This window comes from Aegilops tauschii, chromosome 6 (genome assembly GCF_002575655.3).
Source record: "Aegilops tauschii subsp. strangulata cultivar AL8/78 chromosome 6, Aet v6.0, whole genome shotgun sequence".
NCBI lineage: Eukaryota > Viridiplantae > Streptophyta > Magnoliopsida > Poales > Poaceae > Aegilops > Aegilops tauschii.
This window is the reverse complement of record NC_053040.3, coordinates 309,775,589-309,847,677: the sequence shown is the minus strand read 5'-3', so window position 1 is coordinate 309,847,677 and position 72,089 is coordinate 309,775,589.

The window sequence follows — 72,089 nt, the reverse complement described above, 5'->3', positions numbered from 1 at the left end:
GCCAGGTGAGTACTATGAAAGTACTCGCAAGACAGTTCGGACATAAGATATAACGAATGTAAACATGATGCATATGAACAGATTAGCAAGTGCACTCAGACAGAGGGATAATGATGCATGGGAAATAAAAGAGAAGTCGGGCGGTAGTCCTCCCGAAATCCCAAAGTAAATACTGAGGGCCAAACGAGTGTCTGAATGACTCCTCGAGAGGAAAATACAAGAATAACAATGCCGCAGTCGGGCGTCAAGGCGACACCACATAAAGGGCTTATAATAGGATATAAAAGACAGTGCGTGCCACAGTCGGACGTCTGAGCGACATCACATAAAGGGCTTATATCAAAAGTAAATAACAAGAGTGCCACAGTCGGACGTCTGAAGGGACATCACATAAAGGGCTTATATTGAAAGAATAAATAACAGTGCATGCCACAGTCGGACGTCTGAGCGACATCACATAAAGGGCTTATATTGAAAGAATAAATAACAGTGCATACCACAGTCGGACGTCTGAGCGACATCACATAAAGGGCTTTATAAATTAATATCTCAGTAGCTCAAGAATTTAAATCATAACAAGGAAATAATCAGGTATGAGATACAACAGGGGTTAGTCCATCCACAGGAATAACGTTCAACCAAGTTTACCACTTAAGTTTGTTCACCGGGGACAATACCACGAGGATTTGACATAGATATGGATACACTGGTCACGATCCTTGACCATGGATACGATGACTCGGAAGGATTTGACTCGGCAGAGTTTGTACTTTAACCATAGCCAACGGATTTCAGTAGTCACGGGGACTAGTTCCGTTTACGGTGTTTTGGAAGAAACACATCTAACCAGTACACACCCATTCAACATTCTGAAGCCAGGAATCACCCTCGGCAACGTTCAAGAAAAACCTTGAGACGGGGAGGCTACAACCTCGCGTAGCATGGGATCAAATTTATATACGCGCGCTCTAAGGGGTGCCCCCCTCTCGGTCCCAACCGGAAACACCCATGCCCCCTGACCGGATGACTGGCTTTAATCCAGGGCCATGGAACCCTCATCCCGGCCCCGCTATTTGGTGTGTACACGGAAAGAGGTTACCAACTTACTAAACCGTATTCTTGGCAGAAAACATGTGGCGGCACGGAAAGGGGAAGAACGATAACGTGACTCAGTCCACGTTAATGTCGGAGTTTATTGGACATCGTAAGGCTGGCATGCTACAACAATACCACCTCACTGCCTTTCATGTCACCACATGACTAGGCCATCTCTCATCAGAGATCATAGTAACTTCGGAACACACGGGTAGTTGCCTTACATGCAACGAAATACTCACCGATGCTCATATGCCATGCACAACCATTCAAGCAAACATGCAAAAGACCCGTCATATCAAAGGTTCAAACATGCTTGCCTGGTTCGGAGAAGTCGGAGTCTAGCTCGGCGAGGTTCGCGGCTCCGTCACCTCTTCCGGAACCTACGGTATAGCGAAAACGTATACTAACGTGAAAATCATCGCGTATATAAAAGTTGTTCCAAATTTTTTCCAAATAAATACTATAAAAAACTAGACAAAAATATAAGACTGTCAGAAAAAGAATCACTCAAAAATCACCTTTTATTAAAAAGTTATAAGGGTTTTAGTCCAGGGACTAATCTGTGATGAAATAGAAAAGATCAAGGGACTTAACTGAGAAAACAGAAAAACGGTTCGGAGGGAAACGCGCCAGCCCAAAGAGAAAACGTATTTGCCCGAAGGCGCCAACAGAAAACGTTTTGAGGGAGGGAAAGAAGAGAGGCTGACGTGGGGGTCCCACATGTCAGGTTTAAAATCTCGCCGGCGCCCGAAGACTGCGGTGGTCGCCGGCGTCGAACCACGGCGAGGCAGGGAGATCGGAGTGTACCAAGAGGTTCAGTGCGTCCTTCCGCGTTGGTGGGTGGTGGACTCGACCGACGGAGAGCACCATGTCGACGGCGACACTTTCTCCGGCGGACGGCGGCTCGGGCGATGGTGGAGAACGTCGGTGGGTGCTGCAAACTCCGAATTGAAGCGCGGGTCAGGAGAGTGGATGCATAGGGAAGCTACTGGCAAGAGTTGAAGGGTGGAGGTGCACGCACGGGAGCGAATCGAGCTGGATCCCGTGGCGGGTCGCGGCGGCCGGAGTTGGGGAAGAAGGCTCTCCCGTGGCTCTTCCAGTGGCTAGGCGTGGTGTTGGAGGTGTGCAGAGGTGGTGTGGGTTCGGGTTGGAGCTCGGGGCCTCTATTTATAGGCGGTTCAAGGGGGTGGCCGTGAACGGGGTCGCTCCGGCGAGCAATTACGGCGAGGCAATGGCTTGGCAGGGAGCTTAAGTGGCCAGGCAGCATCAGGGAGGTGTACTGGTGCCGTTCCCCCGCTAATCTTGGTCGGGCTTGGCGTAATGGCGCCGGTCCTCGACGGGGTGGCCGTACGGGCACGGCGGCGGCAGAGAGCGCGCTCCGTGCCTGGCAGTTCACGACGAGGGTGGCAGCGCGCACTGGGGAGTGGGTGGCCACGCGGCGGCCTCCGGTGGCTTGGGCGGCGCTGGGTGGCGCCGTCCATGCTGCGCCTCTCTCTGGCGGCCGCAAAGCTGCAGCTGCCATCGGTCACGGGGCGGTGCACCTCCTCCTGCTCGTCGCCGACGCCCGCAACCTTCCAGGCGCTCGTGCGGCGCCAGGGACAAGAGGAAGGGGCGGGGAGCACGGCGACACCGGGGTACTGGCGAGATTGAGAACGAACACTGAAGAAAACGACAGTGGTTTCAGACACTATTAATTGAACTTGACTGAACATTATAGAAACAGTGCCAGTCAGGTGCTCAACGAAATGATTTGGCATGAAGAAATTTTTTCCTGGAGCTGGGATTTGGTGAGGTGACCTCTCAATGCACCCAGAGGCTGCCTGATTTTTCTCAGAATTTTAGGAGAGGAATTCAAATGAATTTCATCAAATTTGGCAAATCTGGTCCAAACTTGCAGCAAGAATAATTTGAAAAATTTGAACTGGAGACCAATGGATCTTCATGGATCCTGGTTGAGGGCTCAAAGGACTAGATAGGGAAATTGGTTTGGAGGCAAAAATCAAAGCAGAAAGGGTAGCTCCTTTGTAAACCTCCAAGGATCAAGATAGTAGGCAGAAATTGTTTTTGATAAGAAATAATTGGAAATAAATATATGGAGAGGTTCAACTTGCTGGTTTGAAGTACATCATGATCCAAAGATGAGAGGCTTATGAGAGGGGATTTACACTTAGGTCATGGCAAGAGAGATTTTTGAAAAGGGGAGAAGATCACTTAAAAATGCCATAGGGCTATTTAAAAGATTTTTTTTAAAAAGGAATTTTCCCAAGTGAAAAGCATTTGATCTTGAGTCCAAATAAAAAGGGAAAACCTCCAAGACCAAAATCAAGTCTTGGGTGAATCCAAATAAAACAGTTGCCATAAAAGAAAGTTTTTGAGAGGGTGGGTTCTTTAGAAGAAAATTTGAATACCCTCCTAAAAAAAAGTTTGAAAAATCCAAATTAAAAATTTTGGGTGTCACACAACCGTAGAAGGGATACCCTTGATCCCATAGGTGTCATTTCACACCGACAAGGTGCGAGGGACTCGCGCGTAGCCTCCTACTGGATTGATACCTTGGTTCTCAAAAACTGAGGGAAATACTTACGCTACTTTGCTGCATCACCCTTTCCTCTTCAAAGGAAAACCAACGCAATGCTCAAGAGGTAGCAAGAAGGATTTATGGCACCGTTGCCGGGGAGGTCTACGCAAAAGTCAACATACCAAGTACCCATCACAAACCCTTATCTCCCGCATTATATTATTTGCCATTTGCCTCTCGTTTTCCTCTCCCCCACTTCACCCTTGCCGTTTTATTCGCCCTCTCTTTTTCGTTCGGCTCTTTTTCGCTTGCTTCCCGTTGCTTGTGTGTTGGATTGCTTGTTTGTAATGATGGCTCTACCTAGATTTGGTGATCTTCACCTTAAAAGGTTAGAAGAGATCGAAAGCAACGTCAGGAGTTTTATGGTTTTGCAATTTGAGGATAATAATTTCTTCAGAAACGAGCTTAAGGAACAAAAAAGCTTTATGAGTTATATGAATAAAGAGATCGATGATATGTCCAAAGAATTTGATGGTTTGAGATCCCAAATTGCTCGTCTTGAGAAGTTGATAGCTGAAATATCGGATAAGCAGGCTACCTTAGTTAATAAGATGGCCGCTAAACCGAAGAACTTTAAAAATAAAGATGAAGATCTAAAAGTTATTGATGTGTCCCCTATTAATTCTTTGTTTTGCAATATGAATCTAGATAATGATGGGACTGAATATGATCCACCTTTACCTAGAAGGCGTTCCAAAAATTCAGAGTTTTTTTATCTTGATGCTAAAATTTATAAAAGTGGGATTGACGAGAACAAAACCCTAGATATTAATAAACCCACTATTTTGGATTTCAAGGAATTAAATTATGATAATTTCTCTTTGATAGATTGTATTTCCTTGTTGCAATCCGTGCTAAATTCTCCTCATGCTTATAGTCAAAATAAAGCTTTTACCAAACATATCGTCGATGCCTTGATGCAATCTTATGAAGAAAAGCTTGAGTTGGAAGTTTCTATCCCTAGAAAACTTTATGATGAGTGGGAACCTACTATTAAAATTAAGATTAAATATCATGAATGCTATGCTTTGTGTGATTTGGGTGCTAGTGTTTCCACGATTCCAAAAACTTTGTGTGTTTTGCTAGGTTTTCATGATTTTGATGATTGCTCTTTAAACTTGCACCTTGCGGATTCCACTATTAAGAAACCTATGGGAAGAATTAATGATGTTCTTATTGTTGCAAATAGGAACTATGTGCCCGTAGATTTTATTGTTCTTGATATAGATTGCAATCCTTCATGTCCTATTATTCTTGGTAGACCTTTCGTTAGAACGATTGGTGCAATTACTGATATGAAGGAAGGGAATATAAGATTCCAATTTCCACTAAAGAAAGGCATGGAACCCTTCCCTAGGAAGAAAATAAAGTTACCATATGAGTCTATCATGAGAGCCACTTATGGATTGCCCACCATAGATGGCAATACCTAGATCTATCCTTGCTTTTATGCCTAGCTAGGGGCGTTAAACGATAGCGCTTGTTGGGAGGCAACCCAATTTTATTTTTAGTTTTTTTTTTGCTTTTTGCTTCTGTTTAGGAATAAATATTTGATCTATCCTCTGGTTAGATGTGTTTTTATGTTTTAATTAGTGTTTGTGCCAAGTTAAACCTACAGGATCTTCTTGGATGATAGTTATTTGATCTTGCAGAAAATTCCAGAAGCTTTCTGTTCACGAAAATAATTGTTAAAAATCACCAGAACGTGATAAAATATTGATTCCAATTGCTGCTGATCAATAAACAAATTTTCTAGGCCTGTTTTGGCTGATTTTTTGGAGTTCCAGAAGTTTGCGTTAGTTACAGATTACTATAGACTGTTCTGTTTTTGATAGATTCTGTTTTTCGTGTGTTGTTTGCTTATTTTGATGAATCTTTGGCTAGTAAAAGAGTTTATAAACCATAGAGAAGTTGGAATACAGTAGGTTTAACACCAATATAAATAAATAATGAGTTCATTATAGTACCTTGAAGTGGTCTTTTGTTTTCTTTCGCTAACGGACCTCACGAGATTTTCTGCTGAGTTTTGTGTTGTGAAGTTTTCAAGTTTTGGGTGAAAGATTTGATGGATTATGGAACAAGGAGTGGCAAGAGCCTAAGATTGGGGATTCCCATGGCACCCCCAAGATAATCTAAGGACACCAAAAAGCCAAAGCTTGGGGATGCCACGGAAGGCATCCCCTCTTTCGTCTACTTCAATCGGTAACTTTACTTGAAGCTATATTTTTATTCACCACTTGATATGTGTTTTGCTTGGAGCGTCTTGTATGATTTGAGTCTTTTCTTTTTAGTTTACCACAATCATCCTTGCTGTACACATCTTTTGAGAGAGACACACATGATTCGGAAATTATTAGAATACTCTATGTGCTTCACTTATATCTTTTGAGGTATATAGTTTTGCTCTAGTACTTCACTTATATCTTTTAGAGCACGGTGGTGGATTTGTTTTATAGAAACTATGGATCTCTCATGCTTCACTTAGATTATTTTGAGAGTCTTAAATAGCATGGTAATTTGCTTAAACAATCCTAATATGCTAGGTATTCAATATTAGTAAAAACTTTCTTATGAGTGTGTTGAATACTAAGAGAAGTTTGATGCTTGATGATTGTTTTGAGACATGGAGGTAGTGATATCAAAGTCGTGCTAGTTGAGTAGTTGTGAATTTGAGAAATACTTGTGTTGAAGTTTGAAAGTCCCGTAGCATGCACGTATGGTAAACGTTATGTAACAAATTTGAAACATGAGGTGTTCTTTGATTGTCCTCCTTATGAGTGGCGGTCGGGGACGAGCGATGGTCTTTTCCGACCAATCTATCCCCCTAGGAGCATGCGCGTAGTGCTTGGTTTTTGATGACTTGTAGATTTTTGCAATAAGTATGTGAGTTCTTTATGACTAATGTTGAGTCCATGGATTATACGCACTCTCACCTTTCCATCATTGCTAGCCTCTTTGGTACCGTGCATTGCCCTTTCTCACATTGAGAGTTGGTGCAAACTTCGCCGGTGCATCCAAACCCCGTGATATGATACGATCTTTCACACATAAACCTCCTTATATCTTCCTCAAAACAGCCACCATACCTACCTATTGTGGCATTTCCATAGCCATTCCGAGATATATTGCCATGCAACTTTCCACCATTCCGTTAATCATGACACGTTCATCATTGTCATATTGCTTAGCATGATCGTGTAGTTGACATAGTATTTGTGGCAAAGCCACCGTTCATAATTCTTTCATACATGTCACTCTTGGTTCATTGCATATCCCGGTACACCGTCGGAGGCATTCATATAGAGTCATACTTTGTTCTAGTATCGAGTTGTAATCATTGAGTTGTAAATAAATAGAAGTGTGATGATCATCATTCTCTAGAGCATTGTCCCAAGTGAGGAATAAAAAAAAAGAGAAAGGCCATAAAAAAGAGAAGGCCCCAAAAAAATGAGAGAAAAAGAGAGAAGGGACAATGTTACTATCCTTTACCACACTTGTGCTTCAAAGTAGCACCATAATCTTCATGATAGAGAGTCTCTTGTTTTGTCACTTTCATATACTAGTGGGAATTTTTCATTATAGAACTTGGCTTGTATATTCCAACAATGGGCCTCCTCAAGTGCCCTAGGTCTTCGTGAGCAAGCAAGTTGGATGCACACCCACTTAGTTTCTTTTGTTGAGCTTTCATATATTTATAGCTCTAGTGCATCCGTTGCATGGCAATGCCTACTCCTTGCATTAACATCAATCGACATGCATCTCCATAGCCCATTGATTAGCCTCGTTGATGTGAGACTTTCTCCTTTTTTGTCTTCTCCACATAACCCCCATCATCATATTCTGTTCCACCCATAGTGCTATATCCATGGCTCACGCTCATGTATTGCGTGAAGGTTGAAAAAAGTTTGAGATTACTAAAGTATGAAACAATTGCTTGGCTTGTCATCGGGGTTGTGCATGATGAGAGCATTCTTGTGTGACGAAGATGGAGCATGACTAAACTATATGATTTTGTAGGGATGAACTTTCTTTGGCCATGTTATTTTGAGAGGACATAATTGCTTAGTTAGTATGCTTGAAGTATTATTATTTTTATGTCAATATTAAACTTTTATCTTGAATCTTTTGGATCTGAACATTCATACCACAATTAAGAAGAATTACATTGAAATTATGCCAAGTAGCATTCCACATCAAAAATTCTGTTTTTATCATTTACCTACTCGAGGACAAGCAGGAATTAAGCTTGGGGATGCTTGATACGTCTCCAACGTATCTATAATTTTTGATTGCTCCATGCTATATTATCTTCTGTTTTCGACATTATTGGGCTTTATTATTCACTTTTATATTATTTTTGGGACTAACCTATTAACCGGAGGCCCAGCCCAGAATTGCTGTTTTTTGCCTATTTCAGAGTTTCGCAGAAAAAGAATATCAAACGGAGTCCAAACGGAATGAAACCATCGGGAACGTGATTTTTGGAACGAACATGATCCAGGAGACTTGGAACCTAAGTCAAGGAAGCTTCCAGGAAGCCACGAGGTAGGGTGGCGCGCCTACCCCCCAAGAGCGCCCTCCACCCTCGTGGGCCCCATGTTGCTCCACCGACGTACTCCTTCCTCCTATATATACCTACGTACCCCCAAACGATCAGATACAGAGCCAAAAACCTAATTCCACCGCCGCAACCTTCTGTACCCACGAGATCCCATCTTTGGGCCTGTTCCGGAGCTCCGCCGGAGGGGGCATCGATCACGGAGGGCTTCTACATCAACACCATAGCCTCTCCGATGAAGTGTGAGTAGTTTACCTCAGACCTTCGGGTCCACAGTTATTAGCTAGATGGCTTCTTCTCTCTTTTTGGATCTCAATACAATGTTCTCCCCCTCTCTCTTGGAGATCTATTCGATGTAATCTTCTTTTGCGGTGTGTTTGTTGAGACCGATGAATTGTGGGTTTATGATCAAGTTTATCTATGAACAATATTTGAATCTTCTGAATTCTTTTATGTATGATTGGTTATCTTTGGAAGTCTCTTCGAATTATCAGTTTGGTTTGGCCTACTAGATTGATCTTTCTTGCAATGGGAGAAGTGCTTAGCTTTCGGTTCAATCTTGCGGTGTCTTTTCCCAGTGACAATAGGGGCAACAAGGCACATATTGGATTGTTGCCATCGAGGATAACAAGATGGGTTTTTTTTATCATATTGCATGAATTTATCCCTCTACATCATGTCATCTTGCTTAAGGCGTTACTCTGTTCTTATGAACTTAATACTCTACATGCATGCTGGATAGCGGTCGATGTGTGGAGTAATAGTAGTAGAAGCAGGCAGGAGTCGGTCTACTTGTCTCGGACTTGATGCCTATATACATGATCATACCTAGGTATTCTCATAAGTATGCTCAATTCTGTCAATTGCTCAACAGTAATTTGTTCACCCACCGTAAAATACTTATGCTCTTGAGAGAAGCCACTAGTGAAACCTATGGCCCCCGGGTCTATCTTCATCTTATTAATCTTCCAACACTTAGTTATTTCCGTTGCCTTTTTACTTTGCTTTTATTTTACTTTGCATCTTTATCATAAAAATACCAAAAATATTATCCTATAATATCTATCAGATCTCACTCTCGTAAGTGACCGTGTAGGGATTGACAACCCCTTATCGCGTTGGTTGCGAGGATTTATTTATTTGTGTAGGTGCGAGGGACTCGCGCGTAGTCTCCTACTCGATTGATACCTTGGTTCTCAAAAACTGAGGGAAATACTTACGCTACTTTGCTGCATCACCCTTTCCTCTTCAAGGGAAAACCAACGCCGTGCTCAAGAGGTAGCAGTCTCGGCCTTGGCATTGCTCTGATTATCTTGGGCTTCGGTCTTACCTTGGCTCACCTCCCCTGTTCTGCTTGGTGTGACCGTGGGCGCGGCTCCGACTGCCCGTGCACAGGTAAAGGGGTACAAAAGTGTGCCCCTCTTTTTGTACACCGACAAAAACCACACCGTGGGCCACTCTTCGGATGCCTTCTTCGGCGTGCCGGACAAGTATCCGGTCCCGGCCATGCGCCATATCTCGGCGCCGCCCACCTCAAATACAGATCCCTTTTGGGAACGAGGGACGAGGCAGAAAAGTTTCCTCCATAGATCAAAGTGGGCCTCACAGCCCAGGAATAGCTCGCAAAGAGCGACAAACCCCGCAATATGCAGGATGGAGGCCGGAGTGAGGTTGTGCAGTTGGAGGCCGTAGTACTCCAGGAGACCTCGGAGGAAAGGGTGGATTGGAAACCCGACGCCTCTTATTAAGAAAGATATGAAGCACACTCGCTCCCCCTGGTTGGGTTGGGGAAATTTTCCGCCAGAGCTTCGCCTGTGAAAGTGGTTAATCCTGCCCGGACAGGGACTAGATCCGTGGGGGGGGGGGGGAGGAATCCCTGCGTTTGATGCTTACTCACCTGGTCGTGGGATATTGAACATTTCTCCCAATCGCCTATTTCGGTGCTGTGGGGGCGGGAGGAAGAACTGGAAACCCTAGCCATGCTGGAATGGTTTCTCCTAGGAAGCTCTACGGATTTTCCGCCTAGTGTGAGATGGCATCTGAGATCCAATCTACTTAAATATATGCTTTTCTTACATGGCCAGGGTGTTATGTGCAAAAATACTCTGACCTTTTGTATTCGCTCAACACGTGGAAGCCGAAGCAATGGAGGCGCAGAAGCCAAGGGGTTCGACATTAAATGGAAAGCCGAGTATAACTCTTCGGATCGGACGCTTTGAAGTATTCAGAGGAAGAACCCGCCTTGCAATGCCGAAGACTATCAGCGCGCCGGACACATCATCATTGAAGTCTGGTTCGCGGGCTACTGAGGGAGTCCTGGATTAAGGGGTCCTCAGATGTCCAGCCTATGTGAGTTGGGCCGGACTGATGGGCCATGAAGATACAAGATAGAAGACTTCCTCCCGTGTCTGGATGGGACTCTCCTTTGCGTGGAATACAAGCTTGGCGTTCGGATATGAAGATTCCTTCCTGTGTAAACCGACTCTGTACAACCCTAGGCCCCTCCGTTTGTCTATATAAACCGGAGGGTTTAGTCCGTAGAGGCAATCACAATCATATAGGCTAGACTTCTAGGGTTTAGCAATTACGATCTCGTGGTAGATCAACTCTTGTAATCCTCATATTCATCAAGATCAATCAAGCAGGAAGTAGGGTATTACTTCCATCGAGAGGGCCCGAACCTGGGTAAACATTGTGTCCCCCGTCTCCTGTTACCATCGACCTTAGACGCACAGCTCGGGACCCCCTACCCGAGATGCGCCGGTTTTGACACTGTCAGTCGTTGACCACATTGACAACGCCGCGCTGAGAGAACCAAGGTGGTGGACGATGGCGCGGCCTAGGAAGGGGACGACGTGGAGCCGGGGAAGACGTGGTAGTGGATGCCCACGTGGAGAGGAGTACAAGGGTTCACTGGTTCCGCTGCGGTGTGAGGTTGCCGTCGCCGCAGGGCCTGGCTGGCGGTGGGAGTAGTAGGGGCGGTGAGGCATCCGCGGCAGCATAGCCGGCCACAGGAGGCAGTAGCAGGCAGCACGACCGGCGCTGCTTTAGGTGCTTGGAGCAAGAAGTCTAGAGGTTGAAGAAGCACTACGGCCGTTGGATGGACAATGTACGGTCACTGGAGCTAGAATCGTTCATATTGACCAAGTTGACAAAGCCCTCCGTCCCCGTCAACTTAGTAGGCCCACATGTCAGCCTCCCACTATGTTGGTTCCCAGCGAGCAGGGGGAGTATTAATTTTTTGTGCGTAATAAGGAGGCACTTCCTTGCGTGCGAAGATATAGCTGGTGGGTCCGACCTGTCAGCGGGGGGGACGTTTTTTCGCGAAATACAGAGGCCCTTCTGGTGGGCCCAAGATGTCACGTGGAGGAATCATTATTTTGCGCGTAATAACGAGGCATTTCCTTGTGTGCGGCCATGGACCCAGCTGTCAGCCTCTCCACGTACAGTCCACGTCTGATGGATGTCGTTCGTTGACCACGTTGACCATGGCACGCCGAGAGCACCAGGGCAGTGGACGATAGAGAGGCCTAGGAAGGGAATGACACGGAGCCGGGGAAGACTCGGCAGTGGTTGCCCAAGCGGTGGGGAGTACGAGGTTTTACTGGTCCGGCTGCCGTCGCCCGAAAATAACAGGAGGTGTGGGTGAGTAGAGGAATGGCCTGGCCAGCAATGGAGTAGGGTGGGGTGGTGCGGCCTGTGCAGCAGCTAGCCGGCCATGGGAGGCGGGAGCAGGCAGTCCCACCGGCACTGGTTTGGGTGGCTGGAGCAAGAAGATCAAATATTGAAGAAGCAGCAGGGCCGTTGGATTAACATCCAACGGTCACTGCTGCTAGAATCGTTTGTGGACTAAGTTGACAAAGCCGTTCGTACACGTCAACCTAGTAGACCCACAAGTCGGCCTCCAAATTTGTCCCAAACAGCATACAGCCCAGAATTTCTAGCCAGATTCAAATTAATTTAAAAACTAAACGTACCTTAATTTAAATCCGATGAAATTTTACCTGCACAAAAACATTGAAATTTAAAATATCAAAATCCGAAAGAAAAAAGTATTTTGGAACTAATTGCCTGTTTGTTGTATTTTTTCATTTTACAGCCCATTTAATATTACTTATAGCCCATTTCTTATTACTTATAGCCCATTTTCTGGGCAAAATGCATGCCCCCTCGTCTTGAAAGATTTCCGGCCCAGCAGGGCATAGAAAAGCAATTAGGCCTACATTGGTTATTCTGCAAAAAGCAAAATAGGCGGGCTAGCCATTTTCAGAAAGGAAAAACACAAACTGGGCTAGTCATGTGCTAGACGGGCCACAGCTGCTGAACAACCCAGTTGATACCCTTCTCCGTCCCGAAAAAACAGAATTACTGCGCGCTGTTGGGTCCCTACTGTCATCCTCACCATGGAAAGTCATCTCCTTATTCCTCTCGGTTGTTGACAACACCGGAGGGCGGCGCCGCGACGAGCAAACCAAGGCGGAGGACGATGGTGAGGCCTTGGACGTTAACGAACAGGAGCCGGGGAAGATGTGCAGTGTTTTAGGGTGCTATGTGACCATGATGCGTGCGGGGTAGCACAGCCAGGCATGGGAGGCGGGAGCTGGCGGTCCCACTGGCGCTGGTTTGGCTTTGGCGGCTGGAGGAAGAAGAGACTGAAGAAACATGACATACATTGAATGTCAATCCAACGGTCAAGGTTGCCACAATCATTTGTTGACTAAGCCGAGACCAAGTAGCATACTGTTTTATATATATAGGAAGAAAAGAAAAACTCGGCTCGTTCGCCTGATAACATTCCCGAAACTATGACTGTTCTATCTTGCGTCGCTACTAAAACTGCGAGGAAAATGCGTTTGTCCGCCGTCCTCCTCCCAGGGAACGTTCGCCACATAAGTAACTAGCACCCTTGGTTTTCAACCTAGAGGTCTTGGGTTCGAGTCCCAGGAACTCTCAATTTTGTCCTCCTTCGTTCGTCGCAAAAAAAGAAAGAAAATCAAAGACTTGAGAAGGCGTATAGAACAAGCTAGTGTACCAGTAAAGAGACGTTGTTGAGTTTTAGAAAAAAGAGAGACGTGCTCCTGTAGGTGGTTCAAATCCAAACCTAGACTATGACTATATATGGTGCTATGCTACTCTGCAAGTAATGAAACTGTCATATCCAACGTTCGCTTCTCCTCTTCTCTACTTACTCTGCCTAGCATCAGAAGCTCTGGCCGCAGCAACCATGTCCGCTGGCTGCTCGTCCACCTACTCTTCAGCAGGCAACAACCAGATATGCGCCAAGTCTCCATCCGTACCATCGCCTGTGGGTCTCATCACACCCTCGCCGGCACACCACCGCTGCCGGTTGCTCATCGCAACCCGCTGCCGTTGGTGTGGTGCCACTGCTACAAATCACGCAGAGTCATCCGTCGTGTCTCGACCACAATCCTCCACCCTGGCCGAGTCTTCTACAAATACCCGAATCATGGGGTAATAATATGTTTAAGTGTTGTTCTGTTGCTTTCAGTTGCTGATTTTTTTAATAGTTTGGTTGATGATCTTCCAATTTGATTCATGCAGAAAAGGGAAGATTCGTGTGATTTGTATTTCTGGGAAGTTGTTGATGTGGGGGAATGCAACTACGCTGATTATTTGGTTAGCCGAGGAATCCCAATACCAGCAGGTTGGGGTGTTGGACAAGTAACTGAAGGAACGGCAGAAGAGGAAGATGCAGAGCAGAAGGTTAAAGATGCAGTTCCTCTGATCATGGCCAAGCAACTGCTGTTGAATGGCCTTGATAACAATGAGGAGATGAAAGAGCTTGTGAAGATAATGGAAAAAATTGATGTGCTCTATAGGATGATTGTCTCTTTATTTGCAGTGTATGTAGCACTCGTGATGTATTCAGTGGCTATGACATGAGCACTTTGTTGAAACTTGTAATGAATGAAATCTGTGCAGCAGGCTGGGCGTAGTGTTGTGAACATCTAATGATTTCTATTAACGGAAATTGGGGGATATCCCCTTTTGCTCATAAATAAATAAATAGCAGAGGCCCTTTTGGTAATAAATAAATAAATTAGCAGAGGCCCTGTCGGGTCAGCTTTGTTCCCATTCGAAGACTTCGAGCAAATTGCAGTCCAACAGCAAACTATGTCATCACATTCAAATTTTCACAGCCAAATATGAGTACAACTAAACAACAATGCCATGATGTTTTAGTCGTCATACAATCACCAAACACAAATGAACATACATAACAAGTTATGTTCTCACAGCAAAATACTAAACAACACATTCATCAGGTTTCAGTTGTCATAGCAAACACAATTTCACATAGTAGATAAAAAACGTCTTCTGACAGGCAAATACGACAAAAGCAATCTAATCATCATCTGCAGCAGCAGCGTCAACATCTTCGCCATGTGTATCAGTCTGAATCGTAATTCCCCAGAGTGTCATCTTCTTCTTCATCCTCAATGTCCTGGAATGTTGGCTTCTTCTTGATCAACTCTTGTATGTCCACAACACGACATGCAATCTTTTCCCCAGCGTCATTGACGTGATGGTTCTCAAAGATATTAGGAACATCTATGGAATCTTGTACATCTGGAGTAGTGTAAGCATCATCTTGTTGTGCAACTTCATTAAACGAATTCATCGCTAGGAGCAAATGCGTCTTGTAAGAAAAATATCTGGGTTGCTTGATTTGCCAAAATAAAAGGCTCGTTGGTCTGGTACGCCGCCTTGACATTGATGGATTTGAAATAATCATCAGCTCTGGGTTTTGCGATCCTGGAAAACGGGTTATACCAACGACAACGCAATAGAACCACACACCGATGATCCTCGAAACTGGACATATACTGCAACTGAACAATGTCTGTTATGTTAGCATACATTTCAGTTGTCTCTCTATCATACGTATCCGTGCTCATGATGGCACTGTTTTGTGTCTTCCTGCCTTCGTCGCGTGCAAGGGTGTTGTAGCGCACATCTCCAACAACGCAAGATTCATAATGTCTTACCCGAGTATCAGGACCCATTGCTAGTGCGTTAAGGGCATCATCAACTGTCTGCCCATCCTCCCGCATCTTCTCAACCTATGGTTAGAAAATAGACAAGCTGATCATCTTATGTCCTCAATATATTAAAAAAACTGACAGTGCAATTCAAAAGCTTACATGGCTCTTGAACCATTTCGCAAATCCTGCCATAACCAGTTTGTGAATGTTTCTTGGATTTTGCGGCAGTAACTCCTTTTCGTAGATGCTGGACAACATAGTGATCGCATCAAACATCTAAATATATAAGAATGTGCTGCAAGTTTAGTAGATTACGATGTATAAGTTGCAGTACTTAGCACTTACTTGATATAAGGTAGTATCTCAGGACAGTTATTCAACACATACCAAACCATTTTGTCCAAATCTTTAGGTTTGTCCTCTTGTCGACTCTTCCTTGTAACTCGAACAGAATAATTGAAAACTTTGAGCCCGGGATTGTCTTCACCCATCTCTTTGCTAAGATGATCAGCTATTTCAATGTATTTTGAGCAGAATGTCAACGCTTTTGTAGCAATGTAGGCCTCTGGAATGGAACCCTCGGGTCTAGCTCTATTCCTAACATAGCCCTTGAAAGTGCCTAGCCGCCTTTCAATAGGGTACATCCAGCCATACTGTACTGGACCTCTAAGTAGTGCCTCATCGGGTAGATGAATAGCCAAATGCACCATCACATCAAAGAAGGCTGGAGCATATCACTGGTGCGCCTCGGTCCTAAACAAACGGTTTTTAACCCCTTTCCACGATGACATTTGGAACCGTCACCAAGTGAGTGTGGGCAATAGGAGGGTCCTTCCCACACGACCCAGAAACCGTCGGGGATATGCCCTCCCGGCACACACGTTCGGCAAAATGAGGTCGTGTGCGACCGGCGAGCGCTCAAATACGGAAATACGTACAGTAGGGCTAAAAAATACTATACGGCGAAATTGTTTCCGGTCGCAAGTACATCCCACACAGTCAGTCCCCGCTAAACGTTTCCATTCGGATGTACATCCCACACAGTCGCTCCAAGGAAAACTTTTACGTTCACAGGTACATCACACACAATTTTTCCCGTTAAATCGTCTCCGTTATTGAATGTATCACACACAGTCCGTAGAGGAAACTGTGTGGCAAAGGCTGTCCATCACACACAGGTTTTATGTGGTAAACGTTTGCGCAAGGTGGCCTAACGCAAACAGTTTTCAAGAGAAAGTCGTGTGTGATTGTTCATTGATCCAACACGGTTTATTACTAGAAACTGTGTGCGTTGCCTGAGGTCATCGCCCACGATATTTTTTCAACAACCGTTTGGAATAGCAAAACCCAATTAGCAGGCTAATTTGCCATTAATTAGCAGGCTAATTATCCGATTATTCATAATCTATTTATTAATCTAATTGATATTTCATAGTAAGCACACAATATATTTCATTTCCATATTAAGGAAGCAGAATTTCATAATTGAAATACATCATAGTACAACATGATATAGCTTCAGCACTCAGCTACCCCATTACACAATTGCACCAGCAGCAAGTTCCACATGCAACATGTAGAACCTTTCGAAATTAGCATCATAGATGGTATATAGACAGATGCATCTCATTTGGAAAACTGCTGAAGCGGAAGGCGAATATTGAGCCTTCATTCATGTTGAAGGTCTTTGCAACTTTAGGCCAGTGCCTGTGGATGATTGACCGTCTGTCCTTCGTCCTCTTCAGGAACACTTCAATATTGAACCATGGGCGTTGTATGAAAACCTTCCTCGCCTCCTGACCATAGAGGTGGTTTGAGAGGTAATCATCAGTGAACTGCTTTGGAAAGGCCTGAAAACAAGGATGTGCATAAATATCTTCTCTTTATTGGAAATGGGGCAAAGTAATAAAAAAAGGCAAGGTATAATAGTTAGTACCATCTTGTAGCGAACTTATGTCTTCTTCATTGTGCAGAGAAAGATCTTGTAGTTTTTTGTCGCTAATTTCTTTATCCTAACAATCTTTATGAGTTTCTTGATTTGATTGATACTCCTGGACAACTCATTTCCCCATATGCAAAAAGGGTCGAACAGTGGGTCAAAACCTCTGACAACAGGACCTACATGTGCAAGACTAAATAGTTAAAAATCAAAATATTAAAATGGTTCCTGCAATTGCACAATAATGTGCTATTAGAGAATGGACCATGCACGTGCTAACCTCGATTGTAAACCTCAGTGCTTCCCATTGTTTCCCTGCAACACATATAAGGTAGTTAGTCATCAGGTTAAGTAAGGGTTCACATGCTATTAGTAAAATATGTTGATGAAAAATAAGCATATTGCAGATTCATCAGAATAATTCAAGCCACACGGAAAACCCATTTACCCAAACCAAGCATGATTAAGAACTAGGAAATATAGCACTTGTATATGTTTCTCATGTATTAAGTGCAGCCAAATTTGATTGATTCCTCACATGCACAAAAGTACAAAATTCTACCCACGACAATTGGATATCGCATTGCATGATTGAACCAAGCAGTTAACTAAACACCACAACAAATGAACCAAACATTAACTAAGCACGACATTGCACAATATAACATACTCCTAATAGAAGATAAGATAGTTAACCAAATAGTTAACTACAACCAATTATAGCAATTGTATTTGTTTCTCATGTATTTACTACAGCCAAATTCAATGTATTCCTCACATGGTATACAATAACAGAATGCACCCACAACTATTGAACATCGCACTGCAGAATGGAACCAAACAGTTAACTAAACACCACAACACAAATGAACCAAACGTTAAATGAGCACCACATTGCACAATGTATAACCAAACCAAGCATGCTTGACAACTTGGAAATATAGCAATTGTATTCGTTTCTCATGTATTTTGTAAAGATAAATTCGATTAATTTCTCACATGGAAGACAATACAAAATTGCAGCCTGAAGAATTGAACATCACATTTGCAAAATTGAACCAAACAGTTAACTGAAGACGACAACTAATTAACAAAACAGTTAATAAGTGAGCACCACACTGCACGACATATAGAACATATAAACTAGAGCAACAGATTGCATGATAAAATTAGATAGCACAATTCACTAGAATTTGTGAAGGAAAGGCAGGAGCACCACACGCAACGGGTAAACCGAGCATGCTTAACTGGCGTAGCTAGCAAATGGCAAGGTGATCCTCCAAGATCTGGGGGTCAGCACGAATGGCAGCCATCATGACCTCATTCGCGCATGCGACCGCGATTTGCTTCTCCGCTACCAAATGCTCCTTGAGATCCTGGCTATACTATGTGCACCATGGCTTAGGGCGGCGCTGTTTTGGTGGAGGGGTCGGTGATTTGGGTGGAAGGTGTCACGCTCGCGCCGGCGGTCGGGGCATGTCAGATGTGGAAGGAGGAGGAGGATGGGGGTCAGGTGTGGATTACCTGCCTAGATAGACGAGGCCGAGCTGCGTGAAGGAGGGTCGCCGATGAGGAGGCGGCGTTGCAAGCAAGGAGTGAAGGTTTCAACTTGGAAAGGAAGGCGGAAAGAGGGGAAATATGGCTTTCGGTAAGGGGGAGGGGGCGGGGAGGTAGATATTTCCGCGGAAGCCAAAAATTTGGAATCGCTTCAGCCAAAAAACTGGCACGCAAAGTGTCATTAGACACGGTCCCTTATTCAGAACTGTGTACGATATGTGGACATCACAAACAATTCAGATAGCTTCACCCGTGTGTGATGAGTTTGAACGTCAAAAGTTTTAGTTCGAATTTCCATGGTTACAGTGGTCATCCACGTCATTGGATAATTTGGGTACATAAAGGAGACTACAACACACCCACACTTCTTAATCGAGCAAGTTCAGCAATTAAATAGAGCTAGCTAACCTAAACATTACTCTAACAAATTAAAGACCGACGCTCTTAATTAAACAAAACAAAGAGTACTACTATGGCTGGTGCTCATCGATCTCCGCCGCCGCCTCCATGTCCAGCTCGCGCCCGATGGTCTCCTAGGGAAGGGGCTCCATGGCATCCATCGCACCATACTCGGCAAGCATCTCGCCATCCGAGTCCGCCATCTCTTTGGAAAAGGCCGCCAGGCGTGGGCAGACGCGATCTGGGCGCGGACGAGCTCCGTCGTCGCAAGGTATCCGGCGGAGGAACAGACGGCTGCTCGAACGCTCTCGGTGATTGCCAGCTCTTCGACCGTGGGTTGCCGACCGTTGTCGGAGAAGCTTCGTTCGATTTGTGCGGTGACCGCCAGGAGCTGGGCGTGGGCGGCCTCGACATGGTCATGGGCGGCCTCCATCAGGGCTAAGGCTGCCGCTGCAGAAGGGACAACTGTTTTGCCGCTCTCGCCAGTTGCTATCCCTGAGGCAGATGTTGCTGCCGCCACCTGAGAAGCAACAGCGGCCGTTTGGGCTGCCTTTGCCACCCGGCCCCAGATTGCGGCCGCGCTCATGCACCTTGTTAGCACGCGGATGGCGGCTGCGGCCGCGCTCTCGCCAGAGAGGGCCACCGAAGTTGCCCTCACGACGCGGGTCCACGTGCCCATCTTTCACTGGCGACGATTCAATAGTGAAATGATATTTGGGGAGCGAGCTAGTTTGCTTGAGACGCCGGCTGTGGACTGTAGCCGATACACCTTCTCGCGTAAGCCATAGGCGTACTATACACCGATGATGCTCCAGGAAATTTTGTGTTGCATCTCACACGGTTGCTGATAATAAACTGTGTGCGATCTACTTGATTTCTCATCTTGATTTGAATTACATAATGGGTTCACAGTGGCAATGGACGGTGTTTGAATTACTAGACCTTTTATCTGGAGTGAACATGCAACTATATGTGTGTCGTAAAAGAATTGGAATTATTCAGGGTTCGTTTGAACATTTTATACATTAAATTGGTTTCCTAGCCATTTCAGGTGCACAATTCAAAATTAAACTACATGCACATGCTCCATTGCATATAAATTTGTTGAAAAATCAAATCTGTGTCCTTGGGTGCATGCTTAGGTCCCACGCAAGAAATGGGAATGAATTTGAAACACCATGGCACCGTTGATTGCCGGTAAAATATTGAGATGCCTGGTTTTTAAATTCTAGTAAATCCAAAAACTGTCTAAAATTCATGAAACTTGGCATGCTATCATGGAGCGACATCAACATGCCGTGGTAACAAATTTGTCCTATTTAGAGCTGGTTTGGGTATATGCTTCTCACAAACCGGAGCTTCTCACAACAAGCATGATGGTTTTCGGTAGGGAACGTCCCACCTTTGGGGACGAAATGATATCCATTGCCTCTTATTGCTTTCAAATTTTTTCTCGTGTCAACATAGAACAATAGGAGTGTTGTGTGAATTTTTGGGATTTTTTGGGGTTCGTTTGGACATTTTTATGCATTAACTGAGTTTTCAATGCATTTATGTGCATAATTCAAATTTAAACTACATGCACATGCTCCAGTGCATATAAATTGGTTGAAAATCAAATCTGTGTCCTTTGGTGCATGCTTAGGTCCCATGCAAGAAATGGAAATGAATTTCAAACACCAGGGCACCGTTGATTGCTGGCAAAACATTGAGATGCCTGGTTTTTAAATTCTAGTAAATCCAAAACATGTCTGAAATTCATGAAACTTGTCATGCTATCATGGAGCGGCATCAACATGCCGTGGCAAATTTTTTGTCTCATTTGGGGCAGGTTTGGGTATATGCTTCTCACAAACCGGAGCTTCTCACAACAAGCATGATGTGTCACGCCCAATATGCGACCCTATCCGAGAGGAACTCGAAGGCCCCACCAAGGATAGACCCGCATATTGAAACGCTTTTGCAAGGTGGATATCATTACATCAACATTACAAAACAGATGGGGATACATACCAGGCATACCAATGCCGCAAGAATACATCAATGCATCATACATAAGATCAAAATCCGACTACGGATGAAACACAAACAGGAACTCAACGACATCCACCCTGCTAGCCTAGGTTGCCGACCTGGAACCTATCCCCTGATCGAAGAAGAAGCAGAAGAAGAACTCCAAAACAAGCAATATCGCTCTCGCGTCATGATCATCGCATAACCTGCACCTGCAACTGTTGTTGTAGTAATCTGTGAGCCACGAGGACTCAGCAATCCCATTACCATGGGTATCAAGATTAGCAAAGCATAATGGGTAAGGAAGGGGTAAAGTGGTGAGGTTGCAGCAGCGACTAAGCATATATGGTGGCTAACATACGCAAATAAGAGCGAGAAGAGGAGCAATGGAACGCTCGTGAACAAGTAATGATCAAGAAGTGATCATGAACTCCTACTTACGTCAAACATAACCCAAAAACCGTGTTCACTTCCCGGACTCCGCCGAAAAGGGACCATCAAGGCTACACACGCGGTTGCTGCATTTTAGTTAAGTCAAGTGTCAAGTTCTCTACAACTAGACATTAAAAAATTCCCATCTGCCACATAACCGCGGGCATGGTCTCGAAAGTTTATACCCTGCAGGGGTGTACAAACTTAGCCCATTATAAGCTCTCACGGTCAACGAAGCATATTCCTTCTCCCGGGAAGACCCGATCAGTCTCGGAATCCCGGTTTACAAGACATTTCGACAATGGTAAAACAAGACCAGCAAAGCCGCCCGATGTGCCAACAAATCCCGATAGGAGCTGCACATATCTCGTTCTCAGGGCACACCGGATAAGCCAGACGTCGGGTTGGCATAGACCCTGATTTCCCAGGGGCGCCGGACATCGCTCGGTTTGGACCAGCACTCAGAGGAGCACTGGCCCGGGGGGGCTAAAATAAAGATGACCCTCGGGCTCCGGAAACCCAAGGGAAAAAAGGGCATAGGTGAGGCAAATGGTAAAACCAATGTTGGGCCTTGCTGGAAGAGTTTTATTCAAAGCGAACTGTCAAGGGGGTCCCATAAATCACCCAACCGCGTTAGGGACGCAAAATCCGGGAACATAATACCGATATGACGGAAACTAGGGTGGCAAGAGTGGAACAAAACACCAGGCATAAGGCCGAGCCTTCCAACCTTTACCAAGTATATAGATGCATTAATAATATAAGAGATATCGTGATATCCCAACATAAACATAATCCAACATGGAGCAATCTTCATCTTCACCTGCAACTAACAACGCTATAAGAGGGGCTGAGCAAAGCGGGAACATAGCCAAACAACGGTTTGCTAGGAAGGGTGACAAAGGTTAGGGGCTATCATGGCAATTTGGGAGGCTTGATAAGCAAGTGGTAGGTAACGCGGCATAGCGATAGAACGAAGCAACTAGCATAGCAATGATAGTAAGGAGATCCAAGGTGACGGTCATCTCGCCTGAAATCCCGCTAGGAAGAAGAACGAGTCCATGAAGAAGACGAACGAATGCAGCCGAACCAAGCGTAGTTGAACGAATCCTCACGATCGCAACGAAACAGGAACTATTGACAAGAAGCACAACCAGCAAGAAGAAAACAACATGGTAAACACACAAACATAAACATGGCATGATGCTCAACCAAGTATGATGCATGTCCGGTTTAATGAGGCATGGCATGGCAAAGTGCACAAACAATACTACAAATTAAGTGGAGCTCAATATGCAACGAGTTGCATATTGACGAAACACCACATTCGAGTTATTTAGTTCGCTCTCGTTTAGGTACTCAACAATATTAAATGTTGTTAAACATGGCAAGTGGTGAAACAAAAGTAAACTAACTATTTAGGCAAGTTTAAATGAGGCCGGAAACAACAACCAACAATTCCGGAAAATCCTCATATGCAATTTATGAATTTGCTACTGCTCTGCCCTATACACAATTTTAGAGTTGTTAAATAGTAAGACAAAGTGCACCATGTTAATCTATGCATTTTTCTACCCCATTTACATATAAAGAACATTTAATTCTGAGCTAGGGTTATTTAGTTATGAAATAAACCATTTTAGCATGTCATTTGAGGAAATTAATTGAAACAGCATGTTAAACATTTTTAGCATGGATGAAAGCAGCAAATTGTGAAACTAGATAAAATTCTAAGCATTTTACATATATAGTTTGTTTAATTTGGATGCATGCATATTTAGTTATTGACAATACAAAACAGGGGCATTTTCTGTAAATAAGAATGCATTGGATAATTCTAAAATACAGCCTGGAAAAAAATATGCACGGGCCCGAAGCATTACGGTGCAGCGGCCCAGATGAGGATTCGGCCCAAGCAGCTGTGGGTGTGTGCAAAAGAAATAAAAGAACATAGCAAAAAGAGGGGCGCCTGGGATTTGAACCCAGGACCTCCTAGATGTGAGAACGAGGGGGGAACCACTGGGCTAGCTTAGTGCTCATAATACAAAGGGAGATCGGCAGAAGATAATGGATATGCGCATCGCGACCAGGACAAAACCTGAAGCGTGAGCACGGGGACTCGCCGGCGACGGGAGACAGCAGCAACCCCTGCTGTGGTTGCAGAGGACCGGCGGGGGTGCGAAAACGTGCCAGGGTGCATGTGGTGGAGCAACGACGCGAGGGTGTGGGCGCTTGTGCGAGGCCAAGCCTTGCTGGCCATGGTTTCCGGTTGGAAGGATGACACCGTGTGCGGGTGTGCGGCGAGCAGCGACTAGGCAGGGGCTGGACAAGCCCCTGAGGTTGTGCAAACGCATGCGTGTACAGGTGGAGCAGCTGCGGGAGCGTGGGTCGCAGGCTGCGTGTGTGAGTGGATGTGTGGGTGCTGTGCAGAAGAGGCAAGGCACGAGCTTGAACTCGTTCCCCTGGTCGGCCATGGCGGACGGCCTCGGGGTTGCGCGGATCGACGGACATGCGGACAACGAGACCAGAGAGAGATGGGGACGAGCGGAGCTTCACCGTGGGGGTGTTGCTGGAGTCGATCGGGGTCGGGGACGAGCGGAAGCGATGAGGGAAGGTGCTGCCTGTGAAGCAGGGCAGGAAGAGGACGACGGGGAGGTAGCCGGACTTGGCGATCCTTGGGCGCGGCTCGTCGTCAGAATGGGTCCGGGGCAGTGTTATCGAGCGAGAAGACGACGAAGGGGAGGCCACGGCGGAGGGATAGGCCGGTGGCGAGGTCGTGCCCGAGCCGGCCATGGCTCCTGGAGGCGGGGAAGCAGGTGCGTGGGTGCCCCTTACCTGTGGCGGCAGCGCGGAGGGGAAAAGAGGGAGGAGGAGGAACCCTAGGGCAAGGGTTGCTGGTTTTATAGGAGGGCGAGGCGAGCTGGCTCGGCCACGGTGGCCATGGCGAGCGTGTAAAGCAGAGGAGGAGAGGTAGGAGAAAGGTGGTGAAAGCTACAGTCTCCCCCGCTGACGGATGGGTCCAGCGTTGCCACGTGGGACGAGTGGAAGAGAGGGTTGGTTGGCTTTTGGGTGAGAAAAGGATCTGGGGGGATAAGTGGGCTGCTGCTGGGCTGCCTTCTACTGCGCCGGCCTGCTGGAAGCTGGGCCGCTGCTCTCTCTTCCTTTTTCCATTGCCTCAGGCAGAAAATAAACAGAAAAGCACAGGGATAAAAGAGGGGTGTATGAGAGATATAAGAATATCCCTACGATGCTGGGATTATGCAATAATTGAAATAATTGGTTTGGGCATTTTTAGAGAAAGAAAATTATCGCAAGTTTGAACTAAATTCAAACTTGAGGCAATTTGGATTCCAACCAAATCAAGTCCAAAAGAGTTGAAAATTGGCAGAGAGGGTTTAGGCATGGTCAGCTAGCTTCAGGAAAAGAATGAACATTAATGAAGGAGGGAATAATGTCGCTTGCAAAAACATGAAGGAAGAAGGAAGGGAGAGGTGATGATACATGGGCATGGCTTGAGAGAGATAGCAAGGGCTGATGCACCCACAACATGAAAGTAACATGTAACATAAGGATGAGTGCAATGCACATGATGCTCATGGAAACAACATGAATGACCAAAAGCAATATGACAAGAGATAGGCATGGCAAAACAAACACGGATGACATAATGCAATATAATAAAAGATGAACATGCTGCAAGAAGCAAAATAAGACAAGGCACTCAACATGGTCATGGCATCAACATAGAGGAATGAAATATGCAAAATAATTATGATAATGCAACAAACAAAACAAACACACGACAACAACGAAAAAATGGAAGGCAACTCGAGCATCGGTCTCGGGGCGTTACAACTCTCCTCCACTAACAAGAGATCTCGTCCCGATATCTTAGGAACGAGACGGAAGAGAAAGAGGTGAAGTACGAACGCAAGAGAGAGGATGAACAAAGTCGAGAGCACTCAGATAGAAAAGAGGAACGACAAATATGACGAGAATGAAAAGCTCATGGAATAAGATAGACTCTGAAACCACTCCGATTAGAATAAGATAGGAAAGTAATAAGAACATAAGAATTTGGGCAGCACTCCGGCTGAAATGGAAGGAATAGAACATGAACTTCACCCAATGAGATGGCACTTGACGAGATGAACAAAGCAATGCCTCCGGAAGAATTGAAAAAATTGAATGAAAGGAACTTAGAAGGAAGGATGGAATGGAGTTGCTGAGAAAATCAACAACGAAAGAATAAGCTTGTTGTGGACTTATCAAAAACAACTCAAAACTTGAGGTGAAATTATACCACAACCAATGTCTGAATAGCTGAGAAGAACGAAGAAATGCAAAACTCCACTTCAGAAGAAAAACAGAGAATTAATTGCAATTCGAGACGCAAGAAGAAAAAAATACTTCAACTCCTCCAACAAAATCTTGATGAACTCTTGAAGAATGAATTAAATCATGAAGAACCACCATGAAGAACTCCGGTGACAAAAGGATGATCATATAGAATGAAGGATGAAAGAATAAGATGAGCCTTGCGGTGATTTAGATGGAGGTTCCGACGAAATGGCCGAGGAAATTAGAAATCCGGAAAAGAAAAGATGAAAACACTTGGAACTAGAATTTATTCATCAAGAACAAACTCCGAAGGAAGGGATTACTCACTTGGATGAAATAAGAATAAGATTTATTGTATGCTTATCCTTCATCAAATTTAATTGATGATAAACGAATTTTGCATACTACTTATTCTTGTTGAAAAGGATTAAGGGGGGTATAGCACAAAACTTGAGAAAGTCTTCATGAACCACCGGTAGGATTTGGAAAGAACGAACATATTAAAATGATAATCAAAGAAAAAGAATCTTGAATGAACCACCGTAAGAATTAGAAAATGACTGGTGAAAGAGAAAGAATCACCGGGAAGAATTAGAAGAACAAATATGCTTGAGGGGATTTAGATGCGAAAGAACAAAGAGATCATGAGCTGATTAAAGCACACTTGAACGAAGTTCCGGGATAATTGGATAACGGTAGCTGAAATGCGAGGACGAAGAATTCTTCTGGAACGATGGCCTCCGATGAAAAGAACCGGGAAAACAACTTCTGACATACTCCGGATGGATGAAAAGAATTGCACGACTGGAAACAATTTGATAGGATAACATCGAGCTAGCACCACGAATCTTCTGGGAGAACGGACAAGATTTAAGAGGAACTCTTCTTCGATCTTCAAATGATGACGAGAAACACCACCAAAATTACTGAGATACTCCGGTAGAATGGAAAGCAAAGAGGTTGAGCCAACAATGAAATGTTTTGAAATCGATCTTGGAAAGGCATCTGGCTGATGAAATCCATTCTTACGTCACACTTGAAAAGAATTTGGAATAGCTCCAGAATAATTAGAAGAGTCAGGTAAGATCCTGGGAAAAGACCTGTGGGTTAGGGCCCACTGAAGAGAAAACACCGTTGGAAAGGATTGTTGAAGAGATAGGTGATGCACCGGAACAATTGAAATATTTGAATGAGGTGATAACCTCGAATTAATTCGAACACAGACGAATCTCTTGAGATGTCTTGAACACTCCAGAAGGAAACTCGAGCATCGGTCTCGGGGCGTTACATGATGGTTTTCGGTAGGGAACGTCCCACCTTTGGGGACGAAATGATATCCATTGCCTCTTATTGCTTTCAATTTTTTTATCGTGTCAACATATAACAACAGGAGTGTTTTGTGATTTTTTGTGATTTTTTGGGGTTTGTTTGGACATTTTTATGCATTAAGTGAGTTTTCAATGCATTTATGTGCATAATTCAAATTTGAACTACATGCACATGCTCCAGTGCATATAAGTTGGTTGAAAAATCAAATCTATGTCCTTGGGTGCATGATTAGGTCCCATGCAAGAAATGGGAATGAATTTCAAACACCAGGGCACCGTTGATTGCCGGCAAAACATTGAGATGCCTGGATTTTAAATTCAAGTAATTCCAAAACTCGTCTAAAATTCATGAAACTTGGCATGCTATCATGGAATGGCACCCGACATGCTGTGGTATTTTTTGTGTCCATTTTGAGAGAAGGCGCACTCGAATAATGACAGCCAACAAAGGCATTTTGAAAAAATAGCTGCCACTTTAATATCTCAAATGTTTGTATAATTCAAACCATGTGCGTTCTGTTGTAGGAGGTGCCGTGCGGACAGCTGCTTGACCTTCACTGAACAGGAGGCGTGTGAGCACCGTCCGGTGCGCAGGCTGACCGAGAGGCGTGCAAGCTGTCGTCGAATGCGCAGGCTCACCAGGAAGCATGCGAGCTGTACACTGCGCAGGCTCACTAGGAAGCGAGCCCTTTGACTTCCATGGCCGCTTGCCTTGCTCGCATCCTCTCCATTGATGGCGCCCAAGCCGCAGTTTAATTCGCTTTTTAAATATAAAACACTCATCATAAATGTTTTATTTAGAATACCAGTATGCAAACCGACAGCTTCCCCAGGAAGCCAAGTGAAAATGTGCTGAGTAGGATTTCTGCAGCTCTTGATCGCAAACATTTTAGATAGAGCACCCGTATGTAAAGTGGGAGCAGCGCAGGATTTGTGCATCCCTTCAACACAAACGGTTCTTTTGGATGACCCGTGTGCAACCACATACAAACAATTTGGAAAGATTTGTCAATCCTTGTAACACTGCGATTTGTCAAAATATGATGCTAAAAATCACTAGTAGTATCTAATTTTTGCAACTAAAATTCAGTAATTAAGAATAGATTTCATTCATTACAAACAGTTCAACTTGACAGCTGAACCGACCAAACTTTTCCCCAATTTTTGCCAACCACGTACTGAAATAGCTAGTTCAACTATATATACTAGCTAATTTTAAGTACGTTGTACAGTTCCACCACATCTATAGTTAGATGAACTGAACAAAATAGCCCCTAAATACTACTACTACTGCGGAGGGGATTCGTACTACTTCCGGCTGCCTCTCCTCTGCCGAGCGCGCTCAGTAAGAGGCGGAGGAGGTGGAGCCTACCGACGAGGTGTGCAACCACAATACGGTGCCTGCCGCTGTTGCAGCTTCAACGACGCTCACCTCGAACGCCCTCTGCCGCTCCAGACGACCCCTATCGAAGCGGTGGTTCTCCTTGTAAATCTCCAGATTCCTCACCTCTAAGGCGACGTGTGCCGCGGCCACGGCGGCGGTAAGGCTCTTTGCATGCTCGACGAGGCGCTCGTCCTCCTCCCGCAGGAACTCGGTGTAGTGGGCAAGGTCGCTGACGCACGTGCGGGCATCCACCTCCGCCTCCCGCCTTCGGGTGGCGGTGGCGGTTCGGGTGATGACCCCGACGGTCGACGGTGGGCTGGCGGACACGGCGGCGACAACAAGGTGGTGGCCACGACCACTACCTCCCGCCTTCGGGCCGCGGTGGCGGAGTGGGTGATGGCCACAGTGGCCGGCAGTGGGGTGGCGGCCACGACGGCCACCTCCCGCCTTCGGGCCGCGGCGGCGGAGTGCGTGATGGCCCTGGCTTTCGACGGTGGTGTGGCGGCAACGGCAGCCGGCAACAGCTACCGACGGGCACCAGCGACGGAGCATGTGGTGGGTGTTCTGCGCACACCCAACAGGGACGCCACGCGCACTACACTACGCCGGGGACTGCGCCGCCGCCGCGGTGTAGCCTCCCAGCTGGAGCTATCCTCTGATGATGGCGGAGTGGCTGAGCGACGACGACGGACTGGTGCCATTGGCGATTGTGGGAGAAGTAGACGAGATAAGCTACAGGGAGGGAGGGGAAAATGCGATGCGGGACTCGTCGGCCGTGAGAGTTTTTATAGCAGGCCGGTAAGCATTGGCATTTTGGGGGATTTCACCTAGTGGGGCGGGAAGCCTGCACGGGAACCTGTGAGGTTGCGCGGGAACAGGCTCACCGATGATTCATTGGCGTCACCGTTTGGCCAAAAGAACGCCCCCGCGCACTGCACAAGCTTGCGCTGTAAGCCGTCTGCAGCAGCGGGCTGACAAGACGTGCGAGAGGAGGATGAAAGGCCACGTACACATAGGGTTAATAAAAAAATGTTTGCGACTTAATTACCTACTACACCACCATCCTGGTTTATAAGTATGATTTAACTAATAAAATACGAATGCATGTCGCCAAAGATTATATAGTTGGATTTCTATTTGAACGTAGTTTCCAATTATATAATTTTTAAAACATGCATTAACATTTTGTTGGTTAAATTTGAGGGCAAAGTATGTCACAGAATATAAAGGAGACTATAGACTAGATGGAGGTGGTAGAACACGGCCACTCTCTACGCAACAACGCAACTGTCGGCCGGCTTGTAGGCGACCATTTCCTACCTGTTTGGGGCCGGCGCACAATCACGCACGTTCGTGTGCAAGTGGTTGCGCCGAGCGTGGCGCGACGATGCAGTTACCCGCTGCAAAAACTGCCATGTGGACGCGCCGAGAATCCACGCCGCCCGGCCCCATTTTATTACCGTGGCCATTTACCTTCATCTCTAGTCTCACACGACCACAATAAGCACACCCACGAGGACACATACAGAGAGGACATCCAGCAGTTCCAATGGTGCTCCCCGTGGCTCCAATGGCGCTCCCAGCGGCCGACGACGACAACGACGGGCAGTTCACCACGCATCACATAGTGGACACCCACATGAGTGTTGGGATCTACGGTAGGGTGCGTCGACTGCAAATTAAAATTTTCCTACACGCAGAACAACCAAGAAACATGCTACGGGAGATGGATCACAGTTCGTTACCACTAGACGCGCAGTGCCGTGCAGCGGAAGAAGAGTTGGGGCAGCGCGTCCACGTGGATCGTCTCCTGCTCGTGCGATCTCCCTCGAACAGCCGGTCGTCGGCTCCCACGTACAGGTTCGCCGCAGCGGCGCAAGTGCACTGCCTCTAACGGTATCCGCGCGTGCGGGAGGAACGTCGTGCGGCGAACTGCAAGGTCTGATCACACAACCGGCGGCGAGTGGAGGTGTCTATCCGCAACACATGCAAACCCTAGTGACAGCGCCGAAGCGATCTACCGCATGAGTGTGCCGCACCTCCACTTTATATAGGCGTCCTTCGCAGGCTCAACACTTGGGCCTCGCACGGACCCTAAAGCCCACAAGTCTACTCGGCCACATTCCGAATACAGTTCGGATCACATCCGACCAGTGTCCTCGGATCTGACCTCATAGGTTCCTTCCCTTAAGCGCGCGACCCTTAGGTTCAAGTCGGCTTGGTCACAGTTCGGATCACCTCCTACCTGCATGGTTGGTAGCGGCCTCTAGCAAGGCATGCCGACCACCAAGCAGACTATGAAGCTGGTTAGGCAAACCTGTACATCATACTTCCATTCCATTTGCCACACGATATATGTTGTCGGGCTCAAGGCGAGTCTGTCATCCTTGTGCTAGCTCGACTTCTTTCTCGTTCCAGTGATACCGACCACTATCCGGATTATCTCATAATCCTTGTCGCATGGCCATGCTTATCCTGGTCGGATCACACGACGGGCCCAGAGTATATCTCTCCTGATCGGAGGGGCAAATCCCATCTTGCTCGACCATGTCTCGCAGCATGGGACTGGACAAACCCGAAACCTACCTTTGTAACTACCCAGTCACGGAGTAGCGTTTGGTCGGCCCAAAGCAAGTCTGTCACCATCCCGTGTACATGCGTCGGCTCAGGTCTTAGGACATAGAACGTATGTTGCACTAGAGACTCACAGATGACATATCGCCGCGTCTCATAGTTGGGTCTGTCCAAGTCGGACCTTATCTCGACTCGGATTCGACTATATCGAATCCGACCAGACCTTTCCAAGTCCATATTATCCGGTTAGCATCCAATGCTCCATGGCTAGTGAGACCGAGCCATCGACCGTGTCATATGCTAGTCTAGTCGGCTGCGCGTCCACACAGCCCTTTCGACTAAGGACCTTTTAGGACAGTCATCATACAATGCATAGTCCCACAAACAAGTCACGTACTTGCTGATACACATCATTGATAATGTCCAAGGACTATCTTTATTCATAAACACATAGGAAATATCATCATACATGATTGCCTCTAGGGCACATCTCCAACAGTCTCCCACTTGCACTAGAGTCAATCAAATAGACATCGAATGCCCATAGCTCTAACGTGCCCCTCATGCTTGGGTTGTGGAAGCGGCTTAGTCAACGGATCTGCAACATTTGCATCCATGTGAATCTTGCATAAGTCTACATCACCATTCTTTACGATCTTTCGTATCAGGTGATATTTCCGATCTATGTGTCTGACCTTGTGGTGATTCCTCGGCTCCTTGGCTTGTGCGATGGCACCAGAATTATCACAATAAAGGTCCAACAGTTTCACCGAGGCTTGGAAAATACCAAGATCATCCTGGAAATGCCGGATCCAAACACCTTCCTTTGCAGCTTCACAAGCCGCAATGTATTCGGCTTCTGTGGTAGAATCGGCCACCGTATCTTTCTTGGAACTCATCTAGCCCACTGCTCCTCCGTTCATGACGTACACGAATCCGGACTGTGATCGACAATCATCTCCGTCGGTTTGGAAACTAGCATCGGCGTAACCCCTTACGACGAGCTCTTCCTCACCTCCATAAACTAGGAACATCTCTTTAGTCCTTTTCAGGTACTTCAAAATAGTCTTTACCGCTGCCCAGTGACTCTCACCTGGGTTGGCCTGGTATCTACTTGTTAGGCTTATTGCAAAAGCAACATCAAGCCTTGTACATATCATGGCATACATGATGGATCCGATTGCCGAGGCATACGGAATCCTACTCATCCTGCTTCGCTCATCAGATGTCGAAGGACTCTGAGTCTCGCTTAGCCTTATACCATGTGAGAGTGGCAAGAACCCTTTCTTTGCCTCACTCATGTTAAACCGCTTCAACACTTTATCTATGTACGTGCTCTGGCTCAAGCCAAGCAGCCTCCTCGATCTATCTCTATAGATCTCAATGCCTAAAATATAGACTTCCTCACCAAGGTCCTTCATCAAAAACTTGCCATTCAATGACTCCTTGACCGAGTTTAGCATCGAAACATCATTTCCGATCAGTAGTATGTCATCCACATACAAGATCAAAAACACTATCGAGCTCCCACTTAACTTCTTGTATAAACAAGCGTCCTCTTCACTTTTGATGAAACCGAGACCAGTGACGACCTCATCAAAACGAATGTTCCAGCTCCGAGATGCTTGCCTCAATCCATAAATGGATCTATTGAGCTTGCATATCTTACTAGTGCTAGTCAGATCGACAAAACCCTCGGGCTGTATCATATATACGTCCTCGGTTAAATTTCCGTGAAGGAAAGCTGTTTTGACATCCATCTGCCATATCTCGTAATCGAAATATGCAGCTATAGCTAGTATGATCCTCACCGACTTCAGCATCGCTACCGGCGAGTAAGTCACGTCGTAGTCAATTCCTTGAAATTGTCCATAACCCTTAGCGACAAGCCGAGCTTTGTGGATCTGAACATTTCCATCCACATCGGTTTTCTTCTTAAAGACCCATTTGCAACCAATGGCTATTACTCCAGGCGGCGGATCAACCAAGTCCCAGACTTGATTCTCATCCAAGGACTTTAACTCGGATCTCATGGCCTCCAGCCATGCCTCAGAATCTGGGCTCACCATCGCTTCCGCATATGTGGCCGGCTCGTCGCTTTCTAGCAACAATACATCACGCACTCTGCGCAATCTTTCCGACCTCCGTGGTTCCGGTGCCGCTTCCACTATGGGTTCCCTGACTGACTCCGGTATGATCTCATCACCAGCCGAGCCGTCCCCGAGTGGTCCTCGAATTTCTTCGAGTCGAACCGTCCGTCCACTGGCCTCCCGACTGAGAAACTCTTTCTCAAGGAAAACCCTGTTCCGAGCAACAAACACTTTGTTCTCCTCACGGTTGTAGAAGCTATATCCCAAGGTTTCCCTCAGATATCCCACGAATATGCATTTATCCGACTTGGGTGTAAGCTTGTCTGACATAAGTCGCTTGACAAATGCTTCACAGCCGCAAATCTTTAGAAAAGACAAACTGGAACTCTTCCCGGTCCACATCTCATGTGGTGTCTTGTCTATGGATTTTGATGGTACCCTGTTAAGTGTGAAAGCTGCAGTTTCTAGAGCGTATCCCCAGGATGACAAGGGTAAATCTGATTTGCTCATCATAGACCGAACCATGTCCAACAAGGTACGATTCCTCCGTTCCAACACGCCATTTCTCTGTGGCGTACCCGGAGGTGTGAGCTGAGGTACTATACCTCGGCTTTTCAGATGATCATCAAACTCCTGGCTCATGTACTCACCTCCACGATCAGATCGCAGAAACTTTATAGTCTTGCCGAGCTGATTCTCAGCCTCGTTCTGAAACTCTTTGAACTTTTCAAAAGTTTCTGACTTGTGCCTTATCAAATAGATATATCCATATCTACTCAAGTCGTCGGTAAAAGTCACGAAGTACTGATAGCCACCTCTGGCAGTTGTGCTCATTGGTCCACACACATCACTGTGTATCAGTTCCAACAACTCGGACGCCCTCTCGCAACTCTTTGCGAAAGGAGATTTAGTCATCTTGCCGAGCAAGCATGATTCGCATGTCTCGAACGACCCGAAGTTGGACGAAGTTAGGAGCCCATCATCATGAAGCTTCTTCATGCGTTTCAGACTAATGTGTCCAAGCCGGCAATGCCAGAAGTAAGTCGGATTTATCTATTAGGCTTATGCCTCTTGACATTCATGTTATAGACCGGTTCCTGTTCTAGATTCAACATAAAGAACCCATCAATAATGGGTGCATAGCCGTGGAACATACCATTCAAAAATATCGAACAACCATTGTCCTTTAAATTGAATTCATAACCTTGACTCATCAAACATGAGGCAGAAATAATGTTCCGACTAAGTGCAGGAATGTAATAACAATTATTCAATTCCATAATGAATCCGGAAGGAAGCTAGAGCTGCATCGTGCCGACCTCCAACGCAGCAACTCTTGCTTTGTTGCCGACCCTGATGTCATTCTCCCCTTGTGCTACATGCCTAGTTCTTACCAGCCCCTGCATCGAGTTGCAAATATGAACAACCGATCCGGTATCAAATACCCAAGAGCTACTAGGTACGTCAGCAAGGTAAATGTCTATAACATATGCAACAAGTGTACCTTTGCCCGAAGAAGCATTTCCGGCCTTCTTGCCATGCTCTGCAAGCCACTTGCTACAGTTCCTCTTCCAGTGACCGGTTTCCTTGCAGTGATAGCAAACGTTCTTCGAGTCCGGTCCAGACTTCGGCGCAGCGGCAAAGGTTACCGTCTCCGTGCCCTTTGCCTTAGCCTTCTTCTTAGACCAACTCTTCTTGAACTTAGCCTATTTCTGCACCATCAACACTTGATGCGTGCCTTCCTTAATATCCTGCTCTGCCACTTTGAGCATCCCATGCAATTCAGTGAGCTTCTTATCCATGCCATGCATATGATAGTTCGATACGAACGTCCCATACCTGGGCGGAAGAGAACCCAGAACTGCATCTGTAGCCAGCTCATCCAAGAGCGGGAAGCCCAACCGATCCAAAGCTTGCACATATCCGATCATCTTGATCACATGTGGGCTCAGTGGATCACCTTCCTTCAGCCTGCAATCCATCAAGGATCGCCAGACGTTGAACCTTTCGGTCCTAGCCTGTGTCTGAAACATGCTCTTGAGACTCTCGATCATATCGTAAGCCTCAACATTTTTGAAATGTTGTTGCAAATCAGGCTCCATACAAGCCAGCATCAGACAACTAATCTCCGTTGATTCATCAACGAGTTTCTGGTAGGCATTCTTAGCTGTGGCACTAGCATTATCGGCAGGTTCCTCTGGAAGTGGATCCTCTAGAACATGTTCCTTTTTATCATGCTTGAGAACTATTCTCAGATTTCTATACCAGGTGGTAAAGTTTGTTCCATTCAGTTTATCCTTTTCCAGAATTGATTTCAATGCAAAGTTGGGTTGAGCAGGTGGTGCCATTGATCTACAACAAAAAATATGCAATCACTAAGCAATGTGTTTATGTAGAGTAATTCTAGCCTAAACAGAAATACTCCCACTGAAGTTGGCATCCCTCCGCAAACTCTCAGTGATTCAGGATCCGACTAGCACATGCGACTAGTGAGCTTTAGCATCACTGCTAGCCAACATACCTATCCGGTAAGCAACTCCTTGCTAATCGTATCTCTATACGACTCCTGTCGGTCGGGAAGGTATCTCATACCCCGGCTCCCAACCTTCTTTGCCACTAGGCCCAAAACCGTTTTGATAGCCTTGTCAAGTTAACTTGATGCAGTGCATGTCCGTGTCCAACACGAACCCTTCAGTTCGAGGACACCCAGCAGCACCTCAATTTTATGAGCCCACTACCAGACATACTTGACGTGCGAAGGTGCAACATCGGGGATGGCAATTCGCTTGATATTCATGAGGGATCTTTCTATCATTCTAACATGCATAGAAACAAAGAAGCATAACAATCACAAATAAACATATATTGTGAAATAGTATGGCTCCTTCATGGACGTTCTTCCAGGTCGGCTCCGACTCCGATGACCATCTAGGAACTTCATCTTGTTTGTCACGCCCGGACGCCAAGCCACCAACCTGATCTCTATTATCCAACTACTACAACTAGTAATGAATTTTACATAGAGTCACAAGTCGACACGCAGGTCGTTATACAATATAATGACAGCACTTTGGCTCCTGCCGGCTGACAAACATGACACGCAGGCCATGTATAAATTACACACATGCATCACATACACATGAGCCATACCATTCACATCAAACCTGCAAAACAAAGTTATGCATAGAATCGCATTCTACCGGTTTGTGTGTCGGGTACGAAATACAAGGCGCTACATTTTCGGAAATCACAGATCACATCTGAACTCCGATCACGCCGAATTCTCTGATCTGACCGATCTCATCGATCATCGTGAATCCGATTCGGATTTACGTTTCACTGTTAACCCCGATGGCGGATAACCGACCGGTAGGGGTAGGTCGTGTCACGACCTCATCGATCCCGATTGACAGAAAACATAGCCTCAACGATCCCCATGTGCAGTTGATCACATCAACCGTGCACATAGCCGATATGTTCAACGACAACAGATCTCATCTGCCGCCTCCACATATCTAATATGCATACGATCTGAATCCAAATCCCATAGCAGAGGCTCTGATACCACTGTTGGGATCTACGGTAGGGTGCGTCGACTGCAATTTAAAATTTTCCTACACGCAGAACAACCAAGAAACATGCTACGGGAGATGGATCACAGTTTGTTACCACCAGACGCGCAGTGCCGTGCAGCGGAAGAAGAGTTGGGGCAGCGCGTCCGCGTGGATCGTCTCCTCCTCGTGCGATCTCCCTCGAACAGCCGGTCGTCGGCTCCCACGTACAGGTTCGCCGGAGCGGCGCAAGTGCACCGCCTCTAACGGTATCCACGCGTGCGGGAGGAACGTCGTGCGGCGGACTGCTAGGTCCGATCACACAACCGGCGGCAAGTGGAGGTGTCTATTCGCAACACATGCAAACCCTAGTGACAGCGCCGAAGCGATCAACCGCATGAGTGTGCCGCACCTCCACTTTATATAGGCGTCTGTCGCGGGCTCAACACTTGGGCCTCGCACAGACCCTAAAGCCCACAAGTCTACTCGGCCACAATCCGAATATAGTTCGGATCACATCCGACCAGTGTCCTCGGATCTGACCTCGTAGGTTCCTTCCCTTAAGCGCGCGACCCCTTAGGTTCAAGTCGGCTTGGTCACAGTTCGGATCACATCCGACCTGCATGGTTGGTAGCGGCCTCTAGCAAGGCGTGCCGACCACCAAGCAGACTATGAAACTGGTTAGGCGAACCTCTACATCATACTTCCATTCCTTTTGCCACCCGATATATGTTGTCGGGCTCAAGGCGAGTCTGTCATCCTTGTGCTAGCCGACCTCTTTCTCATTCCAGTGATACCGACCACTATCCGGATTATCTCATAATCCTTGTCGCGTGGCCATGCTTATCCTGGTCAGATCACACGAGGGGCCCAGAGTATATCTCTCCTGATCGGAGGGGCAAATCCCATCTTGCTCGACCATGTCTCGCAGCATGGGACTGGACAAACCCGAAACCTACCTTTGTAACTACCCAGTCACGGAGTAGCGTTTGGTCGGCCCAAAGCAAGTCTGTCACCATCCCGAGTACATGCGTCAGCTCAGGTCTTAGGACATAGAACGTATGTTGCACTAGAGACTCACAGATGACATATCGCTGTGTCTCATAGTTGGGTCTGTCCGACTCGGACCTTATCTCGACTCGGATTCGACTATATCGAATCCGACCAGACCTTTCCAAGTCCATATTATCCGGTTAGCATCCAATGCTCCATGGCTAGTGAGACCGAGCCATCGACCGTGTCATATGCTAGTCTAGTCGGCTGCGCGTCCACACAGCCCTTTCGACTAGGGACCTTTTAGGATAGTCATCATACAATGCATAGTCCCACAAACAAGTCACGTACTTGCTGATACACATCATTGATAATGTCCAAGGACTATCTTTATTCATAAACACATAGGAAATATCATCATAGATGATTGCCTCTAGGGCATATCTCCAACAATGAGGGGGAAGGCCCTCTCGGTGGTGTAGAGAAACGATCCGGTCTCGGTGGAGAGATCCATCCAAACCATGGAGTAGTTCCTTGCCAAGGACAAGTACCGAGTGGTCGGCTTCGACCTTGAGTACACCATCGATTGTGCCGGGCACGATCGGAAGGTTGCCGTCATCCAGTTGTGTGTGTGACATGATGTCCTCGTCTACCACTACCACCTTGCCACAAGGCCTTGCGAGCGTTTCTCCAGGTTTATCAACAGCTCCGACTACATTTTCGCTACGGTGGACACCACCAATGATATAAAAGTGCTCAAGGTTTCGGAATTGAAATGCGTGAATCTTGTCAACATCCGGCACCACTACAAGGTCTGGGGCAGCGACAAAAACAAACTGAACTCCCTGGTTGACCTCGCCTCGGCCATCATCGACCCCTACTACGCGAAGATGAGGAAGAGAGCAATAAGGAGAAGAATGCCTGGAACAGTGTGTGGCATGAGAGACTGGACGAACAACATGTCAAGTACGCGGCCATGGACGCGTACACAAGCTATGAGATGTACAGGCGGATCGTTGACATGAGGAACTGTCTTCTTCCTGACCCGGACGAGGGATCGAGCCAGATAGTGGTGGGAGCTTCACAAGAAGTAGATGACTAGATGATCGTTTCTCCTACTTTAGAATGCATGCAATTGTTTATTGAGGTGTGTGCGAATGATCTGTATAGTCACTTATGTAATTGGATGTTTATTTCAGTTATATATATACATGTTATTCTACTATAGACAGAGCAATTCACATGGCTTATTAGCAGCAATCGTTTGAGTTATTATTGGTCTTCGCACACATTTATGATTACATACATGTTTGCCGTGTATCACACGCACCTAGATCCGGCTGACCGTTTTTTCATGTTGCCTAATCACAAACAGTTCATCCGAGTGAACCGTATGCTCTATATCGCACATGCCTTCATCAGGCTGCCCATTTCTTTTGTTCCGCCTCATCGCAAACAGTTCATTGAGCTGAACCGTATGCCCTGCATCGCACACGCAACTAAAATATGAACCGTGTTTGATAGCTCTGCCATCGCAAACGTTTTGCACCTTTTTAGACGGTTCTTTTACACCACTGTTTGCGATTATGGCATCGCAGACAGTTTCGTGGAAGGGTCTCTGATCGTAGTGTCGCGTTTGGACCATCCTGCAGTAGTGTATATCTTCTCAAGGTCGCATATGATAGTTGGTATCTTGTCTTTAAGATGCTCCAAAGCATCTACCCTGATATTTCTACTGAAGAGTTCCCTGAAGAATTGTCCCAACTCTGCAATTTCTCTGTATAAGTCAGGGCGGCCCAATCCTCTAAGGATAACAGGTAAAACCCTTTGAAGTAGGACGTGGCAGTCATGAGTTTTTAACCCTTGTACCTTGTTTCCATCTGCACTGACTCTCCTTTCAGGGTTGGAAGCAAATCCATGTGGGAATCTCACACATGACAGGACTGAGGGAGTCCTGGATTAAGGGGTCCTCGGACGTCCGGCCTGTGTGACTTCGGCCGGACTGATGGGCCATGAAGATACAAGATAGAAGACTTCCTCTCATGTCTGGATGGGACTCTCCTTTGCGTGGAAGGCAAGCTTGGCATTCGGATATGAAGATTCCTTTGTAAACCGACTCTGCACAATCCTAGGCCCCTCCAGTGTCTATATAAACCAAAGGGTTTAGTCCGTAGAGGCAATCACAATCATACATGCTAGATTTCTAGGGTTTAGCCATTACGATCTCGTGGTAGATCAACTCTTGTAATCCTCATATTCATCAAGATCAATCAAGCAGGAAGTAGGGTATTACCTCCATCGAGAGGGCCCGAACCTGGGTAAACATTGTGTCCCCCGTCTCCTGTTACCATCGACATTAGACGCACAGCTCGGGACCCCCTACCCGAGATCCGCCGGTTTTGACACCGACAAGGACCTCGCAGAATTCTTTTCTTTTTACCTTGTCCAAGACGTACACACCCGGTGCCATATCCCATGGTTTACCTTCATCTTGCACCTGCAAATCCTGTCTGATACCCAGATGTGTCAAATCAATCCTAGATTTTAAGGTATCTTTCATCTTGCCTTCAATATTACGAAGTGTGCCGATAATACTGTCACATATATTTTCTCGATGTGAATCACATCAAGATTATGCCGCAGATCCAAATCTTTCCAATACTCCAAGTCCCACAAAGTGGACCTGCGGGTAAACAATAATCTCTCTTCTGCCCTGCCATGCTTCCTTTTCCCGCTACCATTACCAGGATGCTTTCCTGGTGTAATATGCCTGACCTTCTCTAATTCCACTTGCAACTCATCGGCGGTGAGCCTCTTTGGCGCATCACGGTTTTCATGCTTTTCATCGAACACATGTCTTCGGTATTTTGTAGGACGCGGCTTGTCCTTGGCAAGGAAATGACGGTGTCCAATGTAACAGATCTTGCTAAGTATTGCATATGACAGCGGATTCCTATCACAGCGAACACATGCATTGTGACCATGTGTTGTTCGCCCTGACATAGTGCCCAAAGCCGGATAATCATGGATGCACCAAATTATAACAACACGCAGAAAGAAATCAGCTGGTGGGCTGCTGATACGTCTCCAACGAATCTATAAGTTTATATTGTTCCATGCTATTATATTATCTGTTTTGGATGTTTAATGGGCTTTATTATACACTTTTACATTATTTTTGGGACTAACCTACTAACCGGAGGCCCAGTGCAAATTGTTGTTTTTTGCCTATTTCAGTTTTCCGCAGAAAAGGAATATCAAACGGAGTCCAAACGGAATGAAACCTTCGAGAGGATCGTTTTTGGAACAAACGCAATCCAGGAGACATGGAGTGGACGACAAGGAAGCAACGAGCCGGCCACGAGATAGGGAGGCGCACCCAGGGGGTAGGCGCGCCCCTCGCCGTCGTGGGCCCCTTGTGGCTCCACCGACCTAGTTCCTTCGCCTATACTCTCATACTCTGAAAACATCCAGGAGCACCACGAAACACTTTTCCATCGCCGCAACCTTCTGTACCCGTGAGATCCCATCTTGGGGCCTTTTCCGGCATTCCGCCGAAGGGGGAATCGATCAAGGAGGGCTTCTACATCAACACCATACCCTCTCCGATGATGTGTGAGTAGTTTACCACAGACCTTCGGGTCCATAGTTATTAGCTAGATGGCTTCTTCTCTCTCTTTGGATCTCAATACAAAGTTCTCCTTGGTTCTCTTGGAGATCTATTCGATGTAATACTTTTTGCGGTGTGTTTGTCGTGATCCGATGAATTGTGGGTTTATGATAAAGATTATCTATGAACAATATTTGGTTCTTCTCTGAATTCTTATATGTATGATTTGATATCTTTGCAAGTCTCTTCGAATTATCAGTTTGGTTTGGCCTACTAGATTGATCTTTCTTGCAATGGGAGAAGTGCTTAGCTTTGGGTTCAATCTTGCGGTGTCCTTTCCCAGTGACAGCAAGGGCAGCAAGGCACGTATTGTATTGTTGCCATTGAGGATAAAAAGACAGGGCTTATATCATATTGCTTGAGTTTATCCCTCTACATCATGTCATCTTGCCTAATGCGTTACTCTGTTCTTATAAACTTAATATTCTAGATGCATGCTGGATAGCGGTCGATGTGTGGAGTAATAGTAGTAGATGCAGAATCGTTTCGGTCTACTTGTCGCAGACGTGATGCCTATATACATGATCATGCCTAGATATTCTCATAACTATGCGCTTTTCTATCAATTGCTCGACAATAATTCGTTCACCCACCGTAGAATTTGCTATCTTGAGAGAAGCCACTAGTGAAACACTACCAAAAAAATACACTTCCGTGATGATACGTGTTTGTCACAGTAGGTCGCGTTTTTTGTCATGCATGTACATCCATGACAAATTTATGACAGAATCAAGTTAGTCATACCTGTGTTGTCGTAGAAGTGTTCCATGACATTACCAAAATTATCATCACAGAAGTGTCCACTTCCATGACGATAAATCGCGCGTCATAGAAGTGCTTTCGTCAAGGGTGATCGACACGTGGCATCCACCGTAACGGAACGCCGTTAAGCTATCATGTCGGGTTTGGGATCCGATAACCCGTTAACAGCCCCGACCAATGGGAAATTTCCACGTGTAAAATTCTTATTGGCCGGACGAAACACGTGTCAGCCGTCAGTGGGTCAGATAGGTGCCTATGATACGTCGACACGTGGCACGGCCCAACAGAGGCCCATTCCTGTGAAAAGGCCGGCCCGTTTGACTTGGTCAAAAGCTGGCGGGCCGGCCCATGGAAAGCCTGTTAACGGCCTGTTCGCATATAGCCCATTTACAGCCCGCGAACCCAAGGCCCGCTACGCCCAATTCGAATTAGGCCCAGTAGCGTCATCTGGGCCATCCAATATGATTTCAGCCTGTTTTCATTTCTGGCCCATGTATGGCCCATGATGTCTTTCGGCCCATATGAGGCCCTATGTAACTCTTGGCCTATTAACGGCCCTTGGGAAACTGGCCCGTAATGAATTGTCTATCACTTTACACCCATTAACGGCCCGTGGTGAAACTGGCCCGTAAAGACCAGTGTATCACTTTATACCCATTAACGGCCCATTATTCCGTTGGGCCGTTTCCAGCCCATGTTATCTTTCGGCCTTCTTAGAGCCCATTTATTCTTGGGCTATTTTCCAGCATTCGTTTACTTACGGCCCGTTACTGTCATTTTCTGCTTGTGGGCCAAATTCAGCCCGTGGTTACAGTCGGCCCGTTTGTAGTCCGTTAATAGGTTGGGCCATTTTCATAGCGTAATCAAATACGGCCTATTAACGATGGCCCGTTATGGTCGGCCCATGAACGGATGTTTCCAACTCTAGCCCGTTTACGGCCAGAATGCGGTCTGTTTGGCCCATGTTTGGCCAATCGATCATACGGCCCGTATAAGGCCCATTGATGATACGGCCCGTAGAAGGCCCAATGATACGGCCCGTAGAAGGCCCATTGTTTCTACGGCCCGTAGAAGGCCCATTGTTTCTACGGCCCATGGAAGGCCCACTGTTTCTACGGCCCATAGAAGGCCCACTGTTTATACGGCCCGTAGAAGGCCCACTGTTTCTACGGCCCGTAGGAGGCCCAGTGTCACTACAGTAAATATTAGCCCATGGTTATTGTGGCCTAGTTTTAAAAAATAGGTTATTGCAGCCACTAGCAAACTACAGAAAAAGAACTGCACTGACTACAAGCAGACAAATAAACAAGACAACAAGGAAATAAATAAGCAAGCAACTTACACTAGGCTATCACGGCTATTACACATATTACATCCACTGGGCATCAAAGTTCGCCACCAGTGCAAATATAGGGAACACAACAGCATATAAACGCCGCAGCAAAACAAGTCCAGAACTGAAACCACTTCAGAAGAGTTCAAGAAACAATATCCTGGGTACCCATAATGCTGGCAAGATGCTTAGCAAGCTTATTAACTTTCTCTTGTTTCGCGCTTAAATCCTCCAGCGCTTGCTGTTGCACCAGAAAGTATGCATCTGAATTCTGCAGGGACTTCCTTAGTCCTTCGGCTTCCTGTCGCATAACATCTGATCGATGTCTTTCAACTTGAAGTTGAGACTCAAGAAGCCGAACTGATTCAGGCAACGAGTTCGAAGGGCTGGTGCCAGTAGTGGTAGCCAGTAACTCGAACACTACATCAAGATAGGACTTTGGGGTTGTCTCAGTGTCTTCAATATAGTTTTTATCAGCTTTCTTGGAGACTAATAGGGATGTCTCACTATCTTGAACCTTATCTGCATTACTTCCTTTACCATTGCATAACAGGGTACTCTTCTCCAATATTTTATTCGCGTTCTAAAAGAGAAACAAACAAACACATCTCAGGTTTACAATGTAGTATATGAAACTCATTTTGGTAAACCAGTTCAGTAGTAAGGTGGACAGGATAACAGCATGAAACAAACATATATCTATGTAGTATGGTCACTGTATGGTCTATATCATTCTAGTTTATGTTGCCAAATCAAGATAGATACAATTCGAATCATATCTATTTAAGACAAAGCAGCATAGACAGAATATAAGTGTGGGAAACTACACAGCAATAACAACACTTGTAATGTGCATGGCATGAGAACATAACTGTTTATTCAATTGAAACTGAAATCAACATAGAGCAAGTTACAACAGCAAACAGCCAAACACGTTGAAGAAACAGGTTTAAAACATACCTGTTGCGCCATTGGAGTTTCAATTGCATCCTTCAAATTTGAAATTAGTTGGTATCAGTAAATACAGTGATGCAAGAGCAAAGTAGTATGAACCATAGCTACGGAACCTGACCGGAGAACAATTCTTCTTCTGCTTTAAGAGTTGACTTCGGGTTCGGAGTGGTGGTCCTCGTGATTTGGGCACTGCAGTTGCCTTACTAACTGCTCGTGTTTGGGTGCTCTGTGGTGGAGACGGTGCTGTGTCAACGGGAACTAGGTGTCTATCTGCTGGGGTTGGGGTTAGAAGGGGTGTAGCTGGTTCTCTGTCCAACTGGGTAGGGGTACAATCTGCATGAGTGTGGGTTATGTGTGGTGGGGCTGGTTCTTGGGCAAGTACAACTGTGGTTCTATCTGCATCGACAGGTAGCACGATCTTTTCTAAAGACCGTGTTTTTACTCCCACATATACTGCCATCACTCCCTCCAATTGAAATGGCTGATAAACAAGAAAAGTAATTGAATGTACAGACATTGTAAGATAGACAGGTGCAATGGATACTAGGGAAGAAAACAGGGCATGAAATAATTCACATTTATGTTGTCTAAGCAAACAGATTTGCAGGACATAATTTCACATATATGCTGGCTAATTAAACAGGATAGCATGACACAATTTCACATGTATGATGGCTAACTAAACAGGATAGAATGACATACTTCAAAATATGATGACTATGTAAACAGGATGACATGATATAACTATACGATGTGTCTATTAAAGTGGTTGCCGTGCCATAAATCACAAACATGTCTTTGATGGAAACATGATGGCATGATATAATTCACGGATAGAATGACATAATTTAAAATATGATGACTATGTAAATAGGATGAGATGATATAACTATATTATGTCTTTAGAAAATGGTTTGGCATGCCATAATTCAGATACATGCTGTCTATGTAAACATCATGGCATGACATAATTCAAATATATGATTTATATACTAAGGAAGTGAGCAGAGGGCAATCGCATATATGATGTGTCAACTAAGGAGATGGCATTCAATTTGTGTATATGATGTAAAAACTAAGCATTGCAATACAACATATGCATTATATGAGTAATATAACCCTGCCAAGTTTGAGCATACACCTCAGGGGGATAATAGGACTGGTCATCTGCCTCTGAATCCTCCTCTGAAGAGGTATCTGTAACCAGCAAGATATCTGCTTCAGCGGGTAGCATTGTCTGCTCTGAAGACCTTGTTTTCACTCCAGATTTCTCCATCACCAATTCAAATGGCTGATGCACAGGAAGAGCAGTTGAATATACAAACATTGTCGACAAAAGCAATAAGAAATACAAAAAAAAGGACGCCATGATATAATTCACATATATGACGCTTGCCTAAACAGCATGGCATTGCATAATTCACATACATAATGCCTTGCAACAAGATAACATTGCATAATTCACATATATAATGTCTTGCAACAAGATGGCATTGCATAATTCACATATATGGTAATTAGACACTAAATAGGTGGCATTCACACAAAGCATGTCTAAACTAAGCAAATGACATAGCAATGCAAGATACCATACGCACGATATGAGCAACATAACCCTGCCAAGTTAGGGCATGCACCTCGGGGGGGGGGGGGGAATATGACTGGTCATCTGTCTCTGAATCCTCCTCTGAGGAGCTATCGGTAACCAGCAAGACATGCGCTTTGTCAGATAGCATTGTCTGCTCTGAAGACCTTGTTTCCAGTCCAGATTTTTCCATGACCGTGCCAAATGGCTGATGCACAGGAAGAGTAATTGAATGTACTAAAATTGTTGACAAATTTAACACGTAATAAAAAAATGATGGCATGATATAATTCACATATAAGATGACTGGCTAACCAGGGTGGCATTGCAAAATTCACATATATGATGCCTGGCTAGACAAGATGGCATTGCATGATTCACATATACGATAAAGAAACTAAACAGATGGCATTGACACAAAGCATGTCTAAACTAAGCAGATGACATCTTTAATGTATACAGCAAGCAATGCAAGGCACCATATGCATGATATTACCAACATCAGCATGCCAAGTTAGAGCGAAGACCTCATGGGGTAAATAGGAGTGGTCTTCTCCTTCTGAATCCCCCTCATAACAGTTATCAACCTCTTGATTACGATCCGAAATGGGTGGAGGGGGGCTGCCTTTGCGCCCACCATGGAACGACGTCTGCATGAAATTTTATTGCCACGCAAGGCTCGTCTCTTTTGCTCTACATGATCAGTTCCATTGTGTACAATAACTGGCATGCATAGGAATAAAACATAGTGAGATTATGTAACGAGTGCATGCACAAATCCAGAGTGACGGTAGCAAACTGTGGATAGACCCAAAACCAATGATAGCAGGCAGATAATAGCTTTAGTTAAAAAATACAGATAATGGCTCCTTTAATGTTTGTTTGCACCCAACATGAAACTCATAGTAGACACCGGAGATTAACCAGATAGTAGAAAGATAGTACTGATTGCTGCCCCAATATGTACCCCACAACCATTTAAAAACTCAAGTTTCAGCATTAGTTTGGACCTGACTCGGAGTCTAATAGGTGAGCACGACGATAATGTAGCATGTCATCATATTAAGCGACGCATAACGTAAGCAGACACGGAAGAGTGCGACCTCTCTTGCGGACCCGTGTAGTCCTCAAGGTCATCTGCTCAGTTGATGATGGTAATGCAGTTGCCGTGGCTGCCAGCGGCGGGGAAGAAGATCTGAGGCGGCGAAAGACAGTCTGGAGAGTGGACCCCTGCTGTGGTGAACCCTTCCGTCGTTCGAGCAGCTGAGCTGGGGTGGAACACAGCGCTGCAGGAGTAGGACAAACCACACAAGGTTTTCTTTGACACATATCTGTAACAGAAGTAATTGAGTAAGGGCTTGTTTGAATTTGAGGATTCTAACAATGCAGGGATAGGAAATAGACATGAATAGGATAGGAATGCACGTGCGAAACAGAGAATTTAAAAACACAGGATTTCTGCCAATCTGGGTGTTTGATTCACAACAATTGGAAGATCACAGGATGCAAAAAAGCATGGTGAGATTAAGTCAAACCACAAGAAAATGTATGGTTATAATGCTATTATGCTACTATCTCTTAGTCTTGTGCTTGATGAATAGGAATATGAAAAGGAGGAGAAGTGGAAATTAGAATTCCTATGGTTTTTCTTTCAAGGAGACACTAAAGGAACAAATCCTACAGTTTTCCTTTCCTCCATTCCTTTGCACCAAATTCATGAAAAGTAGTACCATAGGAAACTTTCCAATTCCGATGTTTTTCATTCACTTTTCCTTTCAAGCACTGGCGATTCTAGTAGGCAGGCTTGAGCAAGGAAAATCCTACACTAAAAAATTGTTTTTGTGCTACTTCTATTACTTTGGACCCAGGCCACTACCATACTAGCTCAACTCCCAGGCCCATCGACAAATGCACAGCTCAAACGCGCAGAGATAAATAATGATGGCGTTCAAGAGAGTCCATCACGGATAGCTAAGTTGCCTGGTACCTCACTGCTTGTCATATAGTAGGATAAAATAATCGTATTTCCCATTACTACGAGTGCTTAGTGGACAATATATATAACACGTAGAGTAAAAAAGAGATGCAACAAGTGTGCAACCTCTTTGGCGAAGCCATGTGGATCTCAGCGTGATTGGGTTGGCCGGTGAGGATGCTCTGGCTGACTTGGCTGTCGGAGGAGGGGAAGAAGATCTTAGGCGTCTGGAGATGGAGCCCGAGGTACTGCTCCACTGTGATGGAGGGTTTCGTCGTTGGAGCAGCTCCGGTGAGTTGTACAACGCCGAGGCTGAAGCAGGACAAGAGAGACAACGAACAACGTTAACCTGAGTGGAATTCTAATAGCATCTCCAATAAATGACATAAAATACATAACCACAAAGTGCTAGATGTAAAATACATCAGCCGCTCATCTCTGAAATTAACTGTCGAAACTGAATTTAACTGTCGAAACTGAACATAACTGTCAAAACTGAACTTAACTGTCGAAACTGAATTTTGCTGTCGAAACTGAATTTTGCTGTCGAAACTGAACGCACTAGCAAGGTGAGGCTACACGTCGATCGACTGACTTTTTCATCTCTGGTCAGTCGATTTTGCAGCCGTTGGATACGAAATCAAGGGCCTGCGGTTCATCTTCAACCTCCACCTCCTGAGCCGGCCAAACCGCAGCCCCATGCCGCCCATGGCCGGCGGTGCGCCGCCCCGCCCGCCCCGAAAACACTCCCCACCGCCGGTCCGCCGCCACCCCGGCCATCCCTCTAGGCCCCCCTTGCCGAGCTTTTTCTTCGGCGATCCCCACGCCACCGCCCCGCCACCGTCGGTGACCACCGCCCCCATCCTGAACCCAAAGACAGATAGTGGGATACCTCTCCGGCGAGCCCCCCTCCCCGCTGCGGCTGGTTCTTCCTCCACCCCGGCGAGCCCCCCACCCCCTGAAAATCGACTGACCCAAAAGTCGATTTAGTCGACTGAAGTGTAGCTAAATCAGAGCAGCATCGCAAGCAAGAGCAAGAGCGAGAGCAGCAACGCGAGCAAGAGGAATAGCAAGAGCAGACCAGGCAGGGGACCGAGAGCAAGAGCAGAGCGGCAGCGCGAGCGAGACCTAAAGCAGCAGCAGCTCCTACTGATGTGGACGTCGCCGCCGAGGGAGCGACGCCGTGGAGGACGTGGCCGGCGACGCCGCCGTGGATGGAGCCGCGCCGTGTCGGCTCAGGACCGAGCGCCGGCAGCACCGTGAGATCGAATCAAGAACAAAATGCGGTGATTAGTGTACAACCTCTTTGGTGGCGCCGATTAGGCCGCAGCTTCATCCGAGGAAACGGTGATTATGATGCTCTTCCGGTGGTGCAGGTGAAGACGGCGGTGTGGGAATGGAGGTGGCGCGAAAGACGAGGGGAACGTCGGGGCAGCTCCTTGGAGGTGGAGGACGGGGTGGCTGAACCGGCGGGACGATGAGATCGATGATGGATCCTCATCCAGTATGGTAGATGACGGACGTCGAGGTGTTGCTGTGGACGACGTCGTAGGGGAAGAGGCTCTGGCTGGGTGGCGGACGGAGCAGGGTGTGGGGTTTCGTCGCGGGTTTTCGCGGCCTCGGTGTACGAATGGGTGGGCGGATGGGATGGCAGTGGGGAACCATGGCTTAGAGACGCACTTGTCCGAAATGTGGGGTAAGTTACGAAAGTACCCCCACCGATTTGAGGTGGTTCTTTCGGTTCAGGGGTACCACGGGCATTTCGCGTGTCGGGATTTCACAGGAGGTGGGAGTTTTCGCGCGTGTTATAATTTCGGAATAGCAAGGTGCGGGTTGAGATGGAGGGAGTTGTCTGAGCACAACGAGACAAAGATATATCTTATATATTTCGGGCTAACAAGGCGCGGGTTGAAGAGGCGGGAGTTTCGCAGCACGATAGACAGAGACACTAGCTTGAATTTTTAGCATAACAAGGCGCGGCTTGAAATTTCGGAAGAACAAGCTTAACGTGTACCCAAAAAAAGACAATTTGCACCTCAACACGCACAACACACACACAAACACCATTTAGACTAGAGTAAGGTACACGTGCATTGCACGCATGAGATTTGGCAACCAAATTATGAATAAATACCACATTATAGCATGCAAGCTTTGAGTCATATATGCATGATGTAGATGTTCGTTTAATTCTTATAGTTCATTTCATTCAAAATCACCTAGTTTTTATAAGAAAGCTAATCTATTTTAAGATTCATGGAATTGTGCATCGTAAGACATAAAGTAAAAACAAATAATGGCAAATCATGTAGAAAAACATTTGGGCAATTCTGATACGGAAGATTCTAGAACAAATAAGAAGTGCTTGTGTTTTGATGTTTGTGCATTATGCTTAAGTTCAACCATGGAGTCTTCTAGATTATACATGTGACGAAATCTGGTGGAATCTAGATGATATCCAACGGCCAGTAGTGCACAAAATTGGCATCTTTGGACCATCGGATTCGCCTCATCCAACGACCATCTTTCAAAGTTAAAGTTACCCACACACAATATAAAAAAAATATAAAATATAATATATATAGGGGTATAGATATAGATATGTGATGCAAAAGCCGCCCATCATCTCCAGTTAGAATAGTGTGTCCATGCACGGATGCGACGTGGCCAAATGGTGTCTGCCATCGGTATCTCAAATTCAAATCAGTCTGACCTTGTTCAATGTGTATACATTACAACATGCTCATTTCCAAACCACACCGCGCAGATCTCCGTTATATTCATGCATGCATGGGTTTCAAACATCAGGATCTCTTATTCAAATATTTGAATTCAACTTTACATTGATTATGACCTCACCTATTCAGCTATTCTTTTACACCCACACAGTAGCCTTCTCTTTATAATTGTACCACTAACTTTCTCTCGTGCATGCATGCACATACACTACCAGTCGGCATTATCCATCGCACGCATGCAATCTTTTTCTTCAGGTCGGTCTCCCGTGAAGGCACACACCAACACACATCCCCCTCTCCATCATATCGGGCAGTCTTTATCTCTCACGCATGCATGCGCAACGATCGATGTGCCTCTATGTATGTGTGTATATAGCTAGGTCTTTCATAGTTTTCCACACAAACCGATCAATCGATATATCCAGTGAGGTCTCACCCTCTTTCCCACGTCCACATCGATCAATCTATACCTCTCTATATAGGATTAACATATATAGCTAATACACCCACATTAATTATATATCCAACGTCCCCCTCTCATCATCCATGCCTTCCGCTTCATCTCTCAGACGCGTGCACAATGGCGAAGACAGGGGGCAGTAAGGGCCCTGCACCCCTCCCCCCTAACATCACTATATATCGAGGCTAATATGAATGTGATCATTAGACAATTGCTGTTAAAATAGTTTAAGTTCATGAATTGACCCTCCTCGTAAAGGATTAGCAATGCTTGGCCCCCTAGCTCATTTTTTTTTTCATGGCTCCGCCACTGCGCGCAACAGCGCACGTGTTCGCCCCCTCTCGCTAAATATCGATCTCGCACTTGTGCATTCCTTCATAGTCTCCCTCCACTCGGCCCCTCGCACCATCTTCTAGCCCTCCACCGGATTTTGCCACATGTACAATCTAGCAGACTCCATGGTTGAACTTAAGCATAATGCACAAACCTCAAAACAACAGTGGTTCTCTTTTGTTCTAGAATCTTCCGTATCATAACTGCCCAAACTTTTTTTCTAGTTGAATTGCCATTATTTGTTTTTACTTTATGCTTTACAACGCACAATTCCATGAATCATAAAATAGATTAAGGGCTTCTTTGATTCAAAGGATTCTCAAAGGAATTTCGGAGGATTCTAATCATTAGGAATTTTTCCTATCTTGGTTGTTTGATTTGTAGGATTGTAAACCATAGGAATTTTTCCATATGATTCATTTGCACTAGATTTCATAGGAAACATCCCATCCACTCAAACCTCTTTGAAAGAATTCTGCGTTTTTTCTATGCACAATCAAACACTCGTACAATCCTGTAGGATTCAAGACGACATTCCACTATAATCCCATGTTTTTCCTATTCCCGCGTTCTTAGCTTTTTTTAATAAAAACTAATTGATTTTGAATGAGATGAACTATAAGAATTAAACGAAGGGCTACATCCGGCATATATGACTCAGAGCTTACATGCTATAGTGTGGTATTTATTCATAATTTGGTTGCAAAATCTGATGCGTGCAATGCACGTGTACCTTACTAGTACATCGAGTATGTGCAAAACATGTAAATTAGAATACCAATGGCACGCTACACAGTGTCTCTCTTACAGTTCATGAAGCCGCGTGGCACATGTGGAGGCGTTGTCGCGACCTCCTTGCGTGGATTGATCACAGTGACGAGCTGCTGGTTCTAGAAGAATGTACTCGTCCTCCCTGAGCCATACTGGCGGTACATGCACGAAGCGAAGATGTGCACGCACGCCACGCACGCACTCATTCCCTCGCACGCACACGCAGGTACACGGGCGGACGTAATTTTGTACCAAGATCCACCCCATGTGATAATTTGACGCGTGTAAAGTCGTTCACTTCATTGATGGTCAATTAATACAGCGCATGCAAATTGAGTGGACGTGAGGGCGGAAGAAAGACATTATTACTCCACTGCGGGCATGCGAGTAGTTAAATCGTGGGTTGCTAGTAGTACTTCCATTGGTCTCCTTCATATTTTGTGCCAGTTTTTGACAGTAACATAATATTTACACATTTGAGCAGTGTAGTACTTGAAATTTATGTTCCGCTAAACTCATCGGGAGCCGTTTCGGGCCTCAAAACCAAAACCATCAATTAATCTTTACCTTGTTCCCATCACATTCGAAAGCCTGCTCACACCTACTAGTACGTACCAAACCTGAATGTGCTCCCACTATGCAGGTATTAGTACTAGTGCTAGTACTCAGGTTATAAAAAGGGGAACTACCTAACCGAAAATTACTCACCTTTCCTCCTCATAAGTGCTTCTTCTTCGTCCGTCGTTGCCATGGCCGGTGAGCAGAGCTCTAGGTCGAGAACTACTCGTAACAAGGGAGTGGCAACCAAGGCTGCGGAAAAAAAGAGAGGGCTCGCCGCCACGCAGAGACCTCGAAAGATCTCTCACGGGCAGGCGATGACTCCTAGGAGCGCCCTAGCCGCGGAGGCGAACATGCCGAGCCGGCGGAGCTGGAGTCGTTATCCCTCGACGGCATGCCCGATCAGCTCAATAAGCAGAAGGAGTTCATCCAAGGCTTGGTGGAGTTGCTGAAGGAGAGCCTCGACGACATGCCCGCTGAGCTCAATCAGCAGGGGGTTGACCGCCGGCTTGGTGATGCTGCTGAAGAAGAGCATTGCCTCGGAGAAGAAGGCGACCGGCGAAATCCTGTGACTTCGGGAGGACAATGCGAAGCTCTGCCACGAGATCGACCTGTTGAAGGAGAAGAACGCCGGCTGGAACATGCTGCATGAGAATAGTAGTTCCTCGATGAAGATGCTGCAGGCCCTCGTCATGGAACAAAAGGAAGAGTTGGCGAAGCTCCGCATCGAGCACCCGGCTGCTGTCAAGGTATGTAATATGGCCGTGGAACAGATGATGAAGGCTCGCGTCGAGAAATGCCGCATCATGGACACAATGATGAAGATGGCGGAGGAGACGCGCAAGGAGATGGAGGTCGTGGAGGCGATGAAGAAGCAATTACGACTCCGCGGCAGATTAGATCATTTGGGGTGATAATCTTCCTTCTTCTTTTGCTCCTGTGTTTCATCTTTTGCTTCGGGTGTTTCGCCGCACGTGTCACGTTCTCTGCGAGGCATGAATAGAACAATGTTTTTTTAGGGAATGAATAGAACAATGCTAACAATGAGATGACTAGCAAATTAGATCATTTTTATCGCCATATGGCACTGGGCTGCCGTGTTTCGTGCTCCTCCATCGTAGTACTACTCCAGTGGAAAACTTGAGTATACCGCACGGTTCTTTGCTCCTCCTCGATCAGGTCGTCCGCACATTTATATGAGTAGTCAAATCACAAGGCCCACCTTCCAGCAGTAATGAGCCGTCAAATCACAAAGCCCTCGCTTCTCGTGAAACCGACCAAGCTAGACTGCCTCGCCCTCTAGCCTTTTAAAAAATGTATACTTTTGTACAGTAGTAGTATCGATGGATTGCGCCATGGAGCAAAACTTGAAATTAAAAAAAGGTGGTACATATAGAGAGCGCTCGTCGTCAAATTATGCATATAGTACTATTAAAAAGGCTAGTCACAATAATGGTGTCCAGCACAACCCACCCCCCAAATAAAACTAAGAGGGTGCTTGGATACGTTTTAGTCCCATGACTAAAAGTAGTGGGACTAAAACATGCTAGCCTCACCCATCCAAATACTAAAAAGGCTAAAATCAAGTTAATGAGCATTTATTATCCTCCAAACCCTCCAATCCAGAACTCGCCTGTTTTAAAGGAGAGGAGTTAAATGAGTAGAGAGAGGACTAATCCACATTTTAGTAGGGGTGCCCCTGACTAAAAAAATTTAGTCTCAAGACTAGTTTTAGCCCCTCTTTAGTCAGGGGTGCTTGGAACTTTAGCCTCTTAAAGAGACTATTTTTAGTCAGACTAAAATAAGTCCCTTGGATCCAAGCACCCTCTAAGCATCCTGGAATTCTTTGACAAAACTAAGCACCCTGAAATTCTTTGACAACTAAACCGCTGGCTATATGATGTTGGCCATATATATTGTATGTATATAATGTGAAGAAATGAGTGGTAGTACTATACCAACTAAAAGATGAAATGTAAGAAATACTAGTATGTACGTACTGAAGAGTTAAAGTAACGAGAAGAAACATAACATAGTTCTGCTGTGGGCTCAGCACAACACACCCCTCAAATTAAATTAAGCACACCTGAAATTAAACTTTGCAACTATTCCGGTAGACACTGCATTAGAACCACCATGAGCAACGACACTGCCACCTTACTCGGAGTCCTCGTCCACGTCCTCGACTTCATCCTTGTCCCTCTTCCTCTCGGCCGATACTTCTTTGCTTGAACCACACACTTGGCTGTTGCTCTTCATCCAACCCTTGTAGATATTGAAGCAAAGGTAGCCATCCATTGCAGCGTAGTGGATGTGGTGTATATCTAGTACATTCCGCTGCCATGCATGACGATGAAACGTGTAATGAGGTTTCTCCAGTTTACCGTATGAAGGATGAACCATGGCTCCTGCCAGGGTCAGCATTGAAGGCTGACGAGAGGACACCAGCCGATTCTTCTGGAGGTCGAAGGTGTTGCCTACAACGAGGCCTATCTGACGCAGGACTTCTTTGTCGTTAACAAAGTCTACAGTAACGAATTTGACTAGGTTGCTCTCGAGGAAGTTCTTAAAATCCTGGCACTCAACATCGGCATGGCATATGTGGTAGACCAAGCAAACGTTATGTACGCAAACCTGGATCACGGCGGGCTTCTTCCTCTCTTCGTCCTTTAGATCCTTCTCTCGTCCCAGGACTGTGGTGTACTCAACATCTAGCCCAGCGACCCACTCATCATCTGAGTTTTCGAACATGCGTCTGAAGCGAGAAAGGCATCCTTTCACCGTCGCGGAAGAACGGGTGTAGATGACGTCGAACTCATCGCCGGTGATGGTTCTAACCTTGTACTCACCGCCGATCGTGGAGATTTGGGACGCCATGGACTTGGGAGGAGGGTTAGGATTAGTGGAACTGCCGTAATGTGAATGGACGGGACGACTAGGAGAGAACCGCTGTAGTATTGAAGGACGTGCGGGGACGAGTAGGAGCGAACTGCCAGCGTGCGAACGACAGCGTAGTGGCTTTCCATTCTCCCATGATACGGGCTTCCGAGAGCCCTTGGATCTTAGATCGAACGGTTGCATGGCGTGATTCTAGACCTATGGGTGAATATCCTATCCTGGAGGGTTATTCTGCAAATTTTCAGCAACTTAGCATGCGACCATTTGATCTCAGATCCAAGGGCTGCCAGCAGCCCGTATCATGGTCGCGCCTACCACGACCGTTGCGTCGCTTGCGCCCTTGGAGATTTAACATGGTGCGTTAGGCTATCTGATGTTGGCATGTCATACATAGTCATCACTTAGTCACTCATACTACAACAAGGTTGGCTATAAGTGTATTTTTTTACTCCTCTCTATCTCTTTCTTCGTACTCCCTCCGTCCCATAATATAAGAACATTTTTGACACTAGTGTAGTGCCAAAAAGTTCTTATATTATGGGACACAGGGAGTACTAGTATTTATTGCATTTGCCAAGGAGTGACCTCTTCCAATGAAATGGTGTTGCTAAGTTTGCTTCATTTAATTAGCTATAGACTCAAAATTGTCTTTTCACCTAGGTACACGCGCTTAGCACCGTTTCTTCCTTGGGTCACCAAACTAGTCTCTCTCTTCTTGATTAACTTGCCACATCAGACTTTATGCCTATGTGGCAAGCTTAAGCACCTGTAGGAGCAAGTAAAAGTAAGTACAATAGTCCGCTTTACATGGCATTTTTGCATATGCGGAGGAAAGAGAGGCAAGGAAAAAGTGGAGAAGTGGGCTCTCATGCAAGAGCCAGCCTCTACTACATGGTGGAGCATTGGGAGAGGCACCTGTATGGAGGTGGTTAGGAATCTGGGAGACTCACGCCGGTCGTAGCACCGCAGTTAAAATGATAATGGCAAGTCAAATCACGAGGCCCCACCTGTCCAGCAGTAACTCGCTGTCAAATCACACAGCCCTACATTTGCAGCAGCCTACTCCCTCGTCTTCTCGCGTCTCTGTCGAACCGACTAGGCGGAACTGCCCCGCCGCCTACCGCGCAGGAAAAGCCCCGCCCTTGACTTTTAAATAGTATACAGTACACTAATTTTGTATCCATGGATTGCGCCCGCGCCATGGAGCAAAGCGTCTAGAAAACGGAGGAGAGATGGTGGTCTTGCAATAGAGAAGAGGGAGAGGCGAGACGGTGGTTTTGGAATGGAGATGATGGAGAGGAGAGGAGGTGGTTTTGCAATGGAGAAGATCAGAAGAGGGAGAGGCGAGACGGTAGTTTTGGAATGGAGATGATGGAGAGGAGAGGAGGTGGTTTTGCAATGGAGAAGAGGGAGAGGAGCGTGCGGCAGCGATTTAGGATTGGACGAGAGGGCTGGCGCTCTGTGACTGGATCAAAATCAAAATCAATTTACCCTTCAATTAATAAAGCGACCCCACATTAACTAGTCTCCCTTTTATTCTGGGTCATAATTGACCACGATTTTCGCACATAAAATATATGTTATACGTTGCAAAAATAATATAATTTGAATGTAAATTCAGATACGAACCAAACGATACAATTTTTGGTGACATGCATTCACATTTGCTTGTCAAATATAGTACGTGGTCAAACTTTGACCCAAAATACGCAAAACAACAAAAAAATACTTCCAAGACCAGCGCCGCTCTTCCGCTCTTCTCCTCTTAAACCACCGCCGCTCCTCTCCTGTTCCAATCTAAATGCAGCGCCGCTCCTCTCCTCTTCCATTTCAAAACCACCGCTCCTCCTCTCCTGTTCCAGTCCAAAACCAGCGTCGCTCCTCTCCCGTTCTAATCCAAAACCAGCGCTGCTCCTCTCCTCTTCCATTCAAAAACCACCGCCGGCGAGTGAAGGTGCTGCGGAGAAGTAGATCGATGGAGGAGTACAACCGATACGTGAGGATCGCAAACGGCGACGCTGTGAAGCTAGCTAGGATGTTGGAGATGCAGTCTTGGTTTGATAACAAGGACCAACTAGCGGCGACGGCGACATCCATGGCCAAATATCTGCAACAGAGCGAAAAGGCAGCGATACTCCCGGAGGGAGTCGCGCCGGAGTACATAAAGCTGCTCCTCTGGGCCATGGAGCAAACAGATTCACCGAATCCGATCGTGAGGGAGCGGTGGTGGGAGTATCGATCCCAGATGGAGCATCCACCAGAGATTGAAGGATGGAGCATCTAAAGGGTGCCGTTTGTGAGGGTGTCCTGCCAGAGCGAGCCGGTGGAGTCTTCGTCGACCGAACCCAACTGCAAGAGGAGAAAAGCAGTTGGCCCGACGACGCTTCCCCACCATCGTCTCCCTCGCCGTTCACATCGTCTCACGGGGCGGCTGTCTGCCACCAAGGAATAGGAGGAGGCTGCCCCCCCAGCCCAATAGTCGGGCAGGTTGTGAATTGTCAGGAGGAGCTTAGGGTTGTCAGTATTTGCAGGTTGTGAATTGTGTTTTGTGTTGTGTATTTTGAGAGTACTTTCAGATATGAATGTCTTTTGAATTTCAGATTTGCAGTATTGAGCATATGAAGTATTTTATGAATTCTAGAGATCCATTTTTAGCACTTAAAAAATGTAGTTTCATAGGAGTATAAAAGTGTAGACAATGTGATTCTCAGAGAAGAAACTACAAGTTTCAGTTTCAGATAAGAAACTGCAAGTTCAGTTTCAGATAAGAAACTGCAACTTTCAGAGGCAGAGCATTTATATTAACACGACCTTTTCAAATAGGGTTAACATCATGTTGGAAGATTTATTCATGGTCGAAAATGGAACTACCAGCCAGTTAACATCATGCTGATCAACATTCATGCATAGCACATCTTCATATGATGCACAGTCAAAATGCCCACACAATGTCGAGTGTACGAAACACAGAGAAAACGAGAGACGAAGTTTTGGCAAGTGTTGGATGTGGTTTTGGGCTGCCCCGTCTAGGCTTTCATTTTTAACATGCGCAGCCCACGACCTCGGATAGGAGGTCCATAGGCCTGTTTCTATTTTCTTAGGGCCGTCATGTATCGACCGGCCTATGGACCTCCCATCCGAGTTTTTATTTTGGGCAGCCCAATTTATGTATTTTTTTGAAGAAAACGCAGAGGTGTGTTCTATTTTTCTATATAAGAATAGGAACGCGAGGTCCAACTTATGTTTCCCTTCTAACTATATTATATATATTTAAATTATTTTATATGTTGACTGTTTAGTTCACATACTCCCTCCTTTTCGGTTTATAGGGCTTATCTCAAAATTTTAGTTTTTCCATTTTATAAGGCTCAATTTGGTTGTTTTCCATCACATGTTCAGATTCCAAGGTGCATTAAATCATTGCATGCAAGTATTAAGAGAAAATTGACCAATTCATGTACTTTATGCATGCATGCATTGCAATTTATGCATTGATAAACATAATTTTTTCAGGAAAACAAGTGCATTAATTAGGTGTGCTTTTGCAAACTACAAAAAGTATTCCACCATTCATCATCTACCTTGGTTGGTGAGATTTTTGAATTGAGCCCTATAAACCGAAAAGGAGGGAGTAATTGGCAAATAGATGACCGCTCTCGCGATCCCCTTCGCCTCCGCCACCACCTCCACCCTCACCGCCGCCATAGATCTCGCCGCCACCCCCCGCCTCCTAACTCCGGGCGCGCCTGCCCCCCTCAGCAAGTCCGCTCGCGCACCCCATGGAGTCGCCGGCCATATCCACGGGGGAATGGCTGGAAGACAGGCAGATGTACAAGATGCATCTCCCACATGTCTACAAAGCCTTCCCGCGGATGCTCCAGCCGCTCGACTCCGTCGCGCCGGTGGTGCTGCGGGAGACTCGAGGGAGGAGATGGAGGGAGCGGGCGATGTGGATCCGCGATGACACTCTCTCCTGGACCCAGTGCACGCACGAATGCAGGGAAGCAGAAGAGGAAGCTGCGAGGGAGGAAGCCGAGGAGGGACCGAATCTGTTCTCTCACTCGCGCAGGTATGCTCGGATGTGCAAGGATCATGTGGATTGGGAGCTGCTGAATCTAGCCCTGCGGATCTACTTCGAAGGAGATTTCTCGAAGAAACACAGGATGCCCCACCCCAGTGAGCCGCCGATTGCGTTCTTTTGATGGGCGAAAGGAGAAGTGAATTCAGGAGATCCACGGCGTGCTGCGAGATGGGAATGCTTGACTGGACTCCTGCCCACCAGCACGCCACCGGAGCCGGAGCAGGTGGATCCCCTACCTTACCTATCCCCCAAACCTGCAGAATATTGAAATTAGGCTTGCAATCTGCTTCAATTGAGCTGTCTGGTGGTTATTTCTGCTTCCTAAGAGACAACATCTGGCTGGAGGATGAGAAGGAACCAGGAACTCCGATGAATTTCCCCTATCACAATGGGGGGGAGCGCCGGTTGGGCAGTGGTACGGCCCACCTCCGCCCCAAATGGGGGCACAATCTAGGCAGGCTCCTGTAATTGCCCAAGATCAATCTTCTGGTGGTTCTGACTCTCAGATCAGTGGGAAATCTCAAGGCAAGAATCAGCAAAAGAAGAGATAGGACATCCAGAAAACTGCTCCTGCCCCTGCTTCGGGCCTTATGGCATACTCTGAGGTGATCTGCTACAACTGTGGGGAAAGTTGAGAATTGCCCTGTCAGAAGGAAAACCCACAGTTCTGCTAGATATGTTGGAAGTGCTGCTCCAGGATTATGTCCACCATTGATAGAATTTTCTGTGACACAGAATTAGATAGTTTCTTTCCCCTTTCTAGTTGTAGAGCTCTGCCCAGATGTGGTAGTGACCACACTCCTTTGCTCTGGGACTCTGGTCTTAACCAAACTCCAAAGAGCAATAGTTTTAAATTTGAAAAGTGGTGGTTGCTTAGAGAAGATTTTACTGAGCTAGTCAGGAAAATCTGGAGTGAGCCTACTGGGAGCAGCTGCCCCCCTAGAAAATTGGCAGATCAAAATCAGGAGATTTAGAAGAACTACCAAAGGTGGAACTCCAATGAGGAAGCTAATCTTAGAAGATACAAAAGGCTTCTCCTCCTTGAGTTTGATTCTCTAGATATTAAGGCAGAAACCACTGACCTCTCTGAGGCTGAGACTAATAGATTAAACTTTGTCCATGGAGAGCTCAAGAAAATTTGGCTTCAAGAAGAAATCAAAGCCAAACAAAGGTCTAGAGATAGGAACATTAAGGAGGGTGATAGAAATATTGCTTACTTCCATGCAGTAGCTAACCAGAGGAGGAGGAAAACCCTCATTCACTCCCTTGATGGCCCTAATGGCCCTGTTACTGAGGTAGATGAGATGCTGAAAGTGGCTAGTGACTTCTACAAAGACCTGTTTAAGAAAGAAAACCCTTCTGGGTTCTCTCTACAAAACAATTTTTTCTCTTCTTCTGAAAAAGTCTCTCCTACTGAAAATGAGCTGCTAGAAGCCCCTTTTTCAGAGACAGAGGTGAAGGAAGCCATTTTTAGCTCTTATCTTGATGGGGCTCCTGGTCCTGATGGGATTCGCTTCATGTTTTACCAGCATTTTTAGGACTTGGTGAAAATGATCTCTTAGATCTTTTCCAAGCCTTTCATAGAGGAGAGTTGGATCCAGCAACTTACTCATGGGGGGTTTGTTGGGGTCAAGTTAAATAAATGTGAAAGTGATTTTTTCCTTGCTGGTAAAGGCCTTAGGCAAGGTGACCCCATCTCCCCGCTTTTGTTTAATTTAGTAGTGGACGTTCTCACTAAAATGCTGAGCAAAGCTGCTGATCATAGTCTGATTGCAGGGCTCTGTCCTGAGGTCTGCCCTGGTGGCATCATCTGCCTGCAATATGCAGATGATACCATCCTTTTCTTAGACAATGACTCCACACATGCTAGCAATCTGAAAACTGTTCTAACCTATTTTGAACAAGTCTCAGGCATGAGAATCAACTACTCTAAAAGTGAACTCATCCCTATCAACATGGATGATCAGGAGTTAGCTGACTTCCTCTCTATTCTAGTCTGTAATAAAGGTAACTTCCCCATTAAGTACCTAGGTATCCCTCTCCACTATGATAAACTGAGGAGAGAGGATATCCAACCCCTTCTGGATAAAATCATTAAAAGGATTGCTGGCTGGAGGGGCAAACTTCTCTCTTACAGAGGTAGATTGATCCTCATACAAGCTTGTTTGGCTAGCATTCCAGTGTATCTCCTCTCCTTCTTCAAGTTCCCTAAACGGGCAGTGAACCTCATCAATTCTCAGATGTCTCATTGCTCGTGGAATGATTTTGAGGGAAATAGGAAGCTACACCTTTCTAATTGGGCCCTAGTCTCTATGAAAAAAGATTTTGGAGGCCTAGGCATACCTAACCTCCAAGAAATTAACATCTGTCTTCTAGGGTCTTGGATTAAAAGATTCTATGAGGAAGACCTGAAACCCTAGAAGCTTCTTATTGCCCATAAATACCTAGGAAATAAACCTAATATTTTTGTCCCTTCCTCCAACCCTAAGACCTCTAGATTCTGGAAAGGATTAAAATCTATTATGCATGTTGTGAAATTTGGCTACAGATGGAACATAGGGGATGGGAGCAGAACCAGGTTCTGGGAAGATACTTGGTTTGGCCCATCCCCCCTAGCAGTCCAATTTTGGCCTATTTACTCTGTCTGCAATGAGCTTAACAAAAGTGTCAATGAAGTTTGGGACGGTCAATGCCTAAAACTCTCTTTTAGAAGGAACTTTAGTGATAGTCTCATGGAACAATGGTTCCAGTTGGAGGAAATTGCCAAAAGCATTACCTTTACTGCCGAGCCGGATGCCCTGATTTGGCAGCTGGACAATAAGGGGAAGTATTCCTCCAGCTCCCTCTATCATGTTATCAACTTTAGAGGGGTTCAACCCGTGTTTATCCCTGCTGTCTTGAAATTGAGAGTTCCCCCTAAAATTCATGTATTTCTCTGGTTTCTCTCCAAAAACAAATTGATGACTAGGGATAACCTTAGGAAGAGACACATCATCAAACCCTTGATTGTGTTTACTGCTTGGAACAAGAGTCTTGTTCTCACCTATTTTTTGAATGTATAGTTGCTAAACATCTCTGGCCCACATTGAGGAATATTTCTCTAGTCAGATTGGCTCATCCTTCGAATCTGTCGCCAGATTCTGGATTGCTACCAAAAAGTGCTCAGTTTTAAACACTGTTAGCTCAGCTGTCCTTTGGTGCCTCTGGAAATATAGAAATGCTATGATTTTCAGTAACACCTCCTGGATTTCCATTCCGCAGGCCTTGAGGTTGATCAGGAACATGGATTCTCTCCTCCGGATCAGACAAGGACAAGTTGATGAGCTTCGTGGAAACCCTAACAAGATCCCTCCAGAAACCGTGGGCGATCACTTGTGGCTGAACAAGGCTTGACCTGCTCTGGGGCTGGACCCGTGGGCTCGTCTCAAGATCTCTGATGAAGATGGTGGGCACCTGGCGCCGAAAAAGAGGGGCATCCACCATGCTACGCCTCCCAGCCCGGTGTCTCCGCTTGCTTACTGGTCGCCGCAGGCTGACATGGCCCCTCGGCTGAAGACCATGAAGGCTTCGCTGGACCCTCCTTGTGTCATTTGAGTGCTCTATCCGCTCTGCTTTTGGTACCGCTCGGGTGATTTGTGTTATTCAGAGAACTTGTTCATCCACCCCCCCTAGTTTGTAGCTTTTCTACCTTTGCTTTCGAACTGCTCTTTGAGCTGCTGTATCAGAATATGTTGTGGTTTCGTTCTAAGCAATGGAACCGGGGAGATGCTCCCTGTTTTTCTAAAAAAATATTTTATATGTTATTTTATATTATTTTTATTGTCATCATATATTTAACAGATACTTACATATGTAAGAAAACAATATTCCACATCTTATTAACTTATAAAAATAATTTCTTAACAAATAAAATTCTGGATTGTTTTGGCACGAAAATCCTAGTGATTGTGTACAAAAGCTTGGTAAGATTTAAGGACGAATGTAATAATATCACTTATTATTTAAATATATTTATAACAAAATGCTTAGCCCCTTTTTATTTTTGATAACATTGCTGGCCCAACCCAACATTATAATTAGAATCAGCCCAGCAAAATCGTGTATTTCGAGAAAGTGCAAATGGCCTGTAATTTTTTAGGAAATAAAATAAACGGGCCGCATGGACGCTACATTATTTGTTCACCCAGCCCAGCTAATGGCTGTAATTCAAAAAAAGATCAAACTGACTGTAAATTCTACCGCACAAAAAAAAGACTGTAAATTCTGAAAAAATGGGTTGAATACGTGCCATATTTTTGGAGGCTGAAATGTGGGCCAATAGGTCGAAGCCAACGCAAGTCGTTGTCAATTTAGTCAACAAATGATTCTGACATGTTAGCCATTGGATTTACATCCAACGACCGGCATCCATCTTCAATCTCTCGTCTTCTTCCTCCAGCGCCGCCGGGACCACCTCCCGCCTCCTGCTACTAGCAGCTCTGCTTAGCACGCTTCGCTATGAAGCTCTACTCCACCGTTGGCCAGGCCATCCCTCCACCCCTCCACACCTCCTGTTCTTCTCCACCGACTGCCGAACCACACCGCACTAGAACCAGTTAACCCTCGTACACCTCTCCGTCTGCGACTCTACTCCCGCGTCTTCCCATCTCCGGCTCATTGCTGTCCGGGGCCTCGCCGTCGTCCACCACCTTGTATGCGCTCGGCGTGGCGTGGTCAACGTGGTCAACGAACGACACCATCGGAAGTAGACTGTGCGTGGAGAGGCTGATAGCTGGGTCCACGGCCGCACACAAGGAAATGCCTCCTTATTACGCGCAAAATAATGATTCCTCCACCTGACATCTGGGACCCACCGGAAGGGCCTCTGTATTTCTCAAAAATAACGTGCCCCTCGCTGACATGTCGGACCCACCAGCTATCTTCGCACGCAAGGAAGTGCCTCCTTATTACGCACAAAAAAATGAATATTCCCCCTGCCAGCTGGAACCCAGCATAGTGGGAGGCTGACTTGTGGGCCTACCAAGTTGACGGGGACGGAGGGCTTTGTCAACTTAGTCAATATGAACGATTCTAGCTCCTGTTACCGTACGATGTTCATCCAACGGCCGTAGTGCTTCTTCAACCTCTGGTATTCTTGCTCTAGCCGCCCAAACCAGCGCCGGTCGTGCCACGTGCTCCTGCCTCCCGTGGCCGGCTGTGATGCCGCGGAGGCCTCACCACCCCCTACTACTCCCACCGCTGGCCAGTCCATCCCTCTACTCACCCACACCCCCTGTTATTCTGCGGCGGCAACAGCCTCACACCGCAGCCGAACTAGTGAACCCTCGTACTCCTCTTCGCGTGGGCATCCACTGCTGCGTCTTCCCCGGCTCCGAGTCGTCCCCTTCCTAGTCCTCGTTGTCGTCCACCGCCCTGGTGCTCTCGGCGCGGCGTGGTCAACGTGGTCAACGACCGACTTCCATCGAAAGAGTACTGTACGTGGAGAGGCTGACAGCTGGGTCCAGGCGGCCGCAAAGAAGTGCCTCCTTATTATGCGCAAAATAATTATTCCTCCACCTGACAGTAGGGACCCACCGGACGGGCCACCTTATTTCACAAGAAAAACGTTTCCCCCCTGACTACTTGGACCCACCAGACGGGCCAGCGTATTTCGTGAAAAAAACGTTCCCCCCGCTGTCAGCTCGGACCCACCGGAAGTGCCTCCTTATTACGCACAAAAAAATGAATACTCCCCCTGCTAGCTGGGACCCACCATGGTGGGAGGCTGACTTGTGGGCCTACTAATTTGACTGGGACGGGGGCCTTTGTCAACTTTAGTCAATATGAACGATTCTAGCTCGAGTGACCGTACGATGTCCATCTAACGGCCGTAGTGCTTCTTCAACCTCTCGTCTTCTTGCTCCAGCCGCCCAAAGCAGCGCCGGTCGTGCCGCATGCTCCTGCCTCCCGTGGCCGGCTATGCTGCCGCGGAGGCCTCACCACCCCCTACTATTCCCACCGCTGGCAGGCCCTGCAGCGACAGCAGCCTCACAACGCAGCTGAACCAGTGAACCCTCGTACTCCTCTCTGTGCGGGCTTCCACTGCCGCGTCTTCCCCGGCTCCCCGTCGTCCCCTTCCTAGGCCTTGCCGTCGTCCACGGCCCTGGTGCTCTCGGCGCGGCGTGGTCAACGTGGTCAAGGAACGACTTCCATTGGACGTGGACTATACGTGGAGAGGCTGACAGCTGGGTCCACTGCCGCAGCAAGGAAGTGCCTCCTTATTACGCGGAAAATAATGATTCCTCCACCTGACAGCTGGGACCCACCGGACGGGCCACTGTATTTTGCGAAAAAACATTTCCCCCTGACTGCTGGGACCCACCAGCTACATCTTCGCACGCAAGGAAGTGCCTGACAGTCAGGACCCACCTGGTTGAAGCGTACGTAGTGTTGTCATTCTGGTCGCGAACGTGTACGTAAATATATACTGGTCGATGTAGAGGCGCGCACGTGTCGTAGTAGAGGCGCGCACGTAGCATGTACACGTACGTACATCGGCCAGGGTGCAAGAAAGAAAATACGGCCACGTATGTGTACATATGGGCGGGGTCTCAAACGCCTACTCGCGCATACGTACAGCCAGGGCTCGTGTACATGGCTGGGTCGGAACGGAGAAACAGTGTCGTCGTCGTGTTCATGGGGAGGCAACGGAATGCGTGGTCATGTTCATCGGGAGGGCTTGGACGGAACAGGCGATGGAAACGAGGCCTGGCGTACCGCAAAACGGAGGAAACAGCCTTGTGTTCGACCGGCCATGTTCGAAATGGGATCCTGTTCATCGGGAGGGGTCTGGCGTACCGCAAAACGGAAGAAATGGACCTCCTACGGTCGAAACGGGGGTCCTATTGATCGGGAGGGGTGTGGCGTACCGCAAAACGGAGGAAACAGACTTGTGTTGGAGCGCTACGGTCGAAACGGGGTCCTGTTCATTGGGAGGGGTGTGGCGTACCACAAAACGGGACTCCACGGGATACTGTTCATCTCCACCGTCGACCCCCTCCAGCCTCCATGGGCTACTGTTCATCCACCGTCGACCTCCTCCGGCCTCCACCTGCGACTGTTCATCCACGGGCTCCTGTTCATCCAGCCTCCACCGCGCGCTACTCCACCAGCTACTGTTCAACCAGCCCTCTCCACGGGCTCCTGTTCAACCACCCCTCCACGGGCTACTGTTCATCCTGCCCTCCACGGGGTGGTCCTGTTCATCGAGCCCTCCACGGGGTCCTGTTCATCCAGCCCCAACCGGCTCGATCGATCGGGGTACTGTTCATCCAGAGGCAACACCACGGGGTCCTGTTCATCCACCCCCACCGGGAACTGTTCATCAAAACCCCCCCGCAACGCTCACTGTTCATCCAGAAGCAGCATCGATCGGCTTCAGTTAGCAGCAGTAGTGAAGGAATTGCTCGATCGGGTTCAGTTAACAGCCATCGATCGATCGCTCGGGTTCAGTAACGTGTAGCCTACAGTGCAATCGCTCGGGTTCAGTTAGAGCCCAATGCCTCGCTTGGGTTCAATTAGAGCTCAAAGCCTCGCACACATGCGCGTACGTACGAGAGAAACGTGCATCGCTTGGCCCCCGACCACCCACTGTAACCGGGGACTCCCTGATATTTTCCGCGCCCTCGCTTCTACCACGGTTTTTTCCGTCATGGACGGCCCAAAGAATGTCATGCAGCTGCGTCTCCGGCCCGCCCAGGACGAAAAGCCCATTTTCTGTCATGATTTTTTGTCATAGAAGTAGGAGCCCACCACATCAATGATGATAAAGGGTTTTGTCACAATTATCGTCAAAGAAGTGTCATATGTATGACATAAATTTTTTTCGTTCGGCCCAAAATGTCATGGATGTGTCTTTTTTTTGTAGTGAAACCTATGGCCCCCGGGTCTATTTTCCATCATATCAGTTTCCGATCTATTTTATTTTGCAATCTTTACTTTCCAATCTATACCATAAAAATACCAAAAATATTTATCTTATTATCTCTATCAGATCTCACTTTTGCAAGTGGCCGTGAAGGGATTGACAACCCCTTTATCTCGTTGGTTGCAAGGTTCTTATTTGTTTGTGCAGGTACGAGGGATTTGCGTGTAGTCTCCTATTGGATTGATACCTTGGTTCTCAAAAACTGAGGGAAATACATACGCTACTTTGCTGCATCACCCTTTCCTCTTCAAGGGAAAACCAACGCATGCTCAAGATGTGGCAGCTGCTATATAGGTCTCGAGTGAGAACTCCCCTCCATAGCTGTTGAAGTTCCTCCACAAGAGGCTCCATGAATCAATCAAAATCCTTTCCAGGACTTTTTGACCTGGGATGAGCAAGCCCATCATGTAGTTTGATTCTTTGGTGCAGACATTTGGAGGCATGTTGTAAGGGATAACAAGCACTGGCCACATGCTATATGTGGCACTCTGGTGGCCAAATGGGTTAAATCCATCTGAAGCTAAGCCAAGTCTAATGTTTCTTGGGTCAGCAGCAAACTTTTTGTGTTTCTGATTGAAGCTTTTCCACTCACTACCATGAGATGGATGGCTCATTACATTCTGATCTCTATACTCCTAGTTCCTAGAATGCCACAGTACATCCTCTCTTGTTTCAGCATCATGAAACAACCGCTGCGATCTTGGTGTAATTGGAAAATGTCTCAGAACATTATGAGGAATCCTCTTCATGGCATCGCCATCTTTCCATCTTGATGATTTGCATTTCGGGCATTCACTTAAGTTGGCATAATCCTTTGGAACATAACACAATTATTCTTACAAACATGGATCATATCATATCCAATTCCAACTGCACAAAGGAAATTCTTCATTTTACTATAGGTGTGTGGCAGCTCAGACGCATCTAGGATTGCTTTGCGGAAAGCAGCCAATATCGCATCTCATGATTTGTTGGTCATCCGCTCAGATGTCTTCACCTGAAGAAAGGTGACCATAGCTGAGAATACTGACAGCTTATTTCCTGGGGTGACAGCCATGTTGCATTGTTCCAACATGTGGGCCCACCGTTTTCCTTCTACAGGTGAAAGTTCAGGAAATGCACAAGCATTTCGTAGCATTGTTTCAATGTTGGTCAAACTCACTGGCTCCGCAACCACCACCTCCTCCTCCTCTTCCACCGCATCAGGCATATCAAGATGGTGATCTGCTACTTCCACATAGTCAGTAACATTGACGTTCACAGCTTCACCATGATGAACCCACCTAGTATATGTGACCGACATCCCATACAAGTGTAGATGATATTGCACAGTTCACTGGGGTCTTGTAACTGAATTCATACAACTGCTACACGAGCAGAGCACATCTGATTTTGGACCACCGTACTCAGCTCTGATAAAGTTGATGAAGTTTTCAACCCCCTCGACATATACAGCGGAGAATCTTCGAGCAGAAGTTATCCAAGTCTTGTCCATCTATTAGACATACAAATTAGTTCTTCTACTAGATATTATAGGAAAAACACATATGCTTTTTTATGAAGTCTAGAAAGAAATACCTAGGTCGATGTCTAAAGCTATGGCAAGATATTTGGACGAGCATATCTAAGTAACAAAATATAATTCAAGCTAATACAGCAAACATATTTGAGTGCTAAATTATGGCAGGCTGTTTCAGCAGTCAATGGGGCCGAGCACACAGCCATCGAACTGTCGAAGGCCATAGAAGCAACAAAGATCGAGTATAAAACGGTGTAGAGCTATTTCACCTAACAGATTGGCTAGTATACCGTGGCAATTGCTACCTCTTGAGCATTGCGTTGGTTTTTCCCTTGAAGAGGAAAGGGTGATACAGCAAAGTAGCGTAAGTATTTCCCTCAGTTTTTGAGAACCAAGGTATCAATCCAGTAGGAGACTACACACAAGTCGCCTCATACCTACACAAACAAATAAGAACCTTGCAACCAACGCGATAAAGGGGTTGTCAATCCCTTCACGGCCACTTGCAAAAGTGAGATCTGATAGAGATAAGAAGATAAATATTTTTGCTATTTTTTATGATAAAGATTGAAAGTAAAGATTGCAATGTAAAATAGATTGGAAACTTATATGATGAAGAATAGAACCGGGGGCCATAGGTTTCACTAGTGGCTTCTCTCGAGATAGCATAAGTATTACGGTGGTTGAACAAATTACTATCGAGCAATTGATAGAAAAGTGCATAGTTATGAGAATATCTAGGCATGATCATGTATATAGGCATCACGTCCGCAACAAGTAGACCGAAACGATTCTGCATCTACTACTATTACTCCAAACATCGACCGTTATCCAGCATGCATCTAGAGTATTAAGCTCATAAGAACAGAGTAACACATTAGGCAAGATGACATGATGTAGAGGAATAAACTCAAGCAATATGATATAAACCCCATATTTTTATCCTCGATGGCAACAATACAATACGTGCCTTGCTGTAACTGGGAAAGGACACCGCAAGATTGAACACAAATCTAAGCACTTCTCCCATTGCAAGAAAGATCAATCTAGTAGGCCAAACCAAACTGATAATTCGAAGAGACTTGCAAAGATAACAATCATACATAAAAGAATTCAGAGGAGATTGAAATATTGTTCATAGATAATCTTGATCATAAACCCACAATTCATCGAATCTCGACAAACACACCGCAAAAGAGTTACATCGAATAGATCTCCAAGAAGATCGAGGAGAACTTTGTATTGAGATCCAAAGACAGAGAAGAAGCCATCTAGTTAATAACTATGGACCCGAAGGTGTGTGGTAAACTACTCACACATCATCGGAGAGGCCATGGTGTTGATGTAGAAGCCCTCCGTGATCGATTCCCCTCCGGCGGAGCGCCAGAAAAGGCCCCAAGATGGGATCTCATGGGTACAGAAGGTTGCGGCGGCGGAAATAGGGTTTTGTGGTGCTCCTGGATGTTTTCACGGTATATGGATATATATATAGGATGAAGAAGTAGGTCGGTTTAGCTGCGAGGGGCCCAGGAGGGTGGGGGCGCGCCCAGGGGGGCAGGCGTGCCTCCCTGCTTCGTGGCCTCCTTGCTTCTTTCTTGAAGTCCACTCCATGTCCCCTGGATCACTTTTGTTCCAAAAATAACTCTCCCGAAGGTTTCATTCCGTTTGGACTCCATTTGATATTCCTTTTCTGCGAAACACTGAAATAGGCAAAAAACAGCAATTTGCACTGGGCCTTCGGTTAATAGGTTAGTCCCAAAAATAATATAAAAGTGTATAATAAAGCCCATTAAACATCAAAACAGATAATATAATAGCATGGAGCAATCAAAATATATAGATACGCTGGAGACGTATCAAGCATCCCCAAGCTTAATTCCTGCTCGTCCTCGAGTAGGTAAATGATAAAAACAGAATTTTTTATGTGGAATGCTACCTAGCATAATTATCTAAGTAATTTTCTTTTATTGTGGCATGAATGTTCAGATCCGAAAGAATCAAGATAAAAGTTTAATATTGACATAAAAATAATAATACTTCAAGCATACTAACAAAGCAATTATGTCTTCTCAAAATAACATGGCCAAAGAAAGTGCATCCCTACAAAATCATATAGTTTGGTCATGCTCCATTTTCGTCACACAAGAATGCTCTCATCATGCACAACCCCGATGACAAGCCAAGCAATTGTTTCATACTTTAGTAATCTCAAACTTTTTCGACCTTCACGCAATATATGAGCGTGACCATGGATATAGCACTATGGGTGGTATAGAATATAATGATGGAGGTTATGTGGAGAAGGCAAAAAAGGAGAAACTCTCACATTGACGCGGCTAATCAACGGGCTAGGGAGATGCCCATCAATTGATGTCAATGCAAGGAGTAGGGATTGCCATGCAACGGATGCACTAGAGATAGAAATGTATGAAAGCTCAACAAAAGAAACTAAGTGGGTGTGCATCCAACATGCTTGCTCACGAAGACCTAGGGCATTTGAGGAAGCCCATTGTTGGAATATACAAGCCAATTTATATAATGAAAAATTCCCACTAGTATATGAAAGTGACAAAGACAAGAGACTCTCTATCCTAAAGATCATGTGCTACTTTGAAGCAGAAGTGTGGAAAAAAGGATAGTAATA